At 35.7% G+C, this 72089-nt stretch overlaps 1 pseudogene; it reads right to left on the bottom strand.

The window, feature by feature from the left end:
* Positions 1-57174: 57174 nt before the first annotated feature.
* Positions 57175-58329, bottom strand: LOC104671975 (annotated as a pseudogene).
* Positions 58330-72089: the final 13760 nt, after the last annotated feature.

Genomic DNA, 72089 nt, shown 5'->3' with positions numbered 1-72089 from the left:
CTACGCTCTTTTGCAAGGGCAGATTTGAGCAGCACATGCTTCCATAAAGTGAGAAAAAGTTTCTTCTTAGGTGGGATTCATTCTTTTCTTTTTGTTGAGTGAGATTGTCTGCCTTTCAGGGCTGCAGGTGTTTAATGCCCATATTTTCCTTTTCTATTCTGGTAGATATTCGAAAACCTTTAAAATAAAATTCCATCATAGAATGAAGACTTACCTGTAACAAACCCTATCCTTAAATTTGCCTTTTAATAACGAGGAGTGCTGACTCTGGCACCAGTTCTAAGTCGGTCATTTTCACAAACTAGTAAAAGAATTGTTTCTGAGGCTGACCTTTTTATAAGAGCATGTTAGTATACATGTTGGTATGTATTTCCAGATGCAAATTTGGATTAATTAAGCTTAAAATTTAATTTGCATTTTCAGGAAAGTTTTGAAATTTTGATTTTAAAATAATGTCTCTCTTCAAAAATCTTGATGATTTAAGGTATTATTTCCACAGCTTTTCCGGGAGAAAAAGTAGTTACCATGACCCACATTTAATGGAAAATAGGGAAAGAATTCCCATTTTTTTTGATCAAATGAGTTAGTGGAGGCCACAAAAGCCAGCCCCACTTCTTGCCAGGGTTATAATTCCCAAGGGTGCAGCTTTTAATTCTGACTAAGAACAATGGCCTAAAAATAAATTAGAGCAATACCTAAAATGTTATATGTGAATAAATATTTTGAATCTAAATTCCAAGTTCTTTTTACATTGAAAACACAATACCTAATGGTACATAGCTGAGGAAGAGGATTAAGCTGCTTTCTCAAATTTGTTTTACTCCTTTGTGGCTTTAAACCAATCCCTTAATAGGATTTAATTTTGACTTTGACAATTAAACTTTCTATGTAATGAAAGGGCAGTGCTTGTTTTGAAAAAAGATAATAAGTGTTATAAGGCGTATTACCTTTGGAAGTTTATGAGTCTAAAAGTCAATGTAATAAAGCATTGCAGTCTTAAAGGGAGCCTATGTAAATGTGTTGCTACAGTAGTTAAGTATATAAATGACTTTTCTTCTTATATAGACTTCTGCACAGCTCTCACTTATATCATACAACTATATATTTACCAAAGAGAAATTTAAGAATATATCAGGCCTGGGAACTTTTACTTTCATTGTTTAAATATATACACACACACACACACACACACACATATATATACACACATTTGTTTATATATATTATATATATATATATATAAACAAATGACCTCGATTCAGAAAATTACATTAGCACTGTCAGAATTAGCCTTTGGTATATTATTTAAATAGATAGTCTATATTTCCATGAAGAATGGATTTACTACTTGCATAACTTTAAAAATGGAGTCAAAAGAAAAACCAAATAATCTCTTCCCCTAAATTCTACAAATAGAAATCCTTATGCTGTCACCCTAAATGGCTTTCCCCACCAAGGGCAAGCCTGCTATGTAGAAGAAATGCTACATTATATTTTAAGAAATTGTTTCAGAAAGAAAATCATTTTGTTTTCTCAATATCCATGATCTGTAACATGCCATTCTGTTTTAAAACCTAACAACATCTCAACCAACCTCAAGATCAGTTTCTAAAGCTTGTCCTGTCTGTCACGAGCTAGTGTTACCTCTTGCAATGTGACTGGACAGCATTCTTATTCTCACTTATAAAGAGAGAGAGAATATTCAGTTCCTCCTGAACACTTTTTTCTTTTCTTTTCTTTTTTAATAGTAGAGAGTAGGTTGGCAACAATAAGGGAATGTGCATATAAATGTCAATTTGGGTGTTATTTTAATCGCCTCCCATAGGATGAATATAATCCGTTAGAGATTTATGTATGCGCATGTGCGAGTGTATGAGATTGTGTCACATTTTTTACTCACATCTATTTTATTATGAAAAAAAATCTTGCAAATGTGTAAATTGCATTGAACACTGCCCTGTCCTCTTCCTTCCTCTCCCTTCTTTTCCTACACTCGTAAATGACCCAATTTATGAACATGCAAGCTGGTATTCCTTTTGGTCTATATTCTTACACAGAAAAGAGAGATCACAAATGCATCAGCATAGACAAACTGCTGTAATCAGTAAAGTTGGAAGCTGACACACTTATAGAGTCCTGCTTGCCAAAAATAGGATTTCATTTGTACTGGAATTTTTTCCCCTGAACCAGTTTTGCCAGTACTGTAGTAAATGACAACTTTGGGAATGCAGGATTGGGAAACTCAATGTTTCAGTAGGTGGCGCTTCAACACAGCCCACCTGCTCGAGGGCTTCCGTGAGTGCTCAACTTTCTAATACCTGTGGTGCATCAAAGAGGCTTGGCCCAGTTTGTTAACATCACAGCCAGACTGTTGTCTCAGGCAATAACAACGTCAAATGCAGCTGAAACATCTAGGCGGGAAGGACTGTTACTGTAGGTCACTGGTAATTATTTTCTCTCACACACACACTCACATGCACACACACACCTTCATACATACCTACACTAGCTCTACTTCTAAAATTAAAAGCCGGAGAGAGCAGATCTCAAAATATCAATGATACTGCAATAATTTCAGCTTCTTATTTATTTTTTGTTTGGGTTATTGGTTTGTAGTTGCTTGTATGCATGTCTATTTGTTTTCTTTTAAAAATAATTTTGCAGTATTTTTGCACCATTAGTTTTAGTAAACAAAAAGATTTTCTCTTTCAAATAATATTACTATTTAAATACATAAAAGAGTATACAGAAATACCAAAAGTTCATTTTTAAAAATTCTGTAAAAGAAACTATCTGCAGTGATGCTCCCTAACATGTCTGTAAATTGACATAAACCAGGATGATTAACTGGATGAAAAGCCACATGTGATTGACAAACAGGAATAGAGATGCCTGGAGAGAAATGTACTATAAAGGGCTTCACTGCACCAAGAAAACTCCCTATGGTCCATTGAGCTAAAGATATCCGCAAACTTCATCTAAGAGAAGATGAAGAAGGAGACTAGACTACTTTACAATAACTAGGCACTCATCTTTGAAAAGATGAGAAATTGACAAGTATTTTTTTCCTGGTTTGTCGACCAACATTCAGAGTTCAGAATATCACAGGTATTTTAGATTGTTATGTAATTTGCTAATGTTTTATTGAAATCTTCTAAATATACAATAAATAAATTTCCATAGAAAATACTGTATATTAGGAAGGTTCATTCTGCTTTCCTTTGCCTTTCAATCTGCTGCTTTTATAGAAATTGAAATACACTTTTCAGAAGAGTTAGTAAATATAAAATAACTTGCATTTAAAAAGTATTCTTTACCATATTGACATGAAAACTTTATATATAAAGTAATGGCATTTGTAATTGGTATAAAAATAACCCAGTAAAATGAACGAAATAAAAGAATAAAAATGCTTTCTGTTTCTCCTAGATCATCTGTTATTTATTCTATAATTCATAGACACCTAAAAAATGAACAGAAAGATACATTTTGGGTTCCTATATAGTTCTAAAAAGCTTTCAGATAATAAAGCATTATAATACAATTTTTTTAAATAATCAGGGATTCAAATATTGAACACCATTTTTTCCTCCTTGAAAAGTCTAATAGAAAAAAAGCATCAGCTGGTTTTCTTCTTTTGTCTGTAATTCTTGATAGAATTATAGATTTAGAAGAAATAAATACAAATTCAATTTTTAAATTCTTTTCTTCCCAAAACCACAATATGTATCCCTGCTATGATGTAAGTTTTAGTTTTGTTTTTTTTTAAAGAAACATATCTTTCCTATATGCATCTATTAGACTTGGATACTTGCTCTCTCTATTTCTGCATATTTTAAAGCTTCCCTATGAAGAAGGAAGAGGACCCTCTAAAATTTCACATCTTTGTTATTAGAATATATTGACATCCCTTGCTTCATTGACTTTTTATTACAGTCCGGAGGAAAAAAAAAAAAAAAACAAAACGATTGTCAGTGTCAGCTCAGCTCTTTGTTGTGATTCCCAGTGAAGATTTTTTGGCATTTTCTCTTTGCTTTCAGCTTTGTGGATTTTCTTTTTCACTCTATCTTACTTTCAGTGGAAGTCAGGTTAAAGACAAACTTAAAAGCTTTAGGATTATTATTTTTTCTTTTCCATAGGTTTTGTGCCACAAAATGCCAACATAAAGGATAGTTTTGCATCAGGCCCCCTTGGCCACTGGGTCCTCCGCTGAGGCCCTGGCATCTGTCAGCGAGGAACACTCCAATCTGGGCTCCCTGCTGAGCTGAGATGTGGCTGCCTCCCCCAATAAAGGGCCACACCGCTCCTGAGCCAAAGCACGGGACCATCTGATGCGAGTCTGGCCTAATGAAAGTCCAGCATGGGGCTAAATGAGTTTCTACCACTGCTGGGTGAGGGGCTAATGATAAAACAGCTCCCTGGGCTCACTGCTGCTGTTGGTATCTTTGTCAGGGCATATGGCAGTTGGCTGAATGCCTTACTTGTGAGATTTCCTATCGGATTTATCTTGAGAATGTTATATCTTGCCTCCTCTCTTCCCTTCTCCACCTCCCTTTGGCCTCCTCTTCGGCTCTTCTGTACTCAGAGGGTCTCTTGATTGTTGGGCCATAAAGACTCTCTTTTTATTTTGTAAACTGTGAATTCGAAAAAAAAAATTGGATGGCAAAACAGAAAAATGGAAGAGAGAATGATATTGACTTACATGCAGTGGGTGGTTTTATTTCTTCTGGAACATTATTAAGCTAAAAGCATAAATTTCACAAACCAGAGAAACAATCAGCTTGAAACTTGTTGAACACAGTAATGCTAAGTAAAAATTTTCTTTATCATGTGCTCTTTCCTTCTTTCTTTCTTTCTCCCAGTGTACAATCCATCATTTATATAATGTTTTTAGTAATTTATAATAAATGATAAATAGTGTTTTCAAAACTTTTTCATTACCAACATTTTCCAGTTGGTTTAAATAAATACTACCCAGAAAAAAAAAAGTTACTTTGGTTTACTCACTATCCTTGTCCTTAGTGTCCTGAGAGAAGACACATTTTGGGAGATTCTAATTTATGGGTGCATTGTATAGTCCAATTTTTTTTTGAATATGCTTTGGTTTGATATATGTAGATTTATAGCACAATTTGAATTGCTATGGGAAAATGCCTACAATAAAAACTAAAACAATCTTCCAAATGCTAGAAACATTTCAAAAATGTATGTTCTACTCTTTTTTCATTTATGTTAATTAAACATAAATACTTCAATGCCAATTCTGATATTTTAATATTGCCAGCTTATTATTGTATCTGAATTTGGTTTGTTTGATTCTGTGATTTGTTTTTAGACACAGTCTTATTGCTCTTGTTAGTTTACAAATAGATTAAAGTTGATGATAAAAGGACATGATCATGAAAGTTTAATACAATGGTATATTTTATCCTTTATATTGGAAAGTCACACATCTAAAAGCAACAGGGTTATGCAGAAGGTCCTAAAACTTAGATATTTTTATATGTAAAGGTCATGGTTTTGGCTGTTTTTGCTAAGGTGTCTCTTTCTCTGTCACTGTCATTCAACTTACGTTTCTGTCAGAAATCTCCAGGACTTAAATACAATGTGAAATTTGCACAGCTGCAAGCAATAGCCCATTCTAATCTAAATATAAGTGATCCTTTCACAAACTTGTTCTGAAGAATTCTAAATGAAATCTCTTAAAAATCACATGTTTCTTACTGAATGAACCCATTTGCGTGGAGAGGTTACACATGGGCTCCAGGTGGTCCCCCGTGTTGGCCACGCGGTCAGTGATAAGATCTAAATGAGATTGTTTTCTTGTAAATCGTATGCTGCAGAAATACCATCACGTTCCACATGCGGTATGCCCCATTTTAATTTATTCCCATGACAAAAACTCCATTAATATAATTTTGGAACAAAGTGAAAACGATAGGAATTTTCTGTGTCACAGAAAAACTAAGACTGCTTTTTTCTTAAGGAAATATTGCTTTAAAAATGCAAGAAAATCCAGTTGCTAATTTAAAGAAATTCTTCTTAGCACAAACAGTATTCACAAAGTATTTTCAAATCTGCAGTATTGAAATAAATTATAATATTTTCTCCGTATTTTCATATACTGCTTTGTAAGCTGTCTTCACATTTTTAAAACCTGTATTTGTTGGCTTTCCCTAATAAATATATTAAAATATTTTTATATGCTAGTATTTTTGAGGCTTGCCATGAACCAAAACTATACCTCTCATTTGGCAATTCCAAGTGTATATTATTGCACGATTCCCTACTTCCAGACAAATATGAGATAATATGGAATAATGAAAAGAATTATGTACTAGAAGTCAAGAAGCCTGAATTATCACAATTCTGTCACTTCATAGGAATGTAGCTCTTCCTATTAAAAATTATAATATCCACACATTTGCTGATCCATTGTGTGTCAGATACTTTATCCCCTCTCCATGATTTTATTTTATTTGCATAGAGTCACTGAAGTTTAGAGAATTTTAGAAACACATCCGGAGTGTCACAGATAGTAAGAGACACAATAGAGCTTCAAAGCTTCATCACTTCAGACATTGAAATCAAAATGTATTCTCATTCCACCTTCAAACTTTTTTTACTCTCTCTGAACCACAATTGTGGACTAGGAAAGTTTGAGATCTAAACTAGAAAGTTTTGACTTTTATCTCAGTTATAAAATTCTGAGTCAGTTGTAACTGGCAACAACTACCTTCTCAACATAACGCAGTAAGTGGTGCTGTCATTGGATGAAAGAGTGACTCAAGTCATGGGATGGAACTAAACCATGCAGAGAAAGTGTAAGAGTGAGATTAGCAATGAACCACTAAATCACTAGAATCTTGGTAGTGTAATCATTAGTATTGACTACCTGTAGAGTATCTGGGAACTTTTTAGCTACTGATGCTCTTTGAATTTGCCTGTCTAGGAGAAATAAAAAGAAAAAAGAAAGAAAGAAAAAATGAAAGAAAAAGAATAAACCGAAAAGAAAAGGAAAGGGAAGAATAGAAGATAGAAAACCCCAGTGTTTTTTTTTTTTTTTTTTGAGACGGAGTCTCGCTCTGTCGCCCGGGCTGGAGTGCAGTGGCTGGATCTCAGCTCACTGCAAGCTCCGCCTCCCGGGTTCCCGCCATTCTCCTGCCTCAGCCTCCCGAGTAGCTGGGACTACAGGCGCCCGCCACCTTGCCCGGCTAGCTTTTTTGTATTTTTTAGTAGAGACGGGGTTTCACCGTGTTAGCCAGGATGGTCTCGATCTCCTGACCTTGTGATCCGCCCGTCTCGGCCTCCCAAAGTGCTGGGATTACAGGCTTGAGCCACCGCGCCCGGCCAGTGTTTCTTAATATAGACCTGCTTCTCCTGATTTGACCATACACTTCCAAAATATTGGTTTAACAAATAAAAAAGCTTCTATTCTATAATTACAGAAAACATCAGTAGATTTGAAAGAAGACATGGATTTTCTTTTAGTAAAATCATGTTTTTTGTCCGCCTATTAATCAACTAGTTTCCCAAAACAACTTTGTGGCAAAGCTGCTAAACAAAAAATTACAGAGGTTATCCGTAATTTTCTTTCCTCTTGCCAAGTTACTTCTTGATAACTTATGGAACCATGAAATTGCCCTACTAGATAATTGGTGTGTTTTTAGTGTGTATTGGCTATCAATATGGAGAACTGAAATATGGGTTAGTATTCTGTTAAACTGGCAGGAAAAAACCAAGGAAGTTCATAAATGTCTTCTATCCCTAATTCATAATATAAATAAATACATATATTTAATAAAATATTTATTAAATATTTTAAGTAAGTATTTGATAAAGTAAATATCTGAATAGCTTGGCAAGGTCTTTTATATATAAACCATATGGCTAATATAATACATATTAATAATAATATAGTACATAAAATTATATCTGTTAAAATTTGGGATTAATTTTATTATTTATCTTTCAGTATTTAAGGAGATAATTTGCCCTCAAATAATTTTGCATTCATAATATTTATTTCATAAATAAATAAATGGACAAATAAAATAGATTTTAAACGTATGTGTGCATATATGTATATATGTATATATACTTGGAATTCTAAAGAAACAATTTCGTGATTGTTGGTATCCAGTACATTGTACATACACTAGTTTTTAAGTTTTTAATTTTTCAGCATTTCTGCACTTAAGAAGAAAATATCATAGGTTTTGAAACCGTAGCTTCAAGAAGTTTAGATGTGTTAACCAAGGAAAGGTGTAATTTACTCATCTATCTATCTATCTATCTATCTATCTATCTATCTATCTATCTATCTATCTATCTATCTATCTTTCTCTCTATCTTTCTATCTATCTACTTTTCTATCTACCTAAGCTATGTTTACATTTAATATGTCAACTCCCAATTGGTTTAAGTTCTCCTGTTCATTCCAATGGTGGTGTTTTCTCCTCAAGCAGAACATTTGGAGGGACTCTTAATTTGCAAGAAAAATAAATTATGTAGTTTGCAGTTCACAAACATTTTTAAATGCAAGGGAATCACTGATGAAACAGAAGATAAAAATATATAGAATTGTCTCATAATGTAGAAGGGAGGAAAGTGTGAATAATATATTACTTTATGCTATGTAAGTGCTGAAGGAACATGAATGTATTTCATGGAAAATGTACAGGTGCTTACATAAAAGTACATTTTTAACTGACAGCACTAGAGAAATATGTTAATCTAGCAGATGTGAACTTGGAACAATTTATTTTGGATCAATAACACTAAGCGATATCAACAAATCATATCCAAGTGATTTTAGACTAGCTGTGTGACCTGCTACTCAGATGGCACAAAACTCCTCTTACCTGTCCATTGTACCAAGGCAGGAGGGAACATGTAGAGACATGGATGACAGGGCAAGTTTCAAAACCAAAGACATTAAAAAGTAGTTTTGGAACATGCCTTCATTATTCAGAAGTGTATTTAATGATCTTACCCTATAACTCTATATTTTGGCTACAAGTATCTATAGTAACTCCTACAGATTGCATTTTTTCTTATTATTTTTAATTATCTTCTTGAGAAACAAGTTTGCTGCTGCCTAGACAGATCGAAACAAAATTATTATTTGGCAGATTGCCACATATGAATTACCACATATGAAATGTTTCTTTCTATTAAGAGTCTTTAAGAAAGTTCCAAATATTTTTCTTGTTTTTGAGGAAAATTGTTTTTTATTATTGATTAGTATACACCAAAATTCATTGGAATACCTCTTTTTAAACACTTTTTCAAACATACCACAATTGTTTGTTTTAAAAATTCCACATATTACCTTATGTGGAATATATACATGTTAAGACATTTGCAAATATTAACAATATTTTTTGCCTCCAGATAGCCATCACATCACTCTGGGACACAGAAATATTATATTTGCTATTTACAAGTGGAGTGATTTCATCATTTATGTTTATTAATTGGTGATATTTCATGGCATGAAAAACTAAGACTTCATTACATCTCATTTGGAATTTCATCAGGTCTCCTTTTTGTAGTCAAAATATTAGACTCATTCTAGGCATCAGGATTTATAGTCACAAGTGGAATGTTAATGTGTTTTAGTAGTGTTATAAGCACAGCCTATATGAATAGTAGTGAAATCCTTTTCAAAATCAGGTTAAAATAGCCACATTTTACCTCCACCCATCATGCTCATAACTCCAACCTTCTTTCCAGAGGGTTAGTGAATGAATATTCATTTAAAAACTATGAAAAAAAGGCTTTGCAGTTATACCTGGCAAGATGCAGTTATAACTACAAAATCTTTAACACAAATACAGGTCAATCAGCACTTACATAGTGTTGTACAATCATCAGTTTATATATAAACATCCTTACAAGCTAGGTGTTATAGGCCCATTTCACATCCACTGAAAACTGAGAAAGGCATCTGCTCAGTGACACCCCTGAAGAGGCAGCATAATCTTGATTCCAGGCTTCTTGAGGCTAATATTTGTCCTAAAGCTGAAATAAAGTACTCAGTATTAGGGAATGACTTTCAGAATTTAATGATAAAAAACTGGATACAAAATATTCAGCAATCTAAGTTTTAAAAATTCAGATTCTGTCCTGCTCCCACAAAGTTTCATGTTAAAATTCATTGTCTCTAGCGGAAGGGCCAGAGAGAGACAGCTCCGTCTAACACATTTTCCTCCTCTTTTGATTATTGTTGCCAATCATTCTTCTCCATCTTTTAAGAGTTTAACTTTACCTTTTTCATTTTTCATTTTTGCAAACACATATAAATAATAACTGTAAAAGTAAGGTATAAATCCAAAAGGATTTTAGTGGCAAACTCCAAGATTGAAATTATTTTTTTATTCAAATTGTAGTTTATTTTATAAACTTTACACTGGAGGCTCTAACTTGGTTTCCCAGTTTTAAAAAAACTTAATTTATTTTTCTCTGTTACATGCTTTCAAATTGCTAGGACTAACTGAACTATAATATATAAGACACAATCTGTTTCATGTTGTAAAGCAAAGCCACTCTAAATTAACCTTATTTTAGGGGATAGACTTATGGAATACCCCATGCATAAAGGTTTTGGGCTTAGTAATATAACACATGAATGTTTTTCTAATGTGTTTGACAAGTTTTGTCCAAATATGAAAATAGTCTGGCTTCATAAGACTTTGGCTAATCATAGAAGGTTGTTCTTGTGATAGTGATAAAATAAATTTGGACTTATTTATAAGCAGTATAGAACGTGATCATAATTTCTTTAGGGTGAGCAGCCCTGAGGCAGGGAATATGGCAGCCTTGCATCAGGGAACATGGCAGATTGTTGAGTTCTCACAGGCTGAATTTTGTAGACATCTTTAAGTTATTTTATAGTTTTTACTTACAATAACAAAAAAAGGTCTCAGATCATCTATAAAGTACATTTCTAAAAACCAGATTTGTTTTATCTGGTAGAATTTTAATTCTATTTTATATTCACTCACATGCTAACTGAGAGAGGCTATTAATTTTATATAATTTGTGGTTTATTTTTATCATTTCAATAAAGGAATAAATGGCGTATGAGAGTTTATTTTTATTTAAAAGAAATAGAAATGAAAGCTTTTATAATGTGAAAACAATTATAAGTTAATATTCCCGATGAACATTGTTGCAAAAATCTTCAACAAAACACCAGTAAAACAAATTCAATAGCACATTAAAATAATCATATATCATGGTCAAGTAGGATTTATCCTTAGGATTCAAGGATGGTTCACCATGTGAAAATCAATTAATGTGATACACTACACTAAGAGAATAAAGGATAAATACATATGATCATCTCAATAGATGCAGAAAAAGCATTTTATAAAATTCAATATACTTTTATAATAAAAATTCCCCAAAAATTAGGTATAGAAGGAATACACCTTAACATAATGCCATATATAATCATAATAAAAATGGCCATATATGACAAGCCCACAGCTAACATCCCAGTCAACTGTGTTTAAGATGAGGACCAAAACAAGGACGCCCATTTTCACCATTTCTATTCAATACAGTACAGAAAGTCCTCATCAGAGTAATTAGGCAAAAACAAAAGCAAAACCACAAAGAAATAAAAAAAGGCAATCAAATCAGAAAGAAATTTAATTGCCTCTGTAGATAACACAAAAACCCTAAGGATTTCACCAAAAAAGAGTTAAAACTAATAAACAAATTTAATAAAATTGCAGAATACAAAATCAATATGCAAAAATTAGTAGTGTTTCTGAACACTAACAATTAACTATCTATATTGAAATTTTAAAAATCTCATTTACAATAGCATCAGAAAAATAAAATACTTCAGAATAAATTTAACCAAAGAGATAAAAACTATGGACAATGCAAACTATAAAATGGTGGTGAAAGAAATTTAAGAAGGCCTAATTAAATGGAATGCTATCCTGTGTACATAGATTGGAAGAATCAGTATTGTTAAAATGTCAATATTATCCAAGGTAATTGTATGTATTAGTTCATTCTCACGCTGCTAATAAATACTTGAGGCTGAGTAATTTATAAAGGAAAGAGGTTTAATTGGCTTACAGTTCTGCAGGGCTTGGGAAACCTCAGGAAACTTACAGTCATGGTGGAAGTGAAAGCAAGCATGTCCTTCTTCACATTGTGAAAGCAAGGAGAAGTGCCAAGGAAAGGGGGGAAAAGCCCCTTACAAGATCTTCCGATCTTGTGAGAGCTTGCTCACTATCATGAAAACACCACGAGGGCAACCACCCCCATGATTAAATTACCTCCCAATGGATCCCTCCCATGAAATGTGGGGATTATGGGAACTACAATTCAAGATGAGATTTGGGTGGCCACACAGCCAACCACACAGGGTCATTTCACCACTGGTCCCTCCCAAATCTCATGTCCTCAGCATTTCAAAATACAATCATGCCCTTCCAATAGTTCCCCAAAGTCTAAACTTATTACAGCATTAAATCAAAAGTCCAAGTCCAAAGATTCATCTGAGACAAGGAGAGTCCCTCCCACCTATGAGCCTGTAAAATCAAAATAAATAATTACTTCCTAGATACAATGGGGTACAGGCATTGGGTAAATACACCCACTCCAAATGGGAGAAATTGGCCAAAACAAAGGGGTTATAGGACCCATGCAAGTCTGAAATCTAATAGGGAAGTCATTAAACCTTAAAGTTCCAAAATGATCACCTTTGACTCCATGTCTCACATCTAAGGCAGAGTGATGCAAGAGGTGGGCTCTCACAGCCTTGGGTAGCTCCACTCCTGTGACTTTGCAGGGTACAGCTCCCCTTCTGGCTGCTTTCATGAGCTGGCATTGAGTGTCTGCGGCTTTTCTAGGCACACAGTGCAAGCTGTTGCTGGATTCACTATTCTGGACTCTGGAGGATGCAACCTTCTCACAAATTGACTAGGCAGTGTACCAGTGGGAACACTGTTTGGGGGCTCTAACCCCACATTTCTCTTCTGCACTACCCTAGCAGAGGTTCTCCAGGAGGGTTTCACCCTTGCAGCAAACTTCTGTCTGGACTTCCAGGCATTTCCATAAATCCTCTGAAATCTAGGCAGAGGTGCTCAAACTTCAATTCCTGACTTCTATGCACCCATAGGCTCATCACCTTGTGGAAGCCACCAAGACTTGAGGTTTGCACCCTGTGACACAATGGTTCAAGCTATACCTTGGCTCCTTTTAGCCACATCTGGAGCTGATGAAGCTAGGGTGCAGGACACCATGCCATGATGCTGCATAGGAAAGGGAAGCCCTGGGCCTGGCCTGGGAAACCATATTTCCTTCCTAGGCCTCCAGACCTGTGATGAGAGGGGCCGCCATGAAGGCCGCTGACATGCGCTGGAGTCATTTTCTGTATTGTCTTGTTGATTCACATTTGGCTCGTCATTACTTATGCAAATTTCTGCTGCCCACTTGAATTTCTACCCAGAAAATGGGGGTTTCTTTTCCATCACATTGTCAGGCTGTTTTGCCACTTAGAAATTTCTGTTGGCAGGAGCCCTAAATCATCTCTCTCAAGTTCAAAGTTCCATGGATCTCTAGAGCAGGGGCAAAATGTTGCCAGTCTCTTTGCATAGCAAGAGGACGCTTTACTGCAGTTTTCAACAAGTTCTTCACCTCCATCTGAGACCACCTCAGCCTGACTTCATTGTCCATATTACTATCAGCATTTTGGTCAAAGCCATTCAATAAGTCTTTAGGAAGTTCCAAACTTTCCCATATCTTTCTGTCTTCTGAACCCATCAAGTCTGTGGGAAGTTCCAAATTTTCCACCATTTTCCTGTCTTTTTCTGAGCCCTTCAAATGGTTCCAGTCTCTGCCTGTTACCCAGTTCCAAAATCACTTACACATTTTGGGGTACCTTTACAGCAGTGCCCCACTCTCTTCAGTACCAATTTACTGTATTTGTCCATTCTCATACTGCTAATAAAGACATACCTGAGACTGAGTAATTTATAAAGGAAAGAAGTTTAATTGACTCACAGATCAGCATAGCTGGGGAGGCCTCAGGTAACTTGCAATCATTGCAGAAGGGGAAGCAAACACGTCTTTCTTCACATGGTGGCAACAAGGAGAAGTGCCGAGCAAAATGAGGAAAAGCCTATATAAAACCATCAGATCTCATGAGAACTCATTCACTATCATGAGAACAGCATGAGGGTAATCGTCCCAATGATTAAATTACCTCCCACTCGGTCCCTCCTATAACACATACGGATTATGGGAACAATTCAAGATGAGATTTGGGTGAGGACACAGCCAAACCATGTCAGCAAAGTACAGATTCAATATAATCTCTATCAAAATTCCAATGAATTTTTTACAGAGAAAGAAAAGAGAACCTTAAAATTCATATGAAACCAGAAAAGGCCCTGAATAGTCAAAGCAGTCTTGAGCAAAATGAAACAAAGCTGGAGGCATTAAACTACATTATTTCAAAATAAACAACAAAGTTGTAGTAAACAGAATGGCATCATACTGCGATAATAAGACATAAAGACCAATATAACAGAATAGAGACCCCAGAAGTAAATCCACATATTTATATAGTCAACTGATCTTTGACAAAGGTACCAAGAATATACAATAGGGACAGTAAAGTATCTTCTTTTCCTTTGGAAAGGAAAACCAGATATCCACATGCAGAAGAATGAAATTGGACCCTTATCTCATACCATATACAAAAATCAACTTGAAATGGATGAAAGAATTAAATTAAAAACCCCAAACTATAAAACTAGTAGCAGAAAATATTTTTAAAATCTTCTTGATATTGGTCTGAGCAATTATTTTTTGGATATGATCGCAAAAACACACACAACAAAAGCAAAAAGAGAAAAATTCAGTTATATCAAATTAAAAGGCTTCCACACAACACAGGAAACAATCAATGGAGCGAAAAAATAACCTACATAATGAAAAAAAATTGTAAAGCATATATCTAACAAAAGGCTAATATCCAAAATATAGAAGGAACTCAGGAACTCAAACAAAAAACAACCAAATTAAAAAATGGTCAACAGAACAGAACAGACATTTCTTGAAAGGAAATATACAAATGGCCAACAGGTATATGAAAAAATGGTCAAGATCATTAAATATCAGAGCAATGCAAATTAAAACCTCACACATATCACCTCACACATATTAGAACGGCTATTTTCAGTAAGACAAAACACTTAAAACTTTTGGCATGGATGTGGATAAAAGGGTATACTACTGGTAGGAATGCAAATTCGTACAGAAATTATGAAAAATAGCACGAAGATTCATTTAAAAACAAACGTAAAACTACCATACGATCCAGCAATCTTACTTCTGGGTATATATCCAAAAGAAATTAAGTCAGTATGTTGAAGAGATACCTGCATTTTCATGTATATTGCACCATTATTCATAACAGACAAGATATGGAATCAACTTAAATGTCTATTGAAAGATGAATGGATAAAGAAAATGGTGTAATACACAATGGAACACTATTCAGCCTCAAAAAATAAGAAAATTCTGTCATTTGAGACAACATGGATGAACCTGGAGGATGTTATGTTAAGTGAAATAAGCCAGGCATGGAAAGACAAATACCTCTTGATCTCACTTTATATGTAGAATTTAACAAGTGGAACTCAGGGAAGCAGTGAGTAAAATTGTGAATGTCAAAGGGTTAAGGCAGGGAAGGAAATGGTGAGATGTTGGCCAGTAGTTACAATGTTTCAGTTAGGGTGAAGAAGTTGTAGAGGTCTCTTGTGCAGCATCGTTACTATTGTCAATAATAATGTATAGTATACTTGAAAATAGCTAAAATAGTAGATCTTAAGTGTTCTCACCACACACACATGCACGTTTACACACACACATAATCATGTGAAGTGATGAATATCTTAATTAGCTTGCTTGTGGTAGTAATTTCACAATATGTCGTGTATTAAAACATCACATTGTATACCGTAAATAGATAAGATTTCTGTTTTTATCAATTATACTTCAGTCCAACTGGGGAAAAAAGATTGTATAAAGATTATATATTTGTATAATGTAAATAACTTTTCATGGTGACATAAGAGTTATCCTGTAATTTGTATGTTATAACTTTAATTTTAAGGAAAGTATATTAATATTTGTAATGTTTTAATACCTGCAGAAGTAAACAAGATGTTTAGCATGGACTTTGCATGAGTACATTATACAGCATCATTCATGGAACCAACTGTATTTTCCTCACAAAGATCATGCTTTCCTCTGGCTTAATTCCTAGTTCTGTTGTCAGGTCATGCCCAGACTTCATGCCATCCTTCCTTGAAAATTCACTCAAACAAGTAATAAGAAGAGCTACTATGTGGGAGAGCTTCTTACATGCCAGGCACTGTGTTAAGTACATTGTATATATCACTGCATCAATTCTCACAACTCAAGGAAATAGGAATTATTATGTCCACTTTAGAGAGGTTGACTTATGGTCATGTTTAGAAACTAGTGTATCCAGTTAGATATCAAGTTAGATTAATATTAAAACCCAAGCTTTTAACCACTGCATTATTTTCAGCTCAGTTCATCTTTGCAAATTTTAACACTGAATGTAACAGAGAAAGGGTTAGGTTGAAGACATAACAGTTATTTCTGTGTTTTAGAATAAAATATTTAATCTACTAGATTCTTATGTCATCTTCTTAAAAATAGAAATAACCTCAAAATAGCTAGCGAGTCATGGAAAATCATTTAGAAGTGTGCCTGGAATCTATTAGGTCAATAATTCTAAAGCTTTAAAAAATCCAATTAACTAAATCTTTCAATCATCCTTTTTAATGAATAAAAACTGAACAACCAAGGATGCTCTGATACAGGCATGTGTAAATATACATGACCAAGACAGGTGAGAACTCTGCTTCTGTGGATCTTGCATTCTGGCCTCACACGGATAATTAAAAAGTAATCCAAATACCATCAAGATAATTTCAGATTGTGAGAATGTCTATGAAAAAATAAAGAGAATAATGTGATGGAAAGCAAACTTGTACAGAGGCTGTTTTAATGCAGGTGAGAATAAGCTTCTGTTAGCAGGGATTGTTAAGATAGATAAAACTAAATAAATAATATACTTCACATTTTATATTTTATATCCATGCAAATTCAACACCGTGTATTTGCTTCAGTAGCAAAATGATATTTTGAATTACTATAGAAATGACTGAAATTACCTCCCAAATATCAGAATAAAATTAGTGATCCAGAATGCCAAGTGTTGCTTATCCTGCTCTAAGCAAGTGCTACTTACACCGTCAGAGAGAAAATCACTGGAGAAGGAATTAGTGAATAACCAGTTATTGTTAGGGGTGTATCCTGCATTCTTCTGTGAAGATCTGTCCAAGAGAGACTCAAAGTTTTCATAGACTAAGATTGGGTTTAATCATTTACTTACAAGATATTCACAACCAAAGCTAACCGATTCTTAAATAAATATAATATTTCTGTAGTCCAAAGCAGTAGGGATATACCTGTAAGACTCATTCTCTTCCTGAATTTCTGTGTGTGTATTGTTGTTGTTGTTGTTGTTGTTGTTGATGATGATGATGCTACTCTTTACTTATTTTTATTTTTATTTATTTTTTTTTTTTTTGAGACGGAGTCTCGCTCTGTCGCCCGAGCTGGAGTGCAGTGGCCGGATCTCAGCTCACTGCAAGCTCCGCCTCCCGGGTTTACGCCATTCTCCTGCCTCAGCCTCCCGAGTAGCTGGGACTACAGGTGCCCACCACCTCGCCTGGCTAGTTTTTTGTATTTTTTAGTAGAGACGGGGTTTCACCGGGTTAGCCAGGATGGTCTCGATCTCCTGACCTCATGATCCACTCGTCTCGGCCTCCCAAAGTGCTGGGATTACAGGCTTGAGCCACCGCGCCGGGCCCTGATGCTACTCTTTAAATTTGGATTGCAAAAAGAGCCATGTTTTACATCTATGATCATGCACTACTTGAGATATTGAGGAATAGGTACCCATCTCCTTTTTGGTACAAACACACTTCCAAGGCCTTTCATACTAAATGACTCTTTTGATGATGGACTGATCATACAAGCAAGGTGGTTATCTATGCCATTTAAATAACGAAAAAATAGGCCAGGCATGGTGGCTCACCCCTGTAATCCCAGCACTTTGGGAAGCCGAGGCAGGCAGATTGCTTGAGCTAAGGAGTCTGAGACCAGTGTGGACAACATGGCAAACAACCATGTCTTTACGAAAAAATACAAGAACTAACCAGGTGTGATGGGTGCATGCCTGTGGTCCCAGCTACTCAGAAGACTGAGGTGGGAGGATCACCTGAGTCTGGGACATCGAGGGAGCCGAGATTGTGCAATTGCACTCCAGCCTGAATGACAGAGTGAGGCTTTATCTCAAAAAAGAGTAAGAAAAAAAGAAAAGAAAATTATAAATAGAAGAACTGTAGAGCTGGAAACAATTTTTTCATCATTTCAAATTCTTAGCTTGGGTATATGAATTAATTTTCGGAGTTGTAACACACTTTTATGCATTAATCATGGGACTGTTAATTATCTATTCCCCTCTAAGAAAAGCTGCATAGGCATTGGCCTCTCTACCCGATCATCACTGCTGATGCCATTTAGTCTCTGACTGTGATTACTTGCAGCTGGGGTCCATTCACAACAACATTTTTATATCATGTGCAAGATTAGAGCAAACAAACTACTTTGACTACAGTATTCTCCAATTACATTAATTTTATCCACTGATGTCTTTATTTCCTTCCGTTCTAATTTAACTGTGTAATGTGAAAATTGACCCTATTTTTGTGCCTGTTGTGATGTTCTTAATCCTCTCTTTCTTCCCACATGGTGTTAGTTGCATAAGAGGACTTCACAAACAAACTCCTCTAATGGGAACAAGAGGATTTTCCTTTTTGCAGAAATTTCCCAAAATGAGTCCTACACTTAACTTTCCAAGCTTTGAGTTGGAGGGACGATGTACCACACATCCATTACAAAAACCTATAGCAGCTATACACTTCTGTCACCTACACTTGTAATCTTTCTACCTCTCAGGACAGAATCACAGCAATTAGGTCTGGCTAAATGGAGAAAGGTATGCAGGCAATCATGGAATCAAGTGTGGTAAATGGTGATGGAAAAGTAATCATAGAAAAGAAAAAAATATTAAAAAGATAAAAGAGACATAAAGAGGAAGAACAGATAAAGACAGTACGAAAAGCAGTGATGCTGCATGTTCTTTCAAGGTGTAGAGAGTCATGGTGGTACAGCCAATCACCTCTTGGATGTAAGTACTTGGACAGAACAGTACAGGGAACCTCCTGAGTTACAGTGTTCTATGGATGAAGAAATGCAAGCAAACATCACATTAGACAAATTATGGACTGAAAAAAATAATTAAAATAGGACTCACATTTTAAGATTTCAGAAGTAAATATTAAATAATCGCATTAAGATACGTAGTGTGGCACCCATCATTGCATACATGTATGTGCTTTTTTAAATCGGATAAATATTGTTCAGTCAGAATTCAAGTATCCTTTGGGGTCCTTGAGTTTGGCACAATGATTCAAAAAAAGATTATCAACTAACAATTAGAACTATATAGATATACCAAATAGTTTCGTGTAATACGTTATGTAGTTACATATACTACATGTTTTTTAAAAATCGATAATATTGGTATTTTTGTTTCTTCTGGGGAATTGTTTGCAGCAGAAGTCACTCTGAACCTAGGGAGGAGACTCAGGCTCAGTTTAAGCTCCCCAAGCTTTAGTTGTCTCACCTTGGCAAGTCACTCATAGTTGTGAGCTGTTTATACAAAAGTTAACCGTTTTATTGATTACTTTAAAATCCCTGCTTTATGAGCAAGGATCTGTGACAATTCACATATATGGTTTTTAGAAGTAAGCATTTGTACTTAGATTTGAGTAACTCTGGTGTTAATGCATTTAGGGTTTAATAATTATGTATTTTAGTGGGAAAAAAAAAGGATAGTGACTCTAGCATTTGCATATGCCTGGTGAAACTGTGAACATTTTACAATTTTTATTCTCAGTGTTGGAGTCATGAAATTATACAGACATTGATGTAAACAATTTTAAGTGTTCTTATGTTCTGTCTCTCTGACCTTCTCCCTGCTTCATTGTGGCTAGAACACTCAGAAAGCTGGGCAGTGGGTTCCGGGGAGCTTGGGTTAAAATTTTATCTTTGCTACTTACTAATCCTACAAGCTTGGGAGCGTAACTTCATATTCCTGGTCTTTGCTTTTATTTGACAGTCTCACAGGGCTGCTGAAAGAATCTAAGGCCATCACATATGTAAGGATGCTTAGTAGTTATGCAAATCTTGGCAGAGTCTCTGCTACTCATAATAATCAGGATGTATAAAAATGTGCCACCTTAAAATGACCACCTGGTATTTAAAATCATCTGAATACATCAATTATACTTTGGTAGCAACCACCTGCACTGTGCAAGCAAATTAAATTATTATTTTGTTGTTGTTGTTGTTGTTGTTATTAAAACTCACCATTAGCATTTTAGTAGAAAGAGGAAGCTCTGAGACAAGGAAAGAGCCCTAGAATCTGAGATCAGACCTAGATCTGCCTGATGACTTATTATAAAAGTAAACACTTCAATTACCCCTCTGGAAAGCAAAAGAAGACAATTATATTTCAGAAGTTGGATTTTTCCCCAATTCATCTCTACAGTTCTAATAATACAGTTGCTAACTGAATAAAATATGATGTTTAATACTTTTAAAAGGTAACTCTTTAAAATGAAAATACATTAGCTGTTAGAAAATATATAAAGAAAGAACCAATTCTAAGGAGTATTAGCAATTCATACATAAAACTACTGCTCTACCTTTCTTGCTAATGCAATATTTCTTAACTTTATCTTTCTTTATCCACAGAGAAATAACAACAATATCTGCTCTAAGATCCTGTGCAAACTTGTCCAACTCCTTGCCCCAAGTCAAAAACCAGTTGTGATGGGTTCTATAACATTTTTTCAAATGTTTCAAATGATGATTGATCCTTCTATATGTGTTTTAGTAGCCTTGGCAACCTGGTATCATAAATTAAATGAATAGTACCGACAGTTTCACAAATAGGACTGCCTTTGATTTGGTTTAGGATTTATTATACACACAATCCATGTTTAATACCATAGATCAATAACATAACCATTGGCAAACTTTTTACTTACTCCACCCAGCTTCAGGTATTTTCTTGCCTGAATCCCAAACTTGTCTGATGCACAGTCAAAGATTTGGAGTCCCAGCTAAACTCTTTGTTTATTATCCTATCAATTTAATTGTAACTTTTCACATTTGATTTTTATTTTAAGTATATACCTTTTGCTGAATGAATACTGTATTCCTTTCACATCCATTGATAGATTTCTACTTCAAGAAGTTCACATATTTATTCAATGTATCGTACAGTTAAGCAACACAGCTTGGAATTTACCAGTGAATACAATTGTAACGTGGATCTTCAAAGCTTTCACTTTTCCCTCTTACATTCTCTTGCCATACCCTACCAAACAACACCACTCACACAAATGGAGAAAGCATTGAATTTGGAGTTCTGATTTTTAGAATCCAGTACCAGTTGTATCAGACATTACCTAGGAAAAACTGGAGCTTTTGTGCAATTCTCTGTAAATTCATAATGGTTGAATGAGATAATTTCTAAAGCACCTTCCATTCTGTTGTTTGTATTATGTAATCCCTGTTGACATGTTTATTTTAGTCTCTTGTAATATCTCAATTCATATTCCTTGCCTAGAAAATATATCTACTTGCGGATCGGGCGTGGTGGCTCACGCCTGTAATTCCAGCACTTTGGTAGGTCGAGGGAGGCAGATCACAAGGTCAGGAGTTCGAAACCAGCCTGGCCAACATGGTGAAACCCCATCTCTACTAAAAATACAAAAATAAGCTGCTTATGGTGGCATACACCTGTAATCTCAGCTACTCAGGAGGCTGAGGTAGGAGAATAACTTGACCCTGGGGGGTGGAGGCTGCAATGAGCCAAGTACCACTGCACTCCAGCCTGGGTGACAGAAAAAAAAAAAAAAGATGATATGTCTCCTCACACACTATAATTATTATTTATCGTACCAAAATGCTCCACATCTGCATTTGTCAGCCTACAGCCTATTGTTCTTTCAACTACAACCATTCCTGGTTTTCATCACAAGGATCATTTAAATAATCACATCTACAGCTATGTTATTATTTGCTTTCTTTCACATTATCCAGTTCTCCTCCTGAAAAATGATTCTTCAATGTAAGATTACCTTAAAGCTTCTATTACAGTTCCTTCTACCAATAAGGTGGGCACTCAATAAATGTTGAGTGAAGGTTATGACTAAATTATATTTAAACATCAATATTTTAAAAATTATACCTAGTAAAATCATATCTTGTTTCTTACCTTTGAATATTCTGGTGCTTTAACATTTTGTTTGATGATTTCATTGCAAGTATGGAAAATGATATTTTTCTAAGGGCAACACAAAGTTCTGATGATTAATTAGATAATTCGAGCAATAAAGTTTTTGAAACTGAAATTCAAAACTTGTAACAAGAATGCTTTCCACCAGAGAGACCTCAATGTCAGTCATGAAAACAGAGGGCAAAAAAATTAAAAGAGATATTTTTAAAAGAAGCTGGGAGAAGTCACATTTCCAACTAGAAAATCATTGGGCTGCCCAAGGATTAAGAGAATTAAGAGAGAGTTAAAAGAAAACAAAAACAAAAGCAAAACCCACAGAAATATAGCCAAGAAATCTGGATTTGAATGCTTGAGCCACAGTACGAATAATAAAAGAGAACAACCTCCACAAAAAGCTAAAGGCTCTGAAAGAGAAATGTGACTTATTCATTCTCGTGTGGCCAGGACTGGACCCAGTGCTTGTCACATAGTTGACTCTCAGTAAGTAAAGTGAAGTCAGAGAAGAGATAATTCCAAAGCCTGGCATTTCCTGCACAATTTGCACTTGTGTTTGATTATCTGTTCAGTTAAATACTTACACATAGACAAATGTCCATGATTTTTTCACTTCTATCTTTTGAAGAAACCACTTTTTACTATAATCAGATTTGTTCATCTGCTGAGCTTATATTATGCACTACCAGAAATGTTCTACTACAAATCTTAACGCAAACATGGAGGCAAGTATATCTAGATGTTTCATTGGACATATGTAATTGCAGATACTAAGCATTTTTGAGTGACAACAGCAGTACTTTCACGCGACTCACCCTATTCATAATACATAATTGGACAATTCTGTAGCAGTAACATGTAAGTGCGTAAAATTCAGTTTGTTTTTTATACCTACTACATGGAGATAAAATCCTTTTAAATAAGAGAATTTTAACTGGGATTAAGTTCAATGTAGAAGGGAAAAGCCAGGGCTTTGGAATCAAGACCTGGGTTTGAATAAAAGAGCTATGAGATAGTCATGTGGCGTCATTAAAACAAATTAATTCTCTGAAATTTGGTTTCCTCGTCCATAAATTGGTGAAGTAATATTTTCTCATAAAGTGTGATCTAGATGAATTGGAACTATTTATGCAGAGTATACATCTGGGTCTATTACATATTTAAACAAAAATGTAATGAAGCTTTTCTAAGAAAAAATATTAGTGTATCAAACTTGAGTTAGTTTCTTTACATCAGCTAAATTCTAAAATTATCAGAATCAAGACAAAGTAGCAGTAAAGTACTAGGAGGCTCTCTAATAAAAGAAATAAGTCATAATTCACACATGTGAATACACACACGCACACACCCCATTATATTATGAATACTAAATAATTGTGATAGGATAAAAGAGATGATGAGGTTTGATGGGATAAAATTTCTTCTGAAATAATGAGTTCCCTATCACTGCAAATAATCAAGAAGTAAATAAAATTTTTATCTGCCAAAGATTTTTAAGAGACATTCTATTTTGAGTTGGATGTTGGAATAGATTACATTTACTATCTCTTCTAAAATCTGAGTTTCCGTGATTGTACAAAACCTTAAAAGCTAAGTTTAAACAGTGAGTCAAGTATTTTCAGTTTTGCAAAACTTACTTCAAAGAAAATGAGTGGACTTCTATAAAAGGCTCAAATGATTTCTTAGAAATCAAATAGCTCTTGCACAAAAACTGTTTGATGGCTTAAGTATAAATGAATCAGAAACATATGGATTAACCTTCTTATGAAATATGATAGGAAAGTAATGCTTGGTAAATTTTCTTTTTCTTTCTTTTTCTTTTTCTTTTTTTTTTGAGGGGGGCTTCTTGAACTAAAATCTTTGGAAAATTGTTCAAGATGTTTTAATGACCCCAAAATGCATTTGGATTTACTCTGGTCTGCTATAAGCAATTTGAAGCCTTTAATTTCCTTTTTCTATTGTGTCTGGACAAAGTTCAATTCAATTTTCTACCAGCTGTTGACTGTCTCTGTTTAGTACACTGACTTTTTACTGTTGCTATTTTAAGTATGTTCACTTGCTTTACACATTTGGAAAAAATGACTAAAAAGTTTGAACTATTAAACATTTCAAAATATTTGTTGCCACTATTTAAATCTGATCTGCAAAATGTCTGTGTTTGCCAAATCATTTGACTTATGAGTATAATTTATATAAGATCAAATTGTAATGAAGAGTTGATAAAAATAGAAGAGCCTACAAACAAATTTCCAGGGAAGTGCAGTGTTTGTTCTAAATAACATTGGCTTGAGTATTTAATAGAGAGAATGGGAATTTAGAAATAAAAGTGTCATTGGGAAATACCATCGTGTTAAAGTAGAAACTATGTGTCAGCTATAATTTATCTTGAATAGTACAACATGATATAGAAATTGAAGATTTCATAAACTGTCAAACCTTTAATTTAAATGTCAATATGATTCCCTTGATTTACTTGATTAAAAAAACTTTATTCTAGAAATTTAAATTTCTTCCTATAAATTAAAACTGGCATAAAATATTGTTTTAATGCCAGGACTTTAGGAAGCTGAGGAGGGGGGATTGCTTGAGCCCAGGAAATTGATACCAGTGTGGGCAACACAGCAAGACATTGTCTCTACTAAAAAATGATAATATAAAAACAAATAGCCGGGTAAGGTGGCACCTTAGCTACTCAGAAGGCTGAGGTGGGGGGATCAATCTCTTGAGTATAAGAGGTCCAGGCTGCAGTGACCTATGATCATGCCACTGCACTCCAGTCTGGGCAACACAGCAAGCAAGACCCTGACTCTATATGGTTTTGGACTATGTTTCCAAAATGATAGCCACCTGCTTTACAGATTCTCACCAATAATAATTTCCCATAGATCATAGCTCATAATATATATTATGTAGGACTTTTAAACATATTTCGGTTAGTTCAACTTGATACCAATTTAAATATTGTTACATACAGCTTTCTCAAGATGCAGAAGCAATGCAGATTATGCTGCTCGTGGAAACAAAGTTCATGTGCTCATTTGGTTTAAGGAGATTCCGAAAACTAATGGCATTATCTACATTGGTACAATGTCTTAGTCGGCTTGGGCTACCATAACAAAATGTCATTTACTAGATGGTGTAAGCAACATAAATGTATTTTTCACAGTTCTGGAGGATGGAAGCCTGAAATCAGGATGCCAGCATGATTAGATTTTGGTGAGGGCTCTCTTCCTGGCTTGCAGATGGCCAGCTCCTCACAATTCCTCACATAGCAGAAAGAGAGAGGGAGAGTAAACTCCCTGGTGTCTCTTCTTACGAGGGCACTAATTTTTTTTTTATGAGGACCTCACTCTCATAGCCTCATTTAAACCTAATTTTCTCCAAAATACTCCATCTCTGAATACCATAACATTGTGGGTTATGTCTTTATCACACATATTTTTGAAGGAAACACAATTCATTCCTTAACATTTTTCCCTCACCCCCTTAAATTCTTGTCCTTCTCACATACAAAACACAGTCATTTCATCCCAATAGCCCTAAAATTCTTAGCGCATCCCAACTCTGAGTCTAAAGTCCAAAGTCTCAACTAAGTGTTATCTAAATCAGATATGGTTTATACTTGAGGTATGAAGTATCCTGAGGCAAAATTCCATGCCTGCTGTCAATCTGTAAAACCAGACAAGTTATGTGCTCCAAATATAATGACGGGACAGGCATAAGCTGTCTCATTCCAGCTTTCAGGATCCCATTTCTTTCCACTTCATGCCCTCACTTTAATTGTAAACACTTTTCAACGCTGGAAGTTCAACTTGAATTGTAATTAAACTAATCACAGAATGAGATTCTGCATTTGACTTTCAGCAATTTCAGCCCTTACTGGAGATAAACATTTCTATGAAGGCACACATACAAGCTTTCAAGTTATGTATGTGATGTTTGAGCTGAGAATTCAAATCCCTGAGATCATTCTTTTCTTTTCCCACTTTATTCAGACAATAAGCTCAGCCAGCCCATCTCATTAAATTTGTTAGTTTGCAGAAAATGTTCAAAAATATCACATTATACAGTTAGCCAGATCTTTGTTTCCTTGAAATGGTTAAGAATTTCTAATGGTGACATCTTATGTATCTGTATTGCCTGCCATAGACTGTGAGTGCTCTGTTTACTACCAGAAATTGAGTTACTAGCATACTTAAATCTAAGCAAATTAAGGAGCCAATTTTAGAAATTCCAGAATCAATTCAGAAAACACTCTTAAAATTATGTTCCTCTAAAACAGCTCTGGGTACCAAAATCTGTATCAGTCGGGAATCTCCAGAAAAACAGCACCAATAGGAGATAGATAGATAGATAGATAGATAGATAGATAGATAGATAGATACATAGATACATAGATAATGAGAGAGAGAGAGAGAGAAAGAGAGAGATAGATAGATGAGAGAGAGAGGGAGAGAGAGAGAGAGAGAGAGAGAGAGAGAGAGAGAGAGAGAGAGAGAGAGAGAGAGAGAGAGATAAATACATATTATAAGAAATTAGCACACATGTTATGGAGGATGAGAGATCCCAAGATCTGCAGTTAGCAAGCTATAGAATCAGGAGAGCCAATGAGGTATAAGTTCCAGTTCAAGAGCTGGCAGTCTGAAGTTCTGAGAAGAGCAAATGTTTCAGTTCAAGTCTGAAGGGCAGAAAAAAATCAAGCAGCCAGGCAGGTGGAGTTTCCCTTAATGCAGAAAGGGTTAACATTTTTGTTTTAACTAGGTCTTCAAATGATTGGATGAGACCCATCCACATTACAGAGCATAATCTTTTTTACTCAGTCTGCTGATGAAAATGTTAATCTCATCCAAAAATAATCTCACTGACACACACAGAATAATGTTTGACTAAATATCTGGGCACTCCATGGCCCAATCAAGTTGATGGATAAAATTAACATCACATACTTATTGATCTGCTTATTGAATAGTAGTGGTTTTTTAAAATAAATTCAGTTATATGACTAAATATATTAATCAGAATACAAATTATTTTAATATGTCCTAATGTGAACCTACATAAAAAAATTAATTCGTTTAAGGCCATTCAAAAGATTCAGTTAAACTATACATTCCTCAGTATTTCTTAACTCCTAAAATAGTCTTTTATAGCCAAATAGGAGGTTAATAAAGAGTCTATCAAGAAAGAAAAGGATTTCTCATCTTTGCAATCAATTAACAAAGTAGTTAATATGTATCTCAATATCAGAAAGTGAAGGGTTAGAATTGTAGTGGAAACACTAGACTGTGAAGGCAGGATGTGAGTAAATATTTATTTAGATCTCCTGGGATTCTATCCACTATCCATCTAACGACTTAGTCACTCATTACCTATTTATGTGCAGAATTATAAGCCAGGCACTGTGATAGATGTCATAAACATTGAAACAATGAAAGTAAGCTGTTACTCTCTCCAGCTTACCATTCAGTAGGAGAGGGTCGACATGTTAACAATAATGATGAAATGCTATGGTATTTATATAGAGAAAGTACAATAGGTGCAAAAAGGAGGATGTGTCTAATTCAAGTGGAATAGGAAAAGGTGATTAGGACAGGCTTCAGAGTAACAAATCTTTAAAGATAAGTAGCTATCTACCAAGGGGATGTAAATAAAAGGGGCACATCCAGCAAGAAAGTAGCTTGGGCAAAGGCACAGATTCAAGACACAGCATCGTTTTGGAAATTACATATACTTCAGTACTTCAGCATAGCTAGAACATAATCTTATACTAGCATAAATTGTAGCAGAATTATGCTAAGAGAGTACTGAGTCAGTTTTTTTGTTTGATGTCTTGGGTACTCTGTCTTCTTTCTTCCCTGGAGTATTACTCAGAAATCTTTGCCCACTCTAATGTCCTGAAGAGTTTCCCCAAGGTCTTAGATTTAAATCTTTAATCCATTTTAATCTATTTTTTTATTTTTTATTTTTGTATGGTGAGAGATGGGGTCTAGTTTCATTCTTCTGCATATGGATATCCAGTTTTCCCAGCACCATTTATTGAAGAGACTGTTCTTTTCCCAATGTATGTTCTCAGCACTTTTGTCAAAACTGAGTTCACTGTAGATGTATGGACTTATTTCTGAGTTCTTTATTCTATTCCACTGGCCTATGTGTCTGTTTTTACATCAGTACCATGCCATTTTGGCTACTATAACTCTCTAGTATAATTTGAAGTCAGGTAATATGATTCCTTCAGTTGTGTTTATTTTACTTAAATTTGACTATCCTTATGTGTTCTCTGTTTTCTTCTAGCTCTGGTCTCTGTCTCAGTGAAGAACATTCCCAGATCCTTTGATATACCACTCCCCAAATATTTAGCTAATAGGAGATACCCATGGAACACTAGAAAGTAGGGAGAGGGGAAAAGCCGTGGAATCTTGCCCTTTCTTGCTCTGCTTTCAACATGGAATGTCCCTGAAAGTAACAGTGTCTCTCTGCTTCTCCCGTTACCACCAGACTACTCCTCACTTCATGGACATAGTTGATGCTGGACAGCCTCCACTCTGGTTCTCAATGTAAAGCTCTGACTTCTGGGCTTTGTCAATACCACAACCTTCATTGTCCTTCCAGGCATAAAGGCAGTACCTTTTTCCTGCTGTTGTTGGTCCTTGGGGTGACTCACTGTTCCCCATTTGGCTCTTCAGTTATCATCTTTGCAAATTCCAAAATTGAATTTCTTCTGCTATTGAGACATATGTAGTTTGTGATTTTTTTGAATGAGTCTTTCCCAATTTAGGTACTTAAAGCCACATCAAAAGTCAAATGGTTCTCCTTTCATAATATGATACACAAGTAATTTTCTTTAGTAGTTGCTAAAGACTAAATTAAAATATTGACTCCTGAATGACCAGTGGGTTAATGAACAGATTAAGGAGGAAAATAAAAAAATTCTTAAAACAAATGATAATGAAAACACAGCACACCAAAACCTATGGGATACAGTAAAAGTCACACTGAAAGAGCAGTGTATAAGTGCCTACATCAAACAAGAAGAAAATTTTGAAATAAATAACCTTGTGATGCAGCTTAAAGAATTAGAAAAACAAAAGCAAACTCAAACCCAAAATTAGGAGAAGAAAATAATAAAGATCAGAGCAGAAATAAATGAAATTGAAATGAAGAAAATAATACACAAGATCAGTGCAACAAAAAGTTGATTTTTTTTTTTGAAAGATAAAAAATACTGACAACACTTTAGCCAGACTAAGTAAGAAAAACGAGAGAGAAGATCTACATAAATAATATTAGAGGCTGGGTGCAGTGACTCATGCCTGTAATCCCAGCAATTTGGGAGGCCGAGGTGGGTGAATTATGAAGTCAAGAGATTGAGACCATCCTGGCCAACATAGTGAAACCCTGACTCTACTAAAAATACAAAAATTAGCTGGGCATGGTGGCACGTGCCTGTAGTCCCAGTTACTTGGGAGGCTGAAGCAGGAGAATCGCTTCAACCCAGGGGCAGAGGTTGCAGTGAGCCGAGATCGCACCACTAGAGTCCAGCCTGGTGACAGAGAGAGACTCTGTCTCAAAAATAATAATAATATGATAACATTAGAGAGGAAAACGGGAGACATTACAACCAATATCACAGAAATTCAAAGTGTCATTACTGGCTGCAATAGCAATAGTATGCCAATAAATGTAAAAATCTAGAAGAAATAGATAGATTCCTAGAAACATAAAACCTATCAAGATTGAACATAACAAAATCCAAAACTTGAATAGACCACTAACAAGTAATGAGAACAAAGCCATAATAAAAAATCTCCCAGAAGAAAGAAAGAAAGAAAAAAGCTGGGACCCAAGGCCTTCACTGCTGAATTCTACCAAAGATTTCAAGAAGAACTAATACCAATCCTACTTAAACTATTTAAAAACGTAGAGGTGGAGGGTGTACTTCCAAATGCTTCATTCTATGAGGTCATTATTACCCTGATACCAAAACCAGAGAAAGACACAGCAACGAAAATAAAAGTACACGCCAATGTCACCGATGAAGATTGATGCAAAAATCCTCAACAAGATACTTGCAAACCAAATTCAACAATACATTAAAAAGATTATTCTTCATGACCAAGTGGGATTTATCCCAGGGATACAAGGATGGCTAACATATACAAATCAATCAACGTGAAACATCATATTAGCAGAATGAAGGACAAAAACCACATGATCATTTCAATTGATGTTAAAACAAACATTTAATAAAATTCAACATCCCTTCATGATAAAAATTCTCAAAAAACTGGGTACAGGAGGAACATAACTCAGCATAACAAAAGCCACATATGACAGACCCACAGCTAGTATCATATTAACTGGGAGAAAACTGAAACCCTTTCCTCTAATATTGGGAACACAACAAGGATGCCCACTTTCACCACTGTTATTCAACATGGTACTGGAAGTCCCAGCTAGAGCAATCATACAAGAGAAAGAAATAAAGGGTACCCAAACTGGAAAGGAATAAATCAAATTTTCCTTGTTTGCAGATGATATAATCTTATATTTGGAAAAACCTAAAGACTCCACCAAAAAAGCTATTAGTATTGTTAAACAAATTCAGGAAAGCTGCAGGATCCAAAACTAGAAAAAAAAAAAAAAAAAAAAAAAAAAAAAAAAAAAAAAAAAAAAAAAAAAATCAGTAGAATTTCTATATACTAATAGCAAACAATATGAAAAATAAATCAAGAAAACGGATCCCATTTATCATAGTTAGAAATAAAAATACCTAGGAATTAACCAAAGAAGTGAAAGATCTCTACAATAAATCCTATATAAAATTAATGCAAGAAATTAAAGAGGACCCTCAAAAAATGGAAAGTTGTTTTGTGTTCATAGTTTGGAAAAATGAATATTTTTAAAATGCCCATACTATTAAAGCGATCTACAGATTCAATGCAGTCTCCAAATTCAATGCAAAATACCAAAAAAGTTCCTCACAGAAATAGAAAAAACTATCCTAAAATATATTTGGAACTACAAAAGTCACAGAATAGCCAAAACTATCTTAAATAAAAAGAAAAAGATTGGGAGAATCCCATTACCTGCCTTTGACTTACACTGCAGAGCTATAGTAACCAAAAAGGCACGGTACTGACATAAAAACAGACTCATAGTGGAACAAAATAGAGAATCCAGAAATAAATCCATACACCTACAGTGAATTCATTTTTGGCAAAAGTACCAAGAACATTCCTTGAGAAAAGGACAGTCTCTTCAATCGATGGCAACGGGAAAACTGGATATCCATATGCAGAAGAATGAAGCTAGATTCCTATTTTCCACAAAACACAAAAGTCAAATCAAAATGGATTAAAATGGATTAAAGACTTAAATCTAAGACCTCAAACTATGAAACTACTGGAAGAAAGCCTTGGGGAATCTCTTCAGGATATTGGAGTGGGCAAGGATTTCTTGAATAATACTCCACAAGCACAGGTTACCAGAGCAAATACGGACAGATGGGATTACATCAAGTTAAAATGCTTCTGCCTAGCAAAGGAAACAATCAACAAAGTGAAGAAACAACCCCCAGAATGGGAGAAAATGTTTGCAAACAACACATCTGACAAGGGAGTAATAAACAGAATCCATAAAGAGCTCAATCAAGTCTATAGAAAAAAAAACCTAATAATTTAACTTAAAAATAGGCAACAGATCTGAATAGACATTTCTCAAAAAGAGACATGCAAATGTCAAACAGGTATATGAAAGGGTGCTCAGCGTTATTGATCATCAGAGAAATGCAAATCAAAACTACAATGACATATCTCATACCAGTTAAAATTGCTTTTATCCAAAAGACAGGCAATAACAAATGCTAGTGAAGATGTGAAGAAAAAGGAAGTCCTGTCCACTGTTGATGGGAGGAGTGTAAATAAGTACACCCACTAGGGAGAACAGTTTGGAGGTTCCTCAGAAAATACATAGCCAAGATTTGGAAGCAACCTAAGTATTTACCAACAGATGAATGGATAAAAAATGTGATTATTTAAACACAATGGAGCACTATTCAGCCATAAAAAGATTGAGGACCTGTTATTTGCAACATGGATGAAACTGGAGGTCATTATGTTAAGTGAAATAAGCCAGGCACAGAAAGACAAACTTCACATGTTCTCACTTCTTTGTGAAACTAAAAATTAAAACAATTGAACTCACAGAGAGAATATAGAAGGATTGTGGGGGAGGGGTGGAGACATGTGATGGGGAGTTGGGGATTGTTAATAGGTACAAAAAATGGAATGAATAAGACCTACCATTTGCTAACACAACGGGGTGACTATAGTCAATAATAATCAAATTGTATATTTAAAAATAACTGAAAGAGTATAGTTGGATTATTTGTAAGACAAAGGGCAAATGTTTGAAGTAATAGATACCCCAATTACCCTGACATGATAATTACACATTGCGTGCCTGTGTCAAAATATGTCATGAACCTATAAATGTATGTATACACATACTATGTACCCACATAATTAAAAATTAAAAACTTGACTAACTTCAATCATTTATATCTACTATGTGAAAAAAAATGGTAAAAGACAGGGCCCAAGATTCTGAGCTTTTTGTCAGTCTTGTCCATGAAGATTTTGTTCCATGAAACATAAAAGTCTGCATCTTTTCCCAAGTTTATTTTATATTGCCTTAAGGAAAGTGAGTGGAATGAGTTGTAGGCTTGACTCAACAGTAGCACATGATTAAAAGTAGTTTGCCAATAACTCAGGCACATAGTTCAGTTCATTCCGTGTTAGCTCACAGCATGCCTAGGGGTTGAAATAGTACCAAGTGTCAATACTTCAACATCTATTTTAGCCTGTTCAGCCAACACCATTCCAAGTTGGCATCTCTTCGAATACGTCATTATTACTCTATATCAGAGCAAAATGCCAAGATTTGACAGATTTGATTTAGATGGTGTGAAGGGCACCAATCAAGTAAACATATTGAAAAATTTTTAAAAATCAGTAACACTGACATTCACCTGTCCCTGAAGTCTTATCAGTTGCTGCCTGATACCTCATAGATTTTTCAGTTTTTAGTTGAAGGTTTGATTTGCTGATAATAGGCTCTGTGATGCCTCTTATCTCTTTAGGAGGGAATTTTAAATTAAGTTCATTTAATATAAGTATAATCCAACCATTCTCATCTGGTGTAGAACCATAAGAGTTATCATTGATTTTAGCGAATATTTATTTAGCATCTAATATCATTAAGGTACTGAGATGGTAGAGTCTCTGAAGAGGGACTCTTGAGTTTTTAATACATTGGAATATAAAACAAATACAGGGCACATGCACTTAAAGAATAAACTTTATGACTTACAAAAGCTAAGATTGTAAACATTGTTGCATATGATAGTCAAATGGATCTCACAAGCAACTTTCAGAATCTGTGCCTACTGACCCAATTATAGCAAGAGTGACTAGTGCTGGCCTCCCTCTTCAGGGAAGTAGGAACTTCCTTGAGAAGAAAAAATTAAAATGCTCATTCTATGTGAGAACCTGAGCCCAGGTTGTATGTAGATGCCATATATTGGTGTTCTGGTCAACAGCCCAGCTGAGGTTCCAGATGTGAGTGAAGAACCTTTTAAGCTACCTCTAGCTCCAGCCATTGTCAGAGTGCAAATGCATGAGAGAATCAGAAACACCTAGTTGAGCCTAACCAAGTATTCAAATTAAAAACCATAGGAATAGAATAACGGTTGATATTTTGACCCCTAAGTTTGGGGATTTTGTATTATATAAGCAATAGATAAGTGGGTCATCATAGTGGCTATTTTTGTTTTGAATTTTTGAATTTTCTTTTTTTGGACACAATCATGTGTGGTATCTTCTTATTGCCTTGTACAAAAGTGTTCAGTTGTCTTAGATTTCCTATCAAATCCTTCTACTGGTTATTATGTACAAATTAAAATTTGCTTTTGGTGCTAATTTTCTTCATCTTGCTATTTCTCATTTTTCTTTTCCTTGACACCATTAATAGCATCATTTTCAACTTGGTACCAAGATGAAGTCACTAGCTCGATTGGTTCCCTCTTGCTAACAATTTCAAGATATAATAGGTAGTTTGCTCTGTATTGATTATACGTGAATGTATCAGAAAGTAAATAAGTATTTGTAAGTGATGTCGACTGATTATAATAATCCAAAAGATTTGTGGCATTAAGTGGAGTCATAGTGTTAAAATACCACTTCTTCACAAAAGTTAACCTAGAGCCTGGTAGGTGAATTTGGGAAGGTTTCCACAAACTGCAGAAATGTGATGAAAAATTGACTTAAAATCGTTTCCAAAGTGGAAATCATGGAAGAGAGGGATGTTGTCCATTTTCAGCTTTCTCTCTTTAAGTCTATTTGTGAATAGATTCATCATCATTGGCGTCTAACAAGATCAAAGTCAATCAAATCTTCAAAGAAGAATGATAAGACTTCTTTCCCAAAAGTTACAAGTCAGCATCAAATTCCAAAATTGGATATGAAATGTAATGAAGTGAAAGGAAATAATATGATCTGTCCGTTTACAGTAATTTGTAGGTGACAGCTTGGCTCTGTTTAATGTCCAAATGGGAAGACAACACTCTCTTCCTTTTTCTTTCTTTTAGGCTTTCTGCCTGTGGGTGTTACATATTTTTCCCTTCTTCAACTAACCGTGTCTGAGCAGGACAGCTGACCTTCAAAACTAAATATGATTAAAGCTGAACAAATCAGGTAATTACAACAAAAACATGGTTTGACAAGCAACCTCTGGACAGAATTATAGTTCCATATACACACTACACATTCAATTAAAGTGATTCGAAATGAGGAAACTAATGTTTTTACCTAAGACGTTGAAGGTGCCAATGATCTCCCTTCCACAACAGATTAGAGAAGAAATCAGAAGGAATGGAAATATCCAATGTGCTTATTATGCAGGCTTGCTTCCCTTACAGGTGAAGGGCATTATTCTTAGAGCTTCAGTGTGCATTGTAATTTTAAATAATTTTTATTGTTTCATATTCTAATTTCTTATTCAAATTCAAATATGATATGTTAATGAACTATAATTACATAAAATTTTCTATTATGCATTTATGACTTTATCTTATATAGATATGGTACCATGTTTCTATAAATATAACCATACATTCTACTATTTTGGCTAATGCCAAATAGATTATTGATAGAATCAAATTTGTGTATGGACATCAGAGAAAATCTAACTATCCTTTTAAAAATTATACAATAATAATATCCTAATAAATGAGTCATTGAAAAAGATCTTATAATTTTATTTTGTCATACTCAACATTTTCATTTTGTTATTTTTATTTTTATTTTTTTCTCCATGAAAGTGCACAATGGAAAAAATATATTTAATGGAAATTTTATTTGGACAGTTTGAGATTGTGTCAACAAGGAAAATAGAACCAAACCATGTAATTTAATTCCCTTAATTCAAAATCGGCAATAGTTATTGCCTTTGAAAAGGAAATTTTGTATTTTGTCTGGATGCTGTTATTACACCTTTACATTGTTCAAAGTCACTATAAATTCTTAAATATTCATCCCATACTGGTGTAGTCATAGGGGCATTCCTTTCAAAAACAGGTTGAGCAGATTGAGGTCACGGTGATGATAATATGGACTTTTATTAGATGGTCCTAAGTACAAATAAGGAGATTATTCAGGTTTATAAGTGAACCATCCCAAGATTCACATTTTTTTTTCCCCAAAGACTGGGTCTTGCTCTGCTGTCCAGACTGGAGTGCAGTGGCCTGATTACAGCTCACTGCAGCCTCCAACTCCTGGGCCCAAGTGATTCTCCCATCTCAGCTTCCCAATGAGCTAGGACTACAGGTATGCCTCACCATGCCTGGCTAATGTTTTTATGTTTTGAAGAGTTGGAGTCTTGCTATGTTGTCCAGGCTGGTCTCAAATTCCTGGCCTCAAGTGATCCTCCCACCCGGGCCTTCCAAAGTGCTAGGATTACAGGCATGAGTTCTTGTCTGACCAAGACTCATTTTTTTTTAGAAAAAAATGAATTTAAGGATCATTAGTATACCATCAAATTTGCTGGAGAATTTGGGAACTACTGATAAAGACTAAAATTTTTGTATTTCAAATTTTTCTGAATTGACACTGATGTATAAAACCGGAAGATCAGTCATCTTGGAACTAACAGCAGCGTTTTCTCTTTCTGTGAATTTCTTTAGTACGTTCCCGACTATTGTATTCTTACAAACCAAGAGTGTATTCACTAATGTTTTAAATTTATTTTCAAATTACTTCATACGACATATCTTGCCAGTTTGATTGTTAGTTGCTTCTAAGTAAAGTCCCTTCTTTTCTTTTATAGTCTGCACAGTTCCAATAGGAGATAGACAACCAGGATTCTGGGCCACGATCTGATTTTTTATTGGATTACCTGAGAAAATCAAGATATTTCTCTGTGATAAGAGGCCTCATTGCTAACATACAGGTAGTGTCTCCTACCTGACCTAGCACACAGTTTTGTTTCATTAATTGAATGAGACAACACATCTGAAACTACTTTATAAACTGTAAATTTCTATAAAATTGAATAGTGTCATTAACGTGCTGCTGGGCACATATGCCTAAAGTATGAATAATTACTTGGCAAATAGAATGTGTGTGTGTGTGTGTGTATACATATTTGAATTTTTATTACAACAATCAGGAGCTGTTTTTCTTTTTATAATCTTTAGCTAACTATTTGGGTTATTGTAGGTAAACCCTTTCTCTTTTCTCAGTTGCATCTATAAAATGGAGCTGATACTTCAGATATTACTGTAAATACTAAACAATGTGAATGCATGTATCAATTCTTATCTATCAGTACATACTGTAGAATATTATTAATCAACATTGTACTTTTCAGTATTTAATTATGAAAATTTCTAAAAGTACAGGGAACGCCCACATAGACTGCACCTAGTTAATTTCATGATACTGCCTTTATAACATATGCACCCTTTCATCAATCCATCAAAACTTCCTTTTAATAACAATATCAAATTTTCTATCTTCAAGTCCCTGAAATAGTATATAATCCAGGCACTTCCTTTTATAGATGCTGAAACAGAAGGACACAGAGTGGCAGCAGCCTACACACATATGCCTCTCCTAGTGCGAACTTACTTTTATGGGACGTTGACGTTGTTTTTTAACGGATACTCAAGCTTCAGATACATAAAAGAAAATCATTTTAAATAAAAACAAAAAGGAAGGGGTTTTTCCATCTCTACACTACACATTGGGTTTTCTACACAGCAGCTGTACATGAAGGATCAAAGCTCCTTCCTGCATTCCAGTGCATTCCAGCAAGCAACTCTACAAGTGCATCTACATTTCCGTGACAATCCCTTCTCCTAACCCTTCCCATCGTCCAGCGAAGTATTAGCGTGTGAAAAATTGCATCTGTCAGAAATGTAAAAATAATCATGCCCACCTTCATTTTTTCAGTTTAATAATTTGGGCCATGGATTGGTAACCTTTGTTTTGCTTACTGTGCAGTCACAAATTACTTTTATAGATCAAGAGAACTTGAACTTTCAAAAGTGCTGTTTTAGCTTAAAATGTTATGATTTAGATATTCTGTTTATATAAGAAGAAACTAGTGACAAATATAGTAAGCATTTTCTTTCACTCTTCACTTAAATTGTTGTCTTAACATAGGGTTTCTTCTTTTAAAATAGTAGCAAACTTATAGAAGACTGTTTAACTACATATGTGGGTACTGTGCAGTTAATTAGCCGTAGAAGAAATAATCCAGGACTTCCAAAGTAATGCCAATGGTCTCTAATCTCATCACATTACAATGTTGATCACTCAATGTATGAAGATTTTAGGGAACTCATTTGGGATCTTTAAATCATATTCAATTCTCTATTATGATACTTGGGAAGTTAAATAATCATGTTGTTTTCCATTAAACTAGAAAAAGCTAATGTATTTTCACATATCAGTTGAAAGGTGACATGAGATAAGCCTTTTAGATTACTATTGTTGTTCCTAGGTTATTGGCCTAAAAAGAAATAGAAAGTTTGTATAAATGTGGAAAGAATGCCTACCAGACAAACTATTTTCTTATCCACAGTTTGTTTATTATTTAATAATTTCCAATTTAGTCTTTTGACTTAGCTGTTTTTAGTCATTGCAGGCTTTAATATTTTATAACTATTTCATTGTCACAAAATAGTTTATTTATATAAAAGCAATTTTATATGATAGACATATAAGTCATTCTTATATCCTCTTCACTGTTCCAATTAAAATGCTTACAGTATAAAAATTTACTTGAGATTTTTTTCTTTTATTTTCTTAACTGCTAAATGGGATATAATAATTTGTCAGAACATTTTAAAAATTCTTCAAGACAGCTAAAATCATTTTCTTCATAACCCGCCCCCAAATATTGCCACAAAGTAAGTAAATGCTGTGCATTATTGATTTCATTTTGATGTTGGGAAATCAAAACATTAGCATAAGTCAAGTGATTATGTCAAGAATTCTTTATAAAATGCAGAAAAAAATCATTTTAAAAAGCCAATCTTCTAACTCTCAGAGTATTGTTCCACGGTGTTTCAACACACCATAAAACAAACCAATTTCGTATCTTTTGGAAGCACCATTCAAGAAAAGCAGCATGATCTTTAATGACAACAAATCCGCTTTTCTCCTAGGTCATAGAGTCATGTTTGTCTTTATTAAAAAAAGAAAAAGAAAAAGAAAAAAAAAAGCGGGGGATAATGATTGTGGAATCACCAAATGTGAGACAATGAACAAATAACAGAAAGAAGGAACACATGAGGGAAAAGGCAATCAGAGTGTGTCACTCTTAGTAAGTGTGCTTCAGACATGGATTCTGAGGCGATATATTGTTTTTGTTTATTTTTTTATTTTTATTTTTTTATTATACTTTAAGTTCTAGGGTACATGTGCATAACGTGCAGGTTTGTTACATATGTATACTTGTGCCATGTTGGTGTGCTGCACCCATCAACTCGTCAGCAAAACCATCATTCTTAGCAAACTATCACAAGAACAGAAAACCAAACACCGCATGTTCTCACTCATAGGTGGGAACTGAACAATGAGATCACTTGGACTCGGGAAGGGGAACATCACACATAGATACATTGTTTTGATCTGTGATGGGTAACTTGACTGGGATAAGGGAAGCCCAGATAGCAGGTAAAACAGTATTCCTGGGCGTATCTCTAGGGGCTTTTCTAGAGAGATTAGCATTTGAATCAATAGACTGAATAAAGAAGATCACCCTCACGGATGTGTGTGGGTGTCATCCCATCCACTAAGAACTAAAATAGAATAACAATGTGGAGGAATGCTGAATTTGCTGTCTGCTTGAGCTGGTACATCCACTGGTGCTCCTGGTTCTTGGGCCTTTTGATTTGGACTGAGAATTATACCATCAGCCTCTCCTAATTCTCAAGCCTTCATACTTGGATTGGCATGTATACCATTGACTCCCTGGTTCTCAGGCCTTTGGGAACGGACTGGAACTTCACCACCAGCTTGCCTGGGTGTCTAGCTTGCAGATGGTAGACTGTGGGACTTCTCAGCCTCCATAACCACATAAGTCAATTGCTCATAATACATTTCCTTTTATTGATTCTGTTTCTCCAGAGAACCTTGACTAATACGACATCTGCAATAGTTTTTCCCTCCACTCTTTCTTATTCTGTTTACATTTATAGTTATCATACTTGAAAGAGAAAGTCAATACTAAATATTCTTCACTCATACCCTCTGGTCCTGTGTGAGAATCCTCCACTAAGGCCAGAGCAGGGTGTGAAAGGAAGTGAAGACAGACAATACTCATGAAATGCTGTCAGACTGACTGCTGAACCCCATTTCTAGCACGACCCATTCTGAAAGCTGGTAAATCTGTATTTCATATGATACTACACCTTTTAACACAACAAATGATGAAAAATTGCGTGCAAGGAGGCAAAATTCCCAGGGCAATATCTTTGATTAGCAATCTGATTGTCAGATCTCCTTCATCCAGAATCATGCAGGAGCTGGGTAAGACTGGAGCAGCACTTAGGAAATGAAGTTCCTCTAACATCCCGTGTTGATTTTACTGTTTGATACCACCCAGTGGTTTTTTCTCAGTAACTTTGTTATGGAAGATGTCTAGGCACTGGCCAATGGCAACATCCCTAACTAAATTTGTGCAACTAAATTTCCTCGGGAAATACATGAAACATTTGTTGATGTAGAACTTGCTTACTCTATATCAGCACAATGGAAACAAAAACAGTATTGTTAATTAATCTGTTTGCAATTTTATTCTGGTTCACATCTCTAAGAAGTATATCTTAGAAGTCTTTGAAAGTAGTAGCTATAAACCGGCTTTAAGTTTTCATATTTATCCTAATTCGAAGTACTCATTTCACAAAATATTTTATGCCTGCCACACACTACTTATGAGCAACTTAAATTTACAATTGTCATTCAAGTTTTTGCTTTTACATTTTATTATAGTACGTCATCTTTGGAAGTTTGACAACACGTTGTTTATTTCCCTTATACGGGGGTGACTTGGTGTGCTGCAGGGTTCCGTGGTTGATGTGATATAATCAGTAGAGTGCATGCTAGGATGTCCTATCAGATGGAAAAACAAGGATCCACGTCTTGACTGAGAGAATTTGAAAGCCATCCATGTGAACTAACCTTCCCTCTCACAGCTTTATCTGGGGCATTCAGCATGAAATTAACTATGACCTATATAGCTTGACTACTCCATCTCTAGATGTAAACTTCAATCAAATGTTTTTCTTTTGTGTAATGAAGACTAACCTTTTGCAATGAATTTTACCTACCTGTTGGAAAGTAGGAAAGTTATTTTCCTACTTTTCAGAAAAAAATATCCACTTCCCGTAGCTATGTATCTATTTATACATACCACATGATTAGAATATTTGAGAGGAATAAAAGTCTTCTTCTTTTCTGCTTTTTCCCCCTTCCCTCAATAAATTCAGCTCCTTACACAACAGCTGCTTTTTATCTGATGATTTTTAGTTTATTTGTGTGTAGAAAAAGGAATGTACTGTTTTACCTTAGTGACCGTAATAAATTGGAACATTTAAAATGTTATTTTGCGTGAGATTTGTGCTTCCTTATTAAGTCTGCTACAATGATTACAAATGCTCTCCCTTGAGAAGGAGCGGTTGCCCCTTCAAGAGGTTGACCTGCGAAGTTCAAGGGATGTCCCCTCTTCCTTCTAGATCCCTGATCTCACTAAAATAACAATTTTTAATTTTGTTTTGTATTTCAGAGCTGCAGAAGGGAGTCTAGGCCGGGCACAGGTGCTCACGCCTGTATCCAAGCACTTTGGGAAGCCAAGGCCTGATCACCTGATGCTAGGAGTTCAAAATCAGCCTGGCCAACATGGTGAAACCCTGTCTCTACTAAAAATACAAAATTAGTCAGGTGTGGTGGCGCACGCCTGTAGTCCCAGCTACTCTGGAGGTTGAGACAGGAGGATCACTAGAACCTGGGAGATGGAGGCTGCAGGGAGTTGAGATGGCACCACTGCACTCCAGCCTGAGCAAGACCAAAAAAAAAAAAAAAAAAAAAAAAAAAAGCAAGAAGTCTAACTACCCCAGCTCTCTCACTATACAGGTGAATAATTGAACTCCAGAAAGCAGGATTGCAGGATTGCTAAAGTTCTCACAGGTGCTGAGTGTTTCTTATTTTACCACCTGTTGATTCTATATCTATAATTCTGAGTTATAGGTGCTCTAGGTGTGTAGGACGCATTATTTATGTAACTGACCTTTCTTCTAATGCATACAGATAATCTAGTAGGGGCAGCCAGAGAAGAGTAAGCCATCAATCAACAGAACAAACGCTCTTTACTTGGGAATTGCACAATAATAACCTCCACTATGGATAAAGTTTCCTTGTCTAATGTGCTGCTGGCGGGATCAATTCTGGTCACAGACCACTGTAGGAAATTGGTGGAAGAAATTCTAAATGCCCAAGGGAACAATCAGGACCTGAAATGGAAAAGTAATAGGAATACATGAGTGGATGCTTTTATCACCAATATGTGAGAAATTGTGCAATTCCCCGAGGACTTAATGTTATGATAGCAACATTTCTTAATACTTTAGACTCTGCTTTGCATCTTAAGGACCTAAAATTCTTACTTTCTTCTACTTCCCTGAAGAAGCCTAAACAGGAAACATATCCTGAGAGTCCCACCAGTTAGGACCCACCAGCACACGTACCACAAAGTCTGCTCCTGCACTTCACCCCTGGTTGGGAACCTTGTTATAAGGGGTTATTAGAAATTGTTTTAAAAGTACATTTGGTTTTGTTTTGAAAAAACTTATAATACTTAATATGCTTTTTCAAAGTACACTTAAACCAATATTCCAGTTAACCCCAGCCTCACACTGATGGTTAAGAATCCAAGAGTTTGAATTTGCGTTGTTTTCTGAAGCCCTTATTTCTTCTTGCTACCTTTTGATTTGATGGAAAAGATAAATTAGGTACTCAGGAGGCTGAGGCAGAAGAATGGCGTGAACCCGGGAGGCAGAGCTTGCAGTGAGCAGAGATCGCGCCACTGCACTCCACCCTGGGGGACAGAGCGAGACTCCATCTCAAAAAAAAAAAAAAAAGATAAATCGAGTTTCCAGTTTTCAGGTGAATTAAGAGGTTTTAAAAATATATTACATTCATTTTTGCCTCAATGTCATAGCCTGTTATTGGTCTATGCAGGTCTATGCAGGGATTCAGCTTCTTCCTGGCAGAGACACAACAAAAAAAGAGAATTTTAGACCAATATCCCTGATGAACATCAATACAAAAATCCTCAGTAAAATACTGGCAAACCGAATCCAGCAGCACATCAAAAAACTTATCCACCATGATCAAGTGGGCTTCATCCCAGAGATGCAAGGTTGATTCAACATATGCAAATCAATAAACGTAATCCAGCATATAAACAGAACCAAAGACAAAAATCACATCATTATCTCAACAGATGTAGAAAAGGCCTTTGACAAAATTCAACAGCCCTTCATGCTAAAAACTCTCAATAAATTCGGTATTGATGGAACATATCTCAAAATAATAAGAGCTATTTTTGACAAACCCACAGCCAATATCATACTGAATGGGCAAAAACTGGAAGCATTCCTTTTGAAAACTGGCACAAGACAGGGATGCCCTCTCTCACCACTCCTATTCAACATAGTGTTGGAAATTCTGGCCAGGGCAATCAGGGAGGAGAAAGAAATTAAGGGTATTCAATTAGGAAAAGTGGAAGTCAAATTGTCCCTGTGTGTCGATGACATGATTGTATATTTAGAAAATCCCATTGTCTCAGACCAAAATCTCCTTAAGCTGATAAGCAACTTCAGCAAAGTCTCAGAATACAAAATCAATGTGCAAAAATCATAAACTTTCTTATACACTGATAACAGACAAACAGAGAGCCAAATCACGAGTGAACTCCCAGTCACAATTGCTTCAAAGAGAATAAAATACCTAGGAATCCAACTTGCAAAGCATGTGAAGGACCTCGTCAAGGAGAACTGCAAACCACTGCTCAACAAAATAAAAGAGGACACAAACAAATGGAAGAACATTCCATGCTCATGGATGGGAAGAATCAATATCATGAAAATGGCAATACTGCCCAATGTAATTTATAGATTCAATGCCATCCCCATCCAGCTACCAATGACTTTCTTCACAGAATTGGGAAAAACTACTTTAAAAGTTCATATGGAACCAAAAAAGAGCCCGCATTGCCAAGACAATCCTAAGCCAAAAGAACAAAGCTGAAGGCATCATGCTACCTGACTTCAAACTATACTACAAGGTTACGGTAACCAAAACAGCATGGTACTGGTACCAAAACAGAGATATAGACCAATGGAACAGAACAGAGCCCTCAGAAATAATATCACACATCTACAACCATCTGATCTTTGACAAACTTGACAAAAACAAGAAATGGGGAAAGGATTCCCTGTTTAATATATGGTGCTGGGAAAACTGGCTAGCCATAAGTAGAAAGCTGAAACTGGATCCCTTCCTTACACCTTATATAAAAGTTAGTTCAAGATGGATTAGAGACTTAAATGTTAGACCTAATACCATAAAAAACCCTAGAAGAAAACCTAGGTAGTACCATTCAGGACATAGGCATGGGCAAGGACTTCATGTCTAAAACACCAAAAGCAAGGCCAACAAAAGCCAAAATTGACAAATGGGATCTAATTAAACTAAAGAGCTTCTGCACAGCAAAAGAAACTACCATCCGAGTGAACAGGCAACCTACAGAATGGGAGAAAATTTTTGCAATCTACTCATCTGACAAAGGGCTAATATCCAGAACCTACAAAGAACTCAATCAAATTTACAAGAAAAAAACAAACAACCCCATCAAAAAATAGGCAAAGGATATGAACAGACACTTCTCAAAAGAAGACATTTATGCTGCCAACAGACACATGAAAAAATGCTCATCATCACTGGCCATCAGAGAAATGCAAATCAAAACCACAGTGAGATACCATCTCATACCAGTTAGAATGGCAATCATTAAAAAGTCAGGAAACAACAGGTGCTGGAGAGGATGTGGAGAAATAGGAACAATTTTACACTGTCAGTGGGACTAGTTCAGCCATTGTGGAAGACAGTGTGGTGATTCCTCAAGGATATAGAACTAGAAATACCATTTGACCCAGCAATCCCATTACTGGGTATATACCCAAAGGATTATAAATCACGCTGCTATAAAGACACATGCACATGTATGTTTATTGTGGCACTATTCACAATAGCAAAGACTTACAACCAACCCAAATGTCCATCAATGATAGACTGGATCAAGAAAAATGTGACACATATACACTATGGAATACTATGCAACCATAAAAAATGATGAGTTCATGTCCTTTGTAGGGACATGGATGCAGCTGGAAACCATCATTCTCAGCAAACTATCGCAAGGACAAAAAACCAAACACCGCATGTTCTCACTCATAGGTGGGAATTGAACAAATGAGAACACATGGACACAGGAAGGGGAACATCACACACTGAGGCCTGTCGTGGGGTTGGGGGAGAGGGGAGGGATAGCATTAGGAGATACACCTAATGTAAATGACGAGTTAATGAGTGCAGCACACCAACATGGCACATGTACACATATGTAACAAACCTGCACATTGTGGTCATGTACCCTAGAACTTAAAGTTCAAAAAAGAAAAAATAGATTGCATTCAATCCATGATACTGAGTTTTTCATAGGCTTATTGTAAAAATACCCATCCAAGCAAGTAAGGTGAAAAAAGAAAAATTGTTCAGGTCATGTCATGTGAAAGTATTTTGCCAACCGTGGTAAGTTTTTTTTCCTTTTTTCTCTTTTGTGCATACTACCCTTTCCTACAAACTCTCAATTCCAGAAAATTCTTTTTCCTAGAATAATCCAGCTTGTCTGGAAGTGAACTGCACTTAAGACATCGGTATTGCTGCCAAGAAAAAAGGATCCCATGCTGAAATAATGAATAATAACAATGAAGGGACAGCATGATAAACTGTTGACTGACCGCAAAATGAAGCAGGCTTATTTCCTGCAGGTTTTTTCCATGGCTTTAGTCAGTTTTTCTTCATGGTGACTTTGCTGAGGGGCAGGGTGGGTGGCGGATAATCCATGCAAAGTGTTTCCAATGTAATTGGACAAAGAATATTTCTTCAAGAAATATCTTAAAGATGCAGTGTTTAGTAGAATAATGTTGAGTAAGTCTTGAACAACCCCTTCACAACTCAGCTTCCTATTTTATTTTTTGTATTAATGCTTTACATATGTGCCATTTAATTGTTTTAATCACTGCGTTTATTCGACTCTTCTAAGTGTAAGTGATTACCTGGCACCCAGTTTTTTACACCCCTGGAATCATGTATATTCGTCAGTTTCAGAATCCTAAATGGTGTAAGAAAATCAGGTAGATTCAACATTTTAAAACATGCTGCTTCGTTGTTTCCACTTTATCTTTTGTGAACTCCCTGATCATATTGTTTCTAGGGTTTTTTTTTAAACTCTACACATTAAAATATAATTCAAAATGTGGCAATAGTTAGATATAGAGAAGTGAATATGTCAGCATTTATAATAAAAAAGCAAGTAAACAAACACATGTAAATGTCCAAAAGTAGAGAAATTTTTATGTAATATGTGATTTATCTTCTCCTAACACTGTGACTCAGTCATTAAAAATGATTTTTATGTATATTCAGAACAACATGGAAAAATGCTTATGTTGGAATTTTAAGCTAAAAAATGTATAAATTGCACATAAACTGTGATAACAACTGAGCTTTTAAACTGATTTGCACAAAAGGAAAAAATTTTTAAAAGCCACAAACTAAAAATAAAAAAGTACCAGATAGATTCATAGTTGATAGTCTATCCAGCCTGACTTATAGTAGTGGGGTACGGTGGATTACACATAGATTATTTGCCACTTCCCTTTAGTCAAGATATTAATAATTTTTTATTTGATGACGAAGACAGTACAATGTGTACACATGGATGTACATGATTCACTTTTGGAGATCATCAGAATACCATCACAACGTTCCAACTGATAACTGTGTTAAAAAAATCTGGTATCTTGGTTGTATTGATAAATGAAACATTATCTGCTGCTTTTAAGAAAATTCAAGGAAAATTATAGTTGATTTTCTTTTGTTTAGTATCTCAATAAAATAGATTTCACTATATCTTCAAAACTGTGTTGTCCTACTATATTGGTTTAGATTAGATACTGCTAACCCAACTAGTCAAAGGTCATTTGCATTATTAGACATGAGGTGTTTTTCTCTCATGAGGTGCTGGACACTACTTCCACTGAGGATAACACATGCCTCTACCGTCTCTTTTCTTAAAAAAAAAAAAAAAAAAAAAAAAAAAAAAAAAAAAATGATGTTCTTCATTTAATTTGATTTAAAAGAAAATTATACTAAAATACTGTGCTAAAGTTAGTAGTGAGGGTTCTATATTGCTAAAGAAGGCCCACAGGACCTCAAATGGCAATGCTTACAAATCAAAAGTCTACTGCACAAGAAGGGCACAGGATGTCTGTAGCATTAAGTAGGGTACAGCTAAGGATGGCTAAGGGCACAGGATGGCTGCAGTATTAAGTAAGGTACAGCTAAGGCTGGGGATAGCAGGCGAGAGATGCCACTGCTCTCCCTCTGTGTGGGCCTTTCCAATGGAGCTGTGTCTCTAGATTAACCAAACATTCGCCTGTACATGGGATATTTTGGAACCAGGAAGCCCCAAATGAAGTTTTGGCCAAAATTTCTTATATGCTGCTGGTTACGTATTCATATTCTTCCTATATAATCAGTCCCAACAGCAGAGCTCTCCAGGGTTATCACTGAGACCAGCTGCAAATTATCAATCCTATTGTTATCAAAAAACAATGTTGACAAACTCACTCAAATCACCCCTTGGACTGGAGCTTACAAAGTAACACGGCGACTCTGTACCTTCCTTGAGGAGAGGTCAGTGCCATACAGGTACATGGAGAAAACAACTCAAGCCAATTCTAGGTCTGTTTGAATTACAGCACAAACCTATTTTGAAAATTTCTCATTAACCAGTGCATTGCAGTGTGACAACATCTAATTTCATACTTATAAGTATTTTGCTATTTGATTAATGAGTTAGCTTTAAAAAACAAAAGCAAACCCCTCATTTAGCACTCACTATATACCAAACATTGTTTTAAGGACTTTGCAAATATTATCTCATTAAATATTCTCAGAGTATAAACCTAAGCAACATGAGAGTGGGATGAAAGAATAAAAACTTTATTTCAACATTGTGCTTTGAAGATTTCAAACTTGCAGTAAACTTGAGGGTGAATTCTCTTACTTCTATTCACTACGGGATTTCTACCATTGACACCTTACTATTGTCATCTTACTATGTATATATCCACGTATCTATCTCTCCTCCATCCATCACTCTATCTCATTCTTGGTACGTTTCAAAATAAATTGTAGACATTATTACCATCACTTTTAATATTCAGCATATATACCATCGAGTAGAGTTCAGTATTTATCATTTCAATATTTTGTTGTAAAACTGACTGCAGTAAAATGTAGAAATCTTAAGTAGGTATATTCACTAATGGTTAGTAGTGCGTACATCTCTGTAACCCAAATCTGATCAATAAATAGAACATTACATCAACCAACGTCCCTGTTAACTGAATCCTGTCCCCATACCCTCATACCACTGTTCTAAATTTTTACAGACTTGGATTATTTATACCTATTTTATAACTTTATATAAAAGGAATTATGCAGTACTTATTATTTGTGTAGAGCTTCTTCTGTTCAATATAATGTTTTTGAGATTGGTATGTCTTGCATATTAGTGTTTTGCTTCTTTTTTACTGCTAAGTAGTATTTTGTTGTATTAGTCTGTTTATTCATTCTCCTATGGATGGACACCTGAGCTGTTTTCAACCTTTGTCTATTATGAATAAAGCTGCAATGAATATTATTTTACAATATCTTTGTGAATAAACATATATAATTTACACTATCACATATACATAATTACAGAAACATTTTATAATCTCTTTTTTATGTATATTTCATTTTATTAAAAAATTATGTACATTGATGGATAGAAATGGATATGAAAAGAATACTGTGTGCTTGAAATTCTATACTTAAATTTTTCTTTTAGACTTTGCTTTTTCTGTAATTATTTGGTAGTAACAAAAATTCTTCAAAAAATTAGTCCCAGCAGAAGCTCGAACTGGGTGGAGCTCACAGCAGCTCAAGGAAACCTGCCTGTCTCTGTAGACTCCACCACTGGGGACAGGCCACAGCAAAAAACAACAGGGGAAGCAGCAGAGGCCTGTGCAGACCCGAACAACTCTGTCTGACAGCTTTGAAGAGAGCAGTGGATCTCCCAACACAGAGGTTGAGATCTGAGAACGGACAGACTGCCTGCTCAAGTGGGTCCCTGACCCCTGAGTAGCCTAACTGGGAGACATCCCCCACTAGGGGCAGTCTGACACCCCACACCTCACAGGGTGGAGTACACCCCTGAGAGGAAGCTTCCAAAGTAAGAATCAGACAGGTACACTCGCTGTTCACCAATATTCTATCTTCTGCAACCTCTGCTGCTGATACCCAGGCAAACAGGGTCTGGAGTGGACCTCAAGCAATCTCCAACAGACCTATAGCTGAGGGTCCTGACTATTAGAAGGAAAACTACCAAACAGGAAGAACACCTATACCAAAACCCCATCAGTACGCCACCATCATCAAAGACCAGAGGCAGATAAAACCACAAAGATGGGGAAGAAGCAGGGCAGAAAAGCTGGAAATTCAAAAAGTAAGAGCGCATCTCCCCCTGCAAAGGAGCACAGCTCATCGCCAGCAATGGATCAAAGCTGGTCAGAGAATGACTTTGACGAGATGAGAGAAGAAGGCTTCAGTCCATCAAACTTCTCAGAGCTAAAGGAGGAATTACGTACCCAGCGCAAAGAAACTAAAAATCTTGAAAAAAGAGTGGAAGAATTGATAGCTAGAATAATTAATGCAGAGAAGGTCATAAATGAAATGACAGAGATGAAAACCATGACACGAGAAATACGTGACAAATGCACAAGCTTCAGTAACCAACTTGATCAACTGGAAGAAAGAGTATCAGCGATTGAGGATCAAATGAATGAAATGAAGCGAGAAGAGAAACCAAAAGAAAAAAGAAGAAAAAGAAATGAACAAAGCCTGCAAGAAGTATGGGATTATGTAAAAAGACCAAATCTACGTCTGATTGGGGTGCCTGAAAGTGAGGGGGAAAATGGAACCAAGTTGGAAAACACTCTTCAGGATATCATCCAGGAGAACTTCCCCAACCTAGTAGGGCAGGCCAACATTCAAATTCAGGAAATACAGAGAATGCCACAAAGATACTCCTCGAGAAGTGCAACTCCAAGACACATAATTGCCAGATTCACCGAAGTTGAAATGAAGGAAAAAATCCTAAGGGCAGCCAGAGAGAAAGGTCGGGTTACACACAAAGGGAAGCCCATCAGACTAACAGCAGACTTCTCAGCAGAAACTCTACAAGCCAGAAGAGAGTGGGGGTCAATATTCAACATTCTTAAAGAAAAGAATTTTCAACCCAGAATTTCATATCCAGCCAAACTAAGTTTCATCAGTGAAGGAGAAATAAAATCCTTTACAGATAAGCAAATGCTTAGAGATTTTGTCACCACCAGGCCTGCCTTACAAGAGACCCTGAAGGAAGCCCTAAACATGGAAAGGAACAACCGGTACCAGCCATTGCAAAAACATGCCAAAATGTAGACCATCGAGGCTAGGAAGAAACTGCATCAACTAACGAGCAAAATAACCAGTTAATATCATAATGGCAGGATCAAGTTCACACATAACAATATTAACCTTAAATGTTAATGGACTAAATGCTCCAATTAAAAGACACAGACTGGCAAACTGGATAAAGAGTCAAGACCCATCAGTCTGCTGTATTCAGGAGACCCATCTCACATGCAGAGACATACATAGGCTCAAAATAAAGGGATTCAGGAAGATCTACCAAGCAAATGGAGAACAAAAAAAAGCAGGGGTTGCAATCCTACTCTCTGATAAAATAGACTTTAAACCATCAAAGATCAAAAGAGACAAAGAAGGCCATTACATAATGGTAAAGGGATCAATTCAACAGGAAGAGCTAACTCTCCTAAATATATATGCATCCAATACAGGAGCACCCAAATTCATAAAGCAAATCCTTAGAGACTTACAAAGAGACTTAGACTCCCATACAATAATAATGGGAGACTTCAACACTCCACTGTCAACATTAGACAGATCAACGAGACAGAAAGTTAACAAGGATATCCAGGAATTGAACTCATCTCTGCACCAAGCGGACCTAATAGACATCTATAGAACTCTCCACCCCAAATCAACAGAATATACATTCTTCTCAGCACCACATCACACTTATTCCAAAATTGACCACATAATTGGAAGTAAAGCACTCCTTAGCAAATGTAAAAGAACAGAAATTATAACAAACTGTCTCTCAAACCACAGTGCAATCAAACTAGAACTCAGGACTAAGAAACTCAATCAAAACCACTCAACTACATGGAAACTGAACAACCTGCTCCTGAGTGACTACTGGGTACATAACGAAATGAAGGCAGAAATAAAGATGTTCTTTGAAACCAATGAGAACAAAGATACAACATACCAGAATCTCTGGGACACATTTAAAGCAGTGTGTAGAGGGAAATTTATAGCACTAAATGCCCACAAGAGAAAGCTGGAAAGATCTAAAATTGACACTCTGACATCACAATTAAAAGTACTGGAGAAGCAAGAGCAAACACATTCAAAAGCTAGCAGAAGGCAAGAAATAACTAAGATCAGAGCAGAACTGAAGGAGATAGAGACACAAAAAACCCTCCAAAAAATCAATGAATCCAGGAGTTAGTTTTTTGAAAAAATCAACAAAATTGACAGACCGTTGGCAAGACTAATAAAGAAGAAAAGAGAGAGGAATCAAATAGACTCAATAAAAAATGATAAAGGGGATATCACCACGGACCCCACAGAAATACAAACTACCATCAGAGAATACTATAAACACCTCTATGCAAATCAACTAGAAAATCTAGAAGAAATGGATAATTTCCTGGACACTTACACTCTTCCAAGACTAAACCAGGAAGAAACTGAATCCCTGAATAGACCAATAGCAGGCTCTGAAATTGAGGCAATAATTAATAGCCTACCAACCAAAAAAAGTCCAGGACCAGATGGATTCACAGCTGAATTCTACCAGAGGTACAAAGAGGAGCTGGTACCATTCTTTCTGAAACTATTCCAATCAATTGAAAAAGAGGGAATCCTCCCTAACTCATTTTATGAGGCCAACATCATCCTGATACCAAAGCCTGGCAGAGACACAACAAAAAAAGAAAATTTTAGACCAATATCCCTGATGAACATCGATGCAAAAATCCTCAATAAAATACTGGCAAACCGGATTCAGCAGCACATCAAAAAGCTTATCCACCATGATCAAGTGGGCTTCATCCCTGGGATGCAAGGCTGGTTCAACATTCGCAAATCAATAAACATAATCCAGCATATAAACAGAACCAAAGTCAAGAACCACATGATTATCTCAATAGATGCAGAAAAGGCTTTTGACAAAATTCAACAGCCCTTCATGCTAAAAACGCTCAATAAATTCGGTATTGATGGAACCTACCTCAAAATAATAAGAGCTATTTATGACAAACCCACAGCCAATATCATACTGAATGGGCAAAAACTGGAAAAATTCCCTTTGAAAACTGGCACAAGACAGGGATGCACTCTGTCACCACTCCTATTCAACATAGTGTTGGAAGTTCTGGCCAGGGCAATCAGGCAAGAGAAAGAAATAAAGGGTATCCAGTTAGGAAAAGAAGAAGTCAAATTGTCCCTGTTTGCAGATGACATGATTGTATATTTAGAAAACCCCATCGTCTCAGCCCAAAATCTCCTTAAGCTGATAAGCAACTTCAGCAATGTCTCAGGATACAAAATTAATGTGCAAAAATCACAAGCATTCTTATACACCAGTAACAGACAAACAGAGAGCCAAATCATGAATGAACTTCCATTCACAATTGCTTCAAAGAGAATAAAATACCTAGCAATCCAACTTACAAGGGAGGTAAAGGACCTCTTCAAGGAGAACTACAAACCACTGCTCAGTGAAATAAAAGAGGACACTAACAAATGGAAGAACATACCATGCTCATGGATAGGAAGAATCAATATCGTGAAAATGGCCATACTGCCCAAGGTTATTTATAGATTCAATGCCATCCCCATCAAGCTACTAATGAGTTTCTTCACAGAATTGGAAAAAACGGCTTTAAAGTTCATATGGAACCAAAAAAGAGCCCGCATTGCCAAGACAATCCTAAGTCAAAAGGACAAAGCTGGAGGCGTCACGCTACCTGACTTCAAACTATACTACAAGGCTACAGTAACCAAAACAGCATGGTACTGGTACCAAAACAGAGATATAGACCAATGGAACAGAACAGAGTCCTCAGAAATAATACCGCACATCTACAGCCATCTGATCTTTGACAAACCTGAGAGAAACAAGAAATGGGGAAAGGATTCCCTATTTAATAAATGGTGCTGGGACAACTGGCTAGCCATAAGTAGAAAGCTGAAACTGGATCCTTTCCTTACCCCTTATACGAAGATTAATTCAAGATGGATTAGAGACTTAAATGTTAGACCTAATACCATAAAAACCCTAGAAGAAAACCTAGGTAGTACCATTCAGGACATAGGCATGGGCAAGGACTTCATGTCTAAAACACCAAAAGCAATGGCAACAAAAGCCAAAATTGACAAATGGGATCTAATTAAACTAAAGAGCTTCTGCACAGCAAAAGAAACTACCATCAGAGTGAACAGGCAACCTACAGAATGGTAGAAAATTTTTGCAATCTACTCATCTGACAAAGAGCTAATATCCAGAATCTACAAATAACTCAAACAAATTTACAAGAAAAAAACAAACAACCCCATCAAAAAGTGGGCAAAGGATATGAACAGACATTTCTCAAAAGAAGACATTCATACAGCCAACAGACACCTGAAAAAATGCTCATCATCACTTGCCATCAGAGAAATGCAAATCAAAACCACAATGAGATACCATCTCACACCAGTTAGAATGGCAATCATTAAAAAGTCAGGAAACAACAGGTGCTGGAGAGGATGTGGAGAAATAGGAACACTTTTACACTGTTGGTGGGATTGTAAACTAGTTCAACCATTATGGAAAACAGTATGGCGATTCCTCAAGGATCTAGATCTAGATGTACCATATGACCCAGCCATCCCACTATTGGGTATATACCCAAAGGATTATAAATCATGCTGCTATAAAGACACATGCACACGTATGTTTATTGCGGCACTATTCACAATAGCAAAGACTTGGAATCAACCCAAATGTCCATCTGTGACAGACTGGATTAAGAAAATGTGGCACATATACACCATGGAATATTATGCAGCCATAAAAAAGGATGAGTTTCCGTCCTTTGTAGGGACATGGATGCAGCTGGAAACCATCATTCTTAGCAAACTATCACAAGAACAGAAAACCAAACACCGCATGTTCTCACTCATAGGTGGGAACTGAACAATGACATCACTCGGACTCGGGAAGGGGAACATCACACATCGGGGCCTATCATGGGGAGGGGGCGGGGGGAGGGATTGCATTGGGAGTTATACCTGATATAAATGACGAATTGATGGGTGCTGACGAGTTGATGGGTGCAGCACACCAACATGGCACAAGTATACATATGTATCAAACCTGCACGTTATGCACATGTACCCTAGAACTTAAAGTATAATAAATTTAAAAAAAAAGAAAAAATAATTAGTCCCAGCAATAATACTATAGACAGATCAAAAATCCAAAACCCCTGAGGTAAAGTGGCATTAAAAGTATTGCAAATAGGTAGGGCGCGGTGGCTCAAGCCTATAATCCCAACACTTTTGGAGGCCAAGGAGGGCTGATTACCTGTGGTCAGGAGTTCGAGACCAGCCCTGGCCAACATGGTGAAACCCTGTCTCTACTATTAATACAAAAATCAGCCAAAAGCGGCGGCTCACGCTGGTAATCCCAGCATTTTGGGAAGCTGAGGCAGGTGGATCACGAGGTTAGGAGTTCAAGACCAGCCTGGCCAACACAGTGAAACCCCGTCTCTACTAAAAATACAAAAATTAGCTGGGCATGGTGGCGAGCACCTGTAAATAATCCTAGCTACTTGTGAGGCTGAGGCAGTAGAATCACTTGAAACCAGAAGGTGGACGTTGCAGTGAGCCGAGAATAGCGCCTCTGCACTCCAGCCTGGGCGAAAGAGCGAAACTTCATCTCAAAAAAAAAAATTATCAGGGTATGGCGGCGCATGCTTTAATCCCAGGTACTCGGAAGGCTGAGGCAGGAGAATTGCTTGAACCTAAGAGACGGAGGTTGCAGTGAGCTGAGACTCTGCCATTTCACTACAGCCTTTGCAAGAAGAGCGAAACTCCGTCTCAAAAAATGTGTACATTTACTAGGACAGAAAAGCAAAACCTTACCATAATTCCATAACTATGATTATTGGAATTACAAAGTAAATTAACACTTCAATTGTCTAATAGCAGTGATTTGTCATTAAGGTCTCAGGTCAATAATACATTTAAAATCTAACAAACTTTGGAAAGATAGTATCATTAAATTATCTTAAAACACTGCATTAGGTCATTATTATCCCTGCAGACAAGGATAGGATAAAGATGGTTGGTAAGACTATAGGTGGCTAAAACAAAATAAAAGGATTAAAATGGCAAAATTCTTTACTCTGATCATATCACCATTTGACTAATCACACTTTTATCTATCAAATTTTAGTTTGAAAATCAGTTCACTTATCAATATAGAATTCTACTTTATTGCACAATGTCCAGTTTGGCAACTTTCAACTATGCTGTGAAGCTAAACAAAAGCTAAATTCCTTAGGAAAAATGTTGTATTTTTTCCCTTTTCAGCAAAAATAAAGTTGGGTCTAAGGAGCTGAAAGAGTTCTTTCAGCTCAAAAACCTATTCTGAAAAAGGAACTTGTCAAAATATTTTCACCTTAAAAAAAATTCAGGATGGGCACAGTGGCTCACACCTGTAATCCCAGCACTTTGGGAGGTTGAGGTGGGTGGATCATGAGGTTAAGAGATTGAGACTATCCTGGCCAACATGGTGAAACTCCGTCTCTACTAAAAATACAAAAATTAGCTGGGTGTGGTGGTGCACACCTGTAGTTCCAGCTACCCAGGAGGCTGAGGCAGGAGAATCGCTTGAAGCTGGAAGGAGGCAGAGGTTGCAGTAAGCCGAGATCGCACCACTGCACTGCAGCAGAGCAAGACTCTGCCTCAAAAAAAAAAAAAAAAAAGAAAAGAAAAATAGAACACAGGTATACGTCTTTGTCATTTTTGCTCTACTCAATTCTTTCTGAAAAAGTTTATTATTATTATTAAGGAAATAAAGTGTGGAAGGATCACAGGAAATACTTGCAGTAAAAAGAATAATCGTTAATGTTGGTAACTGCCATTAGGAAGGCATATATTCCACATACTACTGATAAAAACTGTAGGTGGTTCCCATAACCACCACTGATGTGTTAATTCCCACAACATCAAAAATAAAGAACTAGTTCCAGGAGCTGTCTGTCAAGAATATTCTGAAGGCAGCCTATTCATCAGCACCAGAATCCCATTGATTTTCTTCCACATGTTCACAATCTTTTGTCATCAGTCATCTATCAGATCCTACAACTGTTTGGGAGTGTCAGGCTAACAAAAGCCAAAACTGGGCATTGACATTAATGGTAGTTTACTGATGTTTCCCCTGCAACTCTCACATTTTCTGATAATAAAATTTTGCACAGAAGTTGAATTTCAAAAGGCTAATTTTATGTTCTATTTGAAATCTTGTAATTACAGTACTTCTATGAAAAAAAGATGTCTAGTAACATAAATTGCTTCTGCATCGGTTCCACAAACAAGACAAGGATCTAAAACATCCAAACTGTTCACAGACAAAGACCTACTTGGAAGCAAGCTTGTGATTTCAGTTCGGTCTTTTGCAGGATCGGTGCTAAGCCAGGAGCTAATGACAGACTGGTGAACGTTAGCTTGGTTACTAATGCTGTGAGACAAAAAAGTACTGCTTCTTCCTCCTTGGTGAAAGAGTGACAACTTTTCAGGTACATCTGTAGAAGCATCCCAGTGCCAGAGGGATCCATCTTCAGAGCAGGTAAACAGATGATCTGGGTTGGATGGGTGAAAGTGAACTTCCCGCATTTCAGCTTCATGAGCCTTCAGCAGAGATACAGGCATAGTACCTTGTCTAACATCCCAAATACTCAATATTCCATCTTGGCCACCAGTAGCTACAACATGCTGTTAGTTGGGATGTCTACCAACACAGTGGAGTGGCACTCGGTCACTAGTCAGTGACAATATATGAGAAGGCTCATTTCCTTGTTGTCTGAAATTCCATGTTTTCAACTGTCCAATTGAATTTACAGTAAGAATCTCAGGAGTTTGAAGAAAGGTTACAGCATGGAATGTACTACTATCTGCATTGTCTATGGTTCTTACAGCTTCCTTGTGATCAGCTTTGAAGAGATTTATTCGACCATGCTCTCCAACTGTAACGATTTCTGGGTTGTTGCACACAACACCTGCACATGGTGCACCGCTATGAGAAGGACTGCCAGGGCCTGGGTGGTAGTGGGCTGTAGTCCACTGCTGGTTGACTGACAGAGTCTGGTTATTCGGATGGTGAAGGAAAACTGTTACACATCCTGTTGACGAAGCAGTGACAATTCTTTCCTGGTCAAAAAACTGTAAATCCATGACATCACCATGGTGTCTGATATCACACAATAACTGATGGTCTCCTTCAAACCCTCCATCAGAGTCCAAGTTTCCAAAATCTCCAATAGACCACGGTGAAACATAACTTTCCTCATTGTCCCAAGATTCTGTAGCAAACGTCTCCACGGTCTGCAAACTTCCCGGAGGCAGCGGTCGCCAGCGGGTTTTGCTGATTTTCTGAGACACAAATTTCACATAAATTTCCTCCATGCCGAAAACCGTAATCTCTTGAGTAAATGAAATGCCTGTGCCACAAGGATGATAGGTTCATGTTTAACTTTAACTTCCAAACAATTTAAAAACATAGTTGAACCATTTTACATTCCCATAATATGCTACTAAATAAAATTCTCGCTAAATTTTAGTATTGCCAATCATTTTAATTTTAGCCATGACGGTAGGTGTGTAGTGATACCTCTTTGTGACTTCTCAGATTTCCCTGATGATTAAGTTTTCCCATTTTTCATGTACTGATTCACAATTGGTTTCCTTGTCTGTACAACTCATTGGCCCATTTGTTATGGGGTTATTTACTCTAATTACTGAGTTATACAAGGTATTTATATATCTTAGATACTGGTCCTTTGTTAAATATATACTTTTCAAATATTTTCTTCTAATAGATGATTTACCTGTTTCTTTTCTCAACAGTGTTGTTGAAGAGTAGATAATTTTAATTTTAATAAAGTATAGTTTATTACTTTAGATTTTTTGCTTTCTGTGACTTGTCTAAGAAATACTTGCTAATCTCAAGATTATAAAGATTTGTTTATGTTTTTAATAAACTCTATGATTTCAGCTTTTATGTTTAAATTGGTGATCCAATTCAAATTAATATTTGTGTGTGGTGTGAAATAGGGGTGAGGCTTATTTTAAAAATATTTTTAAAATAGTTTTTCCTGCATAATTTGTGTAAAAGACTTACTTTTATCCATTAAATTTCTTTGGTTTCTTTGTGAAAACCCAATGACTGGGTCTATTTCTGGGCTTCTAATTTTCATTTGTTAATTTATTAGTTGTTACTTATGCCATTTCCACACTCCTTTGTGCAGTAGCTTTACTAGAGTCTTAAAATCAGATAGTATAATTCTTCTAATTTTGTTTTTCATTTTTAAGATTTTTCTACTTTTCATTTTCGTATCAATTTTAACATTAATTTGTCAATTTCTATAAAAACTCTTCTACAAGTAAGCAAAAGAGTAATGATGAGGATTATTTGATCTAGAAATAAATTCGGCTATTGGCATCTTAATAATATTGATCACTCTGGTCTATGAACATAATCCATCTTTACATCTATCTTTTGGTGTTTTTAAAATTTTCTCTGCAAATACATAATAAAATATAGCTTTTATTGAGAAGCTTTGCATATATTTTCATGATTATTCATAAGTGTTTTATGATTGTGACCTCATTATAAATTGCTTTAAAAAATTTTTATTTTCTAAATATTTTCTACTCACATATATGAATACAATATATTTTATTCATTAACTTCTACCTTGTGAATATGCTGAATTCATTAGCTAGTTTAAAAAACCATTTTATAGATAGATTCCTTAAAATTTTCTACATAAGCAATTATGTCATCTGCAAACAGAGTAAGTTTTATTTCTTCCTCTATCACCTTTATGCTTTTGGCTTATTTAGTTAGTTGTAATGGCTAGGCCATTTAATTGAATATTGGCAAGAAATAATGGAAGTACTCATCCCTTATTCCCAAACTGAGGGGAAATTTCTGCAGTGATTCACTATTAAGCAAAATGTTACCTTCAGTTTCTTTTTTTAATACTTACTCTTTATTAAGTCAATGGGATTCCCTCTGATTCCTGTTTTCTGAAGACTTCGTAGTGTGCCTGAGAGTTAAGCTTTGTTAAATATTTTTACACACTTACTGAAATGATCACATGATTATTCTTTTTATTCTGATATTATGGCAAATTATATTGATTAGCATTGAACATTAAACCAATCTAGCAGTTTTTAAAATAAATTCCATTTAGTTGTAAGGTATTATCATAGGTGGATTCAATTTGCTAATATTTTATTAAGGGGTAAATTCCTTAAGGTTATTGGCTTGTAATTTTCTATTTTTGTAATGTCTTTTTTGAGTTTTGGTATTAGAGTTATTTCTTGTTTCATTTTTGATAGAGTTTGTTTAAAACTGATACTTCTGGTACTTTTTTTTTTTTGAGATGCAGTTTTGCTCTGTCTCCAGGCTGGAGTGCAACAGCGTAATCTCGGCTCGCTGCAACCTCCGTCTCCCGGGTTTAAGCGATTCTCTTGCCTCAGCCTCCTGAGTAGCTGGGATTACAGGCATGCGCCATCACACCGGACTAATTTTGTACTTTTAGTAGAGACAGGGTTTCACCATGTTGGTCAGGCTAGTCTCAAAATTCCTGACCGCAGATGATCCGCCCACATCGGCCTCCCAAAGTACTAGGATTACAGGGGTGAGCCACCGTGCCCAACCAAGACTGGTACTTTTTAAATGTTTGATGTAATTCACCAGTGAAAGTACCAGGCCATCTACGGGGTGTGTATGCGTGTTCGTGTGTGTGTGTGTATTATGTGTGTGTGTGTCTGTAGATTTCATGAAGTTGTTCATATTACTTTATAATTTATTGTCTGTAGGATCAGTAGTCAGAAACACTTTTTTCATTGCTGATATCTGTGCCTTTTATTTTTTGTTTTCTTGAACGCATGGATCTATCAATTTGTGGATCTTTTGAAAGTGCCACTTTTGGCTTTGTTTTCTTTTGTGTTGTTTTGTTTTCTATTTTATTGAATTCTACTCTTACATTACTTAGGATTTACTTTGCTTTCTTTTTTCTGTCTACTTAGGATGAACCATAGATCATGAATTTTAGGTTTTTCTTCCTTTCTATTATAAGAATCTAAAGTTATGAAATCTCTTCTAAACATTTTTAACTGCATGCTGTATATTTTTATATGTAATATTTTCTGTATCATTTAATTTAAAATAGTTCTAATTTTTATGATTTTGTCTTTGAATAATTATTGAAAATTATGCTGTTTAATTTCCAAATATTTGCGTTTTTCTATATATCTTATTTTTTTGTTTTATGTTTTCTTTTGTTTCTTTTGACAGAGTCTCACTCTGTCACCCAGACTGGAGTGCCGTGGTGCAATCTCGGCTCACTGCAACCTCCTCCTCCCGGGTTCATGCGATTCTCCTGCCTTAGTCTCCTGAGTAGCTGGGAATACAGGTGCACACCACCAGGCCTGGCAAATTTTTGTATTTTTTTAGTAGAAATGGGGTTTCACCATATTGGCCAGGCTAGTCTCGAACTCCTGACTTTGTGATCTGCCCACCTCTGCCTTCCAAAGTGCTGGGATTACAGGCATGAGCCACCATGCCCAGCCTGTTACTGGTTTTTAATTTAATTTTATTATTGTCAGAAAACATACACTGTGTTATTACAGCCATTTTTATTATATCTAGCCTTGTTTTGTAAAGTACCATATGATCTATCTCAATGAATATACTATATACATTTGAAAAGTCAAAGTTATTGTTCTTGTTCAGATCATCTATATCTTTATTGATTTTCTTCAACCTAACTAGTCTACCAACTACTGAGAAAGTGATGTTAACATCTCCAACTATGACCATACATCTCCTAAATCTCCTTTTAATGTTTATGCTCGCTTCATGTATTTAAGAGCTTTAACTAGGCACATAGACATTTATGATTGTTATGTATTCCTAAAGAATAGACGCATTTATTATTAGAAAATAACTCATTTTATTTCTTGTAACACTTTTACTTCAAATTGCTATTATCTGATGTTAGTATAGTCACTCCAGCCTTCCTGTCTTACCACTTTTCATTCGTCCGCTTTCAACCTATCTGTGACGTTATATTAAAGTCTGTCTTTTGTAAATAGTATACAGTTGGAACATGTCTTTTAACCTATTCTAATACTTTCTGTCTTTTAATTGGAGTGCTATCATATTCATATTTACATAGTTTTTTGGTTTTTGAATTTAGATCTAGCATTTTCTGTATATCCGCTCTCGTTTTTTCCCTCTGTTTCTCTTTCCTCAATTTTTTTGGATTCTTTGAAAATGTTTTCGGAAGCTCATTTTCTATCGTCTAACGGATTTTTAGATATGCCGCTTAGCATTAAGTCTATTGTGGTTAAAACAGGGATTACAATATGAATCTGTAACTTTTGGGAGTCTAGTTGGAGTTAACATTTTTCAATTTTACACACTATGAAGAAAACACTTAGCAGCAATGCATGTCCACCCCACCACTCCTTCATTCATACTGCAATTTCCGTATGTACCCATCTGCAATCATGGTGGGCTCTGAGATACAATGTTAACATGTTTGCTTTAAACACTCATATTAATCTGAAATCAATTAAAAATAAAAAGGTGTTAAATTTGTCCAGATATTTTGTCTAAGCCTTGCCTTTCCTTCATGTAGATTTCACTTTCAATCTGGCATGACTTTAAAAACTTCCTTTAACATTTTTTTTTGATAGTGCAAATATCTTGGGACCTGATTCTTTCATTTTTATGTATGTATAAATGCCTTTAGTTCACTTTCATTTTTGAAGAAGAATTTCCAGTTTCTGAGACAGATACAGAATTCTGATTATTTTTTCTCTTTTCTTCCTTCAACATTTTAAGGCTGTTGTTCTACTGTTTTCTGACCTCAGGGGTTTTTAATTAGTAATTAACAATGTTTAGAATTACTCTTTCCCTGTACATTATATTCCATTTTTCTCTGTTTTTTTTTAAGACTTTTTCTTAATTTTTATTTTTTATTTTTTTTTTTGTATTTTATTTGTGATGTGCTTAGTGGTGGTTTTTATAATTACCTTGTTTGAGATTTGGTAATATTTTTGAATCCATAAATTTCTTTCTCCAAATTGAGAAAACTTGCCTTCTAATTTTTGAATCCATAAATTTCTTTCTCCAAATTGAGAAAACTTGCCTTCTAATTCTTCTATCTTGATCATCCTGGGTTTGTATTTCTTGGTTAATCTTTCTCTTGCGAATAAATTACGATTTTCTTCTTAGTTGTGAGATAATTTTGGGGTTATATCTTGTTGTATCCTAGCCATTGTAACTGCTATGTTGCATAGATTTTTTATTATTTTATATTTCTCCAAAGAACGATTTTTTTTTTTTTTTTTTATGGAATCTCGCTCTGTCACCCAGGCTGGAGCACAGTGGCATGATCTTGGCTCACTGCAAGCTCCACCTCCTGGGTTCATGCCATTCTCCTGCCTCAGCCTCCCAAGTAGCTGGGACTACAGGCGTCTGCCACCACGCCTGGCTAATTTTTTGTATTTTTAGTAGAGATGAGGTTTCACCGTGTTAGCCAGGATGGTCTCCATCTCCTGACCTCATGATCAGCCCACCTTGGCCTCCCAAAGTGCTGGGATTAAGCGTGAGCCACCACCGCACCAGGCCGAGAATAACTTTTTAAAGCAAGGATTTTACTCGGTTTTATTCACATTGAAAACTCTATAGATCTTTTCTTCTCCTAGAGTTTTATATGTCACATGTTGGATTGACTGTAATCTGTCTGTTTAAAGCCGGTAAAGTGGGAAACCACCCATGCTTTTTCCTTCTTCCACTGATTGGCTTTTCACTAAAATCTGCCAAATTATTTTTTTCACTATCAAACACCTGTAGGTGATTGCTTTTTATTGTTTCTGAGTTTATCGTTACAATCGGAAGATTGTTTTTCTTTAATTTTAGGCCTTCACTTGGCCATAGTGTGAGCAAATCTCTTATAATAGCCTTTTTAAAAATTTTACTCTAAGTTCCAGGACACATATGCAGAATGTACAGGTTTGTTACATAGGTATACATGTGCCATGGTGGTTTGCTGCACTAATCAACCCGTCATCTAGAGTTTTAAGCCCTGCATGCATTAGGTATTTGTCCTAATACTCTCCCTCCTGTCCCCCCTGAACCCCTACAGGCACTGGTTATGTTGTTCCCCTCCCTGTGTCCGTGTGTTGTTCCCCTCCCCGTGTCCATGTGTTCTCATTGTTCAACTCCCACTTACGTTTGAAAATATCTGGTGTTTGCTTTTCTTTTTCTGTGTTAGTTTGCTGAGTTTGAAGGCTTCCAACTTCATCCACATCCCTGCAAAGGACATGATCTCATTTTTTTTATGGCTGCATAGTATTCCATGCCACATTTTCTTTATTCAGTCTAACATTGATGGGCATTTGGGTTGGTTCCAAGTCTTTGCTATTGTAAATAGTACTGCAATAAACATACATCTGCATGTGTCTTTATAGTAGAATGATTTTTAATCATTTGGGTATATACCTAGTAATGGGATTGCTGAGTCAAATGGTATTTCTGGTTGTAGATCCTTGAGAAATCACCACACTGTCTTCGACAATGGATGAACTAATTGACACTCTCACCAACAGTGCAGAAGCGTTCCTATTTCTCCATATCCTTGCCAGCATCTATTATTTCCTGACTTTTTAATAATTGTCATTCTGACTGGCATGAGATGGTATCTCATTGTGGTTTTAATTTGAATTTATCCAATGATGAGAAATGATGAGCTTTTTTTCATATGGTTGTTGGCGGCATAAATGTCTTCTTTTGAGAAGTGCCTGTTCATATCCTTTGCCCACTTTCTGATGGGGTTATTTTTTTCTTGTAAATTTGTTTAAGTTCCTTATAGATTCTGGATATTAGAACTTTGTCAGATGGGTAGATTGCAAATATTTTCTCCCATTTCTTAGGTTACCTGTTCACTCTGATGCTAGTTGCTTTTGCTGCCCAGATGCTCCTGAGTTTAATTAGACTCCATTTGTCAATTTTGGCTTTTGTTGCAATTGCTTTTGGTGTTTTAGTCATGAAGTCTTTGCCCATGCCTATGTCCTGAATGGTATTGCCTAGGTTTTCTTCTAGGGTTTTTATGGTTTTGGGTTTTACACTTAAATTTTTAATACATCTTGAGTTAATTTTTGTGTAAGGTGCGAGGAAAGAGTCCAGTTTTGGTTCTCTACATGTGGCTAGCCAGTTTTCCCAGCACCATTTATTAAATATGGTATCCTTTCCCCATTGCTTGTTTTTGTCAGCTTTGTCAAAGATCAGACAGTTGTAGATTTGTGGTGTTATTTCTGAGGTCTCTGGTCTGTTCTATTGGTCTATACATCTGTTTTGGTACAAATGCCATGCTGTTTTGGTTATTGTAGCCTTGTAGTATAGTTTGAAGTAAGGTAGCATGATGCCTCCAGCTTTTTTCTTTTGCTTAGGATTGTCTTGGCTATATAGGCTTTTCTTTGGGTTCTATATGGAATTTAAAGTAGTTTTTTTCTAATTCTGTGAGGAAAGTCAATGGTAGCTTGATGGGAATAGCATGGAATCTATAAATTACTTTGGGCAGTATGGCCATTTTCACAATACTGATTCTTCCTGTCTGTAAGCATGGAATGATTTTTCCATTTGTGTGGAAATGGAAAATTCCCTTGAGCAGTGGTGTGTAGTTCTCCTTGAATAGGTCCTTCCGTCCCTTGTAAGTTGTATTCCTAGGTATTTTATTCCCTTTGTAACAATTGGGAATGGGAGTTTTTTCATGGTTTAGTTCTTTGCTTGCCTATTGTTGGTGTATAGGAATGCTTGTGATTTTTGCACATTGATTTTTTTATCCTGAGACTCTGCTGAAGTTGCCTATCAGCTTACAGAGTTTTGGGGCTGATACAATGGGGTTTTCTAAATATAGAATCATGTCATCTGCAAACAGAAACAATTTGACTTCCTCTCTTCCTGTTTTAATACTCCTTATTTCTTTCTTTTGCCTGATTGCCCTTACCAGAATTTCCAGTACTGTGTTGAACAGGAATTGTGAGAGAGGGCATCTGATCTTATGCCAGTTTTCAAAGGGAATGCTTCCAGCTTTTGCCCATTCAGTATAATTTGTCTACTGTAATTTTAATTAGAGAGCAATATATTAATCATTTTAAACTTCCCCCACTTGACATTTCCTTCACATTCAGGGAAGAGAAGATAATTGGAGCAGTGTAATCATTCAAAAGGATTTTCCTTAACATTTTGTTTGTTGCTATGTTAAGAACATAAAACTGGCTCAAGTATTTGGGGCAACATAAATTCTTCAAATCTAGCTAAGTTTAAGGGAGCATAAATTATAATTTAATATATCCCAGTCCTACTTGATTTTCTTCCAAGCATATTAAAAAGAATGGTTGAAAAAAATAATATCTGCTCTCTTCCTCCAAATAATAATTCAAAAATCAAACCAGAACCAATTTCAAAACTTTAGGAGAACACAAATGAGTTTATACTTAGCTCCTAAGGATAAAAGTTAACCAAGAATAATGCTATAGAGTTTCCTGATTCATTTCAATATCTTCTAAACCTGAAACTAGAATAGAATTTGCATTGTATGGATGAAAATTCCTTTCAGTTTTAAAAGCAATTGTAATAGAAAACTGTAAACTTCTTTGAAATTCTTTTTTAACTTTTCTCTCTTTTTTTTCTTTTTTTTTTTAATTTGTATATCTTCCATGAAACATGTCTACTTTAGTGAAAGGCACTTATGCTTGGGGTTTTGAAGAGTCATCACAAGGATTGATAGCTTTCATTGTATCGTTACTGAGAGACGGCTAAAGTACTTCTGTTTGAAATCATTCCTTACATGAGACTAGGAAAGTGGCTTATTCAATAATATAAAGGGAAACCTATACTTTGAAAGGTGAGAGCCATCAGTGGCTGTGTCAGGTTGGGGGCAATTCCATTCCTTGCAATTTCTGCAACAAAATTTGTGTGGTCTTAAAAAGTCTGTGCAATAACTCAGATGTTTAACTTAAGACGTGACTTTTATTATTGGTGGTACTCTTCTCAAATGATTTTTAAACTGTGTAAATAAACTCTATAACAACAAATTTGTCATGGTCTGTGCTGGTTATCAATTTACTGCATCTGGTCTGTAAATCCACCCTTGAGTACCAGTTCTATGATAATGTACTGAACTCTGTAAGCATTTCTCCTATACAGGGACCACTATGTAAAGCCTGGTCAGAATTGGGTGCTGTAGGGGCATTGTAGGCGAGAGGGAGATTTTCTTCCTGGTTCTATCAGGCCTTATTTTGTTTTCTCATACTTCTGCAGCACAGTTAGTCAACAGGGTATGTGGGTGGAGACATCAGACACAGAGGGCACAGTTCCTCAGTGACTTTACAACCATGGCCTGGGCTTGGAAATTCCCTTGCCTACAGACTGTCTACATGCTTGAGGCCTAGAACCTGCAGGGTCACACCAATGCCCTCTGTAAAACCGTCCACCAACTTTGACTCTTTGACAATTTTCCTATGGCTCTGAAAGTTGCAGCAGCCTCTGCTCACCTGCAATCCAGAGGGCTGTTTTCTGTTTTCCTCACCAAACAGATGTCACTTGCTCCTGGTCTCCCACTTGCAGCAGCACCCCTACTCCCTTTATGTGTCTGCCTGTCAGCCTCAGCATCCTTATATCCTGAAAATGTTACTTCTGCTTATTCTCTGGCCTAGGAAAACCAGCAAACTTTTTAGCCTTCCAATGGACATAAAGCACGCCTTCTCCAATGATGTTGGAGCCTCAGCTTTGGGAGAGACCTCACTTCCAACTTTGTTCTCCCTTGAATACTCTCACTCATCCCTATAGAATCCTTCAGAGTTCTATGTATATTTTGTAGTAACTTTTATCATAATTAAACAATATTTCATGTTAAACTTCATCTTTTCAAATTAGTATGTGATGTCTTTCTCCTGATTGGATCCTGACTTATAGATTCTCTAAAAAGATGTCAAGCTCCTATTCCTAGAGAAACACCATATTCCTTAAAAGAGGTATCTTTTATTTTGTCATCTTATCCACAATTCAAATACTGGATCTGTCACTTACCTGGAGGGTCATCTTGGGTAATTTAATTAACTCCTCATAGCCTTATACCTTATAACCCACAAAGATGTGAAGATTGAACAGTTTCATGCATTTGGGATGCTAGTGCAGTGATTATTACGTAGTATGTGCTACATAAGTGTAGATAACATATTAGCTAAAGGTATTTAAATGTAAGTCAAATTACAAGAAATAAAACTCTACAAAGGTTTTTGTATTGCAAAGTTTATTGTTAAATCTATAAGTAGTATACTTCCCTTAACTAATACAGCTACTATATATATACACATATATTTGTGTATATATATGTATATATGTGTATATATGTGTGTGTGTATATATGTATATATATAGTAGCTGTATTAGTTTTATATATATGTATATATGTATATATATATATGTAAGATTTCTCTTAAATTACAAATCTACTAAAAGTTTCTTAAGGCATTTTACAGACACCAATACTGACTGAATTGAATGGCAATTGATTGTGAGTTTTTTTTTAGCCTTAGTATGGATACTAATAATAAGAAGGAAAGATATGATAATATCAATCAAATGATAGGTGATTCTGGGAATTTTATGCTTTTCCCTGAAAGAGGGAGGCCTAAAGACTTCAGGGATAATGTTGGGCAAAAATGACTAATGCAAACCAAAAACGTCCTACAAACATAATTGACCAAACTTTGAAGACGTCTCACAACTCTGCATTGGCAGATCTGGAATTAGACTCCTATTTTCCTGAGTCCAGTTTAATTTGTTTTGAGACGAATTCAGACATGAGAGTGGTTATGCGATGGTGTAGACAGTTAAGAGTCATTATAAGGCATTGATTCAAAGGACTTGGATGTCCTTTGAGTAAATTACATTCTGGTTTAAACAACAGATTATAGCTGAAATCATATCTAGATGAAAAGTATTAAAACACCAAAGTCCAAGCAAATGAGGCATCTCCATTTTGAAACCTGTTATTGGGTATAACTTAAAGTAACTACTTTAAGTAGTACTTATTATGTAAAAATGTGGATACAACATATAACCAAATTAAATTTCAATCATTAGCTGGTATGTTAACTGATGTGTGCTTATGCTGCTGACAGTTTAGGTTTCAGAACTGATTAATCCTAAGTAGTAGTAATCTTATTGATTATCTGATCTGTCTATGTTTCTTACCCCACCTCTCAACTATACTGCCCTTCCTGGCTATACTAAAATAAAAAGAGCTAATACAGAACTTTAATTTGTGATTGAATATTTTTCCACATTCAGAAGCAGGGCAATAAATGATAAAAATAAAAATTACTACTAGGAAACATTCAATCCAGAAGTTAGTTATATGTCTGAGAAGAACATTTTATCTAATAACAGTTTTTGAACAAGACTAAAAAAACACTAGGAAAAAAATTAGCAGAAAAAAACCTGTAGGAGTGGGACAAACTAGAAGACTCTCCTGTGACTAATTTCTCTAAAAGTGAAGATATGCAAATAAAAAGAATGTTGGGATGTAGGCCAACCAGTCTCCATAGTCGTTAACCCAACATATTAAGTGTTATGTAGACAGCAGTCTGAAATAGCAGAAAGAAAACAGACTTTAAAATATGTAGTCTCTATCCTGCTGAATCTTCTTTTTTTCCTGTGTGTGATGGGAGTATTATAAGCTTTGTAAGATTTTTCTGGAGATTAAACAAAATAACATATGTTAAAAGCCTCTACCACTTCTCCTACCCACACGTCATATGTAAGGTGTTACAGACACTAAAGAAGAATAATTAATAAATATAGAACGAGATATTAAATACATGTTTAAAGTTGAAGATCAGAAAAGAAAAACAAAATGAGTAATGGCTTATAAAATTACTAAATAAGTGAGGATGTACTTTTTAAGTTGTGAAGTGCTAATAAAACATTAGTTCTCGTTACAATAATGGTATTTTATTATCTTATAGAATATCATTGTCAGAAATCACCTGAAAAGTCAAAACTAATCAATGAAATGTCCATTATTTTGATGACTGTATTGCTTTAAAAATAATAGAAAAACGTGAACGTAGTGGTCATATGTGTCATTAGTTAGAGTGAACTAGACTTTCTATAGAAATAAGTAATAAGGATGTAACTAACACTTCTCTTCTTCTTGGTGTTTTGGATTCATATGTAGTAGACAGAGAAGAAATAGATGGTCTTAGTAGCTCTTCTCCAAATCCTGAAGCTCTTTCTAGTGTCTGTTTGACAGAAATTCAAAATTGTGTCTCAAATAGAGAATACGTGGCTCATGACAATTCTAGCTCCATTCATTCATTCATAGATGTTTGCTGACCATGTGTTAGATATTGGAGAGATATCAGTGCCGAAAACAAAGTCCCTACCTGCATAAAGTTTGCATCCCAGTGTAAAGGGTCAGGGAGAAGGTAGGAAGTGGGTCAAAGTTCAAGATAAAATGTGCTCATCCAGATGAAGGCTAATAGTAGATGACATTGAGCAGCAGTTTGTACTTGTTTGAAAGCAAATGAATGAAGCAAAATATCTCCAGCATCTAAGAACAAAGAAAGATTGTTGCATCTTCTTATTTTCATCTCTTACCCTGATAAATCCAAAGCGTGCACTTAGTAGTGAATCAGCCTCTTTGCAGAAGAGTCCTTTTTGCTTTACATGCCCGCCCCATCAAGCTTGTTTCTAACAAATGTATTAGAGGATTGCAAGCACATGCATTTCCACTCTTATTTTCTTTTAATGAGGGGATAAAACAAGAAAGAATTGCCTTGTGATAAGGTGCATTGTTCAATTTGGAGTGATATGATGTTGGCATCAAAGAGTCCCTTTGTTCATAACATGTGTCTGCCTACACTGCAACACCTGGATAAGGGTGGAAACTCTCAAGCAGCTTCACAGAGAGATAAACCTCAATCAATTTACTCTAGAAATATTTGCATATTTCCCACTGCTAATGAAATCATCGCTAGCAGAATGTTTCCATTTTAGTAACGTTTCAAATTTCATATAGGCGTGTCTTGCCTTTAGTGAGACCTTGAAGTATTTTAAAATAATACTGAGTAAAAATATATTGTTTTATGGAATATTGGGAGAATACTGGGAAGAGAAATCTGTTTAAAAATCTAATTGATTCCACAACCAAAGTATTTATCGCTTTCTGGTTTTTTTTTTTTCAATTCTACAATAAAATAGAGAGCCAGGTATTTATCTGAAAACTGAAATCAGTTGACATAGAAGTTATTTTTATGAGGAAAATAGAATAAAAGATGATCATCCAAACTAGTGTGAACACAAGAAGGAACACTCTGTAGAAGACAACTTATGTAAGCCAGAGATACCCCAAGTGTGCCACCAAGTGTTGCCTGCTTTGAGAGTTTAATGTAGAGAGATCAGAAAAAAACAAAAACAAAAACAAAAACTAAACCTAGTATAGCTACTATGGAGAACAGAATGGAGTTTCCCCGAAACACCACAAGAAGAACTCCCATATGATCCAGCAATCTCACTACTGGGCATTTATCCAAAGGAAAGGAAATCCGTTTGTGGAAGAGACATCTGCACCCCCATGTTTATAGCAGTCCTGTTCACAATAGCCAAGATATGGGATCAACCTAGGTGTCCAACAACAGATGGATGGATAAAGAAAAGGTGGTATATATTATGCACAATGGAATACTATTCAGGCATTAAAAAGAAATAAAATCCTGTAATTTGTGGCAACATAGTAAGAACCGGAGGATATTATGTTAAGTGAAATAAATCAGACACAGAAAGTGAAACACCACATGTTCTCACTTGTATGTGGAAGCTAAAGCAAAGGTGATCTCATAGAAGTAAAAAGTAGAACAGAGGATACTAGAGGCTGGGAAGAGTAGGGAGAAAGAGGCACAGGGAAAGATTTTCTTAAAGGATACAAAACCATAACTAGATGGAAAGAATAGGTTCTAGTGTTTTATAGCCCTGTAGGATGACTGTAGTTAACATTAATATATAGTTTCAAATAGGTACAGGGCGGATATTAAATGTTCGCAACACCAAGGGATGATAAATGTCTGAGATGGTGAAT

This window comes from Rhinopithecus roxellana, chromosome 4 (assembly GCF_007565055.1).
Source record: "Rhinopithecus roxellana isolate Shanxi Qingling chromosome 4, ASM756505v1, whole genome shotgun sequence".
Classification (NCBI taxonomy): domain Eukaryota; kingdom Metazoa; phylum Chordata; class Mammalia; order Primates; family Cercopithecidae; genus Rhinopithecus; species Rhinopithecus roxellana.
The sequence above is the reverse complement of the archived record's forward strand: the minus strand, read 5'-3'. Positions and strand labels throughout refer to the sequence as shown.